The sequence below is a fragment of the Cupressus sempervirens genome, chromosome 8, assembly GCF_028749045.1.
Source record: "Cupressus sempervirens isolate cs-2001-9-10 chromosome 8, ASM2874904v1, whole genome shotgun sequence".
In the NCBI taxonomy this organism is placed as follows: Eukaryota; Viridiplantae; Streptophyta; class Pinopsida; order Cupressales; family Cupressaceae; genus Cupressus; species Cupressus sempervirens.
Window position 1 is genome coordinate 503,382,392 of NC_143125.1, and position 72,089 is coordinate 503,454,480.

The following is a 72,089-nucleotide window of genomic DNA, read 5'->3' on the forward strand; positions in this document are numbered from 1 at the left end:
ACTGACCTTAAAAAATGACCCAAACACCTGATCGGGCCCTGAGATTGAACACATTGATTCTTTGCTCTGCACTCTTTCACCCTGTCAAATCTTGTCTCATGAAAAATTCAAGTTCATAAGATATTCGCTATCAAAGTTGACCTTTCAGAACTTCCTGCAAGAAAACATGTTAGAAAGCAATAAACTAGGTTCATAATCAACTTCAAACACTGGGCAAATGGACACTTGGAAGAATGAAACTTGGGGCATTGGTTCTCTGTCATCAGTCAAAGTGGGCTACTCAAATTTTGTAAACTGGAAACACTGACAAAATATTTTTTGCAAATGGAATGGACCTGGGAAAGTGTGCAAATGGATTCGTCAAGACTTGAGAACTACACACTCAAAATATTTTTGGAGGACAACATAGTGGTACAATCCATTCGATCTTACCAATCACAGATCTCAAGTTATGACATCCCGAACATGGGTACCAAACAATTTGCAAATACTGACACAGTAAAACTTTAGAATTTACGTTTGGAATCATATTTGAAAACTAATCAAACGAATTTGTCATAATCTAAAACTTGAAACATAACAAGTCTCTGACGTCTATAATGCAACACAAAAGGAATTTCAACATTTTGGTCAACTAGGTCAAAATCATAGCATGTCAAACAGGGCTTCCTAGAATTATGAATTAATTGAAAAAGTATGGAAATAGTGAACTACCAACTTTTAGGGATTCAAAACCTAGTCAAACTGATTCAAAACAACTCGAAATCTGAAACATAGGTTCTCAGGTATGGACACTAGATACTCCTAAAGTGGTAGGTCATGACACTTTTTTGGGTGCGAGATATTCACTGGCAAACATGGCCTTCTGTCATTTTTTCATACTTCGGGTTAAAAGCAAATTTAACAAATGCTCAAAACAAGACTTCACCAAATGACTCAGAATCTCAATTTAACTACATGGAATGCTTAGATAGGCTGAATTGAAGGTGTTAGAAGCATTGAACACCTCAGGGGCTCAAAGGTACAACTAGGTACAAATGCATTTATGGGGCTTCATTTGACTCAAAATAGAAATAGATGCTCAAAATGAGAATGCAATTTTGAGTGGCTCTGTCTAGGGATGCATGCCACTTGCGGGCATGGAAAGATTTCAAATCTCTGGGAGAAGTAGACCACACACCTAAACTACAAAAACTCCCTCGAACAACTTTATTGAAAGCAATAAATCTACTCCTACTATGTACAAACGATGGCCCCGGGCCACCACAAAGTTTTTAAAACTCCTTACCTCTGTCACATACTTGATTCTCATTGAAATTCTCTTGAGGTAAACTGAAATTATCATTCTCATTTGTATCACCCGACATAGTAGTACTTTCAATCATTTTGTTAGGCAAAACAAAACTATTATCATCACTTCCATAGTGCATATAAAAATCAAACATACTATCTTCATCTTGTTCACTATGAAAATATGAATCAATGTGACCATAACAATTGACATCACATTGAAACTAATCACCACTAACTGAATCATGGATTCCTTCCATTATAAACACAAAAGCTTGATATTCTACTCCATTCAACAAGTTACATGAGTCAAATTGTAACTCAGCTTGTGCCTCCAGGTGTGAAGAGTATGCAAAACTTGATTTCTCCTCATTTGCAACATTAGTAGTCGATAAATTAGACTGAACATTTTCTGCAACCTCTTCACACTCAAACAACTGATTAGATACTAAAATACAAGAATCATCATGAAATTGCATGTTCATAATATGTTGATCTGTATCAATGTTTCCCTCAAATAACTCACTAGGATAAACCACTTCATTAGTATTACTTTCCTCAGCATATGAGCAATCTGAATGTATCTTGGCCTCATGAAAATAAGAAGACAATGAACCAGCAATAGACTTTATCTCTACATTTTCATTTTCATTCTCAATATAGAAGTCATCATGTGCATTGATATATGGATTACCATTAGATATACCTTCCAAACTTGGCAGACCATATTCTGAAACTATATCTTCTTCAACATCAAATTTAGGAGAATTAACTTCACTATATGAAATTTCAAAATGTGGCAAAGCACAAGCATCCTTGGATAGGTTAGCATACATTTCAAAATCATGAGCCAACAAATCAAAAATCTCATCAACGCTTAACAAGACTTCATTACTAGTTTCTTTTCCTTGGCTTTGACTATTATCCGGATAGCTTGACACATTTACAACAACAGACTCATTAGTAATATATTGTGAAAAATTAAAATTTTGGTCATCCCATAGATCTTCTTCTTTAGACAATACCTCAACAACTAGTGTTGTAACACATTCACATTCATTACTGGAAGAAAGACTATTAGTGTTGTTACATTTTTCTTTCTCTTTATAGTCATCATCACAAAAAGATGAATCCACATTATGCCTATCATCAAATTGTTGATTACTATCCTCTTATTCATAAAAATGATACTCTTCATATTCAGTATCACCTTCAATGGATTCATTCCCTTCATTAACATTAGACTCATTAGCCTTCAAAGCAGTTTCAACCTCCATGATAAAATCTCGGAATTCAATAATCTTTTCTAATCTTGACCTGGCTGGCCAATCAACTGAATGTGGCATAAAAACTTCTAAGAGCACCATTGGCCATGAAGCCTCCTCAGGTCTGAAAAACTCATCAAGATTCATAACTACTGATTTGAACTTCATATAAGTTTGAAATCCATTAAGACCCATGATATCACCAATTGTATTTCTTATGTCAATAACTGTCTTATCATGAATCTTTCTTTTTAACTTGGCAATATTTGCACGAACACTTTCAAGAGTTGGCACATCATTTTCAAACCTATACTTAGAATCCATCTCTTGAAATTTAAAAAAAAACTCCCACCTCTATTTTCTTAGTGTTGAAACACTAGATGGAGGCAACCATTTCTACCATTCAACTTTCATGAACGAAAAAATATGAAAACTGAAAAATACCTTTATGTGTTGCTATTTGAAACCTTAGATATGCTGATTGGAACAAGTGCAAATATGAAATCCTTCACACCGTAGATGAATTCCTTTGTAGAGTCGCCACCTCCTTGAAGAGGAAAATGAAATCACTGCTGTGATTTTACCTTATACACTTCAATTTCTTATAACAACAAATTGTACAACACTTCAAAACTTATCAAGAATTCAGACTTCCTTTCAAGAGACTATCAAAAACTTCATATCTACCCATACAATTGAAAATCCTTCAAATTATGCAATGCAATCAACTAGGAACAAACTAGTATAGAGATTTGAGAGTCGCCACTCACACTTTGTGAGAAATAAAATGTAATTTATCACTTGAAAAATCTGAACCAGATCTTCTAATGTAGGGGAAATTTGCAAATCATTAACACTTTGAAAAGAAAATACATTTCATAAATCCATTCTTGACTCTAAATTTTCTCCACAGCACTTGCAAAAATTGAATTGATTGAAGATAGACCTATAATAGTCATAGACACAATTTACATCATATTCTCACAACATACTATTGTCCATGAATAAAGCTTAACTAAGGATCCTAAAACATCAGCAAAGAAATGGTAAACACCTCACACAACCCTGCTGCAGTAGCAAATCCTTCCTATTGTATTGAATCTTCTTCAAATTCTCAAGGTTTGTTTAGAATAAAGATTCAATACAGTCCCCAACGGAGTCACCATTTCATTGGCTCCTAATTTAACAGTTTTGCAAATAACCAAGAAACCAAATAAATGCATCTAAGGCTAGCAACTTCCTATGATAGATACACTAGACTGCAATCTTGGGCCAACTATAAGGCATAACTCCTTCTTCACTTCAGGCTCTGCTAGACCTAGGTGGGTTAACCTTCAAGTTCTGAGATATGGTACCAGTACATTTAAAACATAAATCTGAACCTAATTACTGCAGATGTAAACCCCTTATATCTCCTAATAACTCATGCAATATCAAAGATATATAGTAGCTAAATGAAAATCTATGAATCTCATAAGTTGAGTGAAGGTTAATTCTTTTCAGCCCACTAAAAAACATGAAATAATAAATTTATTTTGAATAAAAAATTTCATGCAAATAAAATTCATATCAGCTTGCATCTGATTTAGTGACCAGTGCCTTATCCATTGAAACATAGAGTCATTACTAGCAGGATGACCTAACTTGTTTGCATTACAATCAAGTTTATCAACTGAAATCCCCAAATCCCATTCTTATGCAATATCCCCTTCATACACCCAGAAACCCTATCAGAACACTAAAGCATTTACTTAACTCCTTGAGTCAAAAGCAACAATAGATCTGACATACAACTCATCCAAGTTGCCTTAAATCAAATGAACCTTATCCATTTAATCTCAAAGTTAATAGCACATGAAGAATTAAGAGATAGAATTAGAGAACTCAAATAATTCATGTAAATCCCCTTTTGTATTTATCCTTGGAAAGACCAAATACACAAACTGGCAATACAAAATGAAGCTCAAGATATGTCACATAATCTGGCATCCATTATCATATCTTAGAAACAATGCATGAAAATGAAATGCAAATCTGCATAGGTGCGGGTGTGTGGTCTTTGCTACTAGAGCTCAGCTCAATAAACAAGAAGCAAAACCAATCACATCCATGGTTTCACAATATAACACTGGAATCCTACTGGTATTACCTAGAGAAAAATGCCAACCCTTACAATGAAAGAAAAATAGAAAGATATAGAAGAAGATGAATTCCTAGATCTGATCTTTACTTGACATGCGTCCACTTGGAATTCAATCTTCTACAATTGAATAACCTCTTTCTTCCTTCTACCATTTTGATCTGATTTTCTTTCATCATTACATTGTAATTGATTTGAAAATATCCTCAGTTTAATGATGAAATCCTTTGTTTGCCAAAATATCTTACCTGCCTCATGAAATGCTGGTGAAATTGAGTTTTTACTGAGTGAATTTGATCAAAATTTGACCTTAACTGCATCTTCACTTTCTTTTACTGATATTCAGGTCATTTCTGTGTTATGAAATAGTTCTAAACTTCATTACCTAAATACAGTTGCACAATAGGAATCCTAATAGAAAGCCTCTTATAGCTCAAACAGACTGCTTCCTATGTAGAAACTAACTACATAATCAAAAAAATTAGATTCTCCTAATTTTGGCAATATATAACATCGCATATTTAGCCTACCAAAAATGCCCAAGAAGTCAGTTTGAAAATGTCCCCCTCTGCTAGAAATGTTTGATCTGAAACTCATTATTTTTTTAAATTTTTGAAAAATTTAAATCAATCTAAAGTAAGAACTTTAGATTAAATTCCATTTTGATTTTAAATACCTTACATGTATAGACCTTTTTTGAAAAATGTTTTAAGAAAACAATTTAAAATATTTTATTTTCGTCTAGCCTTCAATTTTGGGGTCAACCTCTGTTGACCAAGCGCCACATGGCACTTTGTGATTTTCTCGTCTATTGCCATTGGACTACCTTCTCATTATCTGAGATGTAGTGCCACATCATCATCTCAGTGGGGCCTACTGCCACTTGTCACAATCCTGCAATCTCACATTTTTATCCACCTTGCAACTCTGAGAAGCGGGCATGCACGAGCCATCTGATCTTGACACATGGCATGATCTAGAGGCTCCATCTTGAGTTGTTGTTAATTTGTTCTGCTTGTGCCACATCATCATGCACTGGGACCCTCTTGCCACATGGCACTTGCCCACATGCCTACAATATTTAACTACCTCACAACTTCCTTTTGCAGGGAAGTGCCAGCCACTAGATCTTCCACACGGCATCATCTTATGACTCCACATCTGAATCCACCATGTCATCATATTCATCGATTTGTTTAAAATTTTGTTGCAGTGGCCTCCAACTGGCCGACCAAGGGTCAAGTCACACGATTCCAACTTTGGCTTATAAAAGCGGGCATCTTATGGACATCAAGCAATGTGTGCATGGGTATATTTAAACATTTAAAATACTCGCACATAGCGGATGTGAGATTAATTGTTATAACTTTTCTCTGTTTTGTTTTTTCTTTGTGGTTTATGACGCCTCCACATCCCTTGCATAATACAAAGTAGTTGAACTCTACTTCGAAGCTTCTAGGGCTTCACAGATGTTGAAGGAAACCTCCTACCTAAAACCAAAGAGATGAATCCATTTCTAATGTGATTTTTTGGTGCCCTTTAAATCTCTTGATTTTGAGTCTTGCAGGCACCCTTTAAATCTCTATGTTTCAAGGAGAGAGTAAACTATTATTACTAAAACTTTGTGGAATGTTGAGGAAACAACAAGAGCCCTAAAGCTTCAAGAAAATATTAAAGTGGCAGGTAGGAAGGTCTTTTACGTGTGCAATTGTCTATGCTAAAACGTGTGCAAATGGAATCCATCAACTACTATATAGAGCCATATGGTTTAATCTTCCAGTGTTCTCTCCTGCCCCAACCAGAAACAAAGATAATATTCTTCTTTCCAATTCCCAGAATGGTAAGTATATAAAATGATATAACAATCTCCACCATAAAATTTACAGATCTCTTCTTTACAAACAAAAGTTTAAGAATTATTATTATTTTGCCAAATTGGTTTCATCAACACCCTCTAACCTCTCAGAATCAACAGTTGGATTCGTAGGAACAAGGTCTAGTGAATAATCTGCAAAATTGCAAGCTAAGAGCTACTCTAGTATTTCATTCCAATTTTCATTTCCATGTATACTAACAACCTTTTCAACCATGATAGAAGAATATCCCATGTATTTTCAATGCAACAGTTTTGTTTTTCTCCAAACATATTCAGCACTTCGCAATACAGTATGTCTAAAATCCTCTCTGACCTATAAGGGACTGAAACCTCCTTGTTCAGAAAGTAGGCATATTGCCTGGGTCTTAGATAATGTGGCATCAATGGTGCCTTCCTATTTTGGGAAAATCCACAACTTCAGCTGCCAAGCTTATAGTTAATCTGATGTGGATTAGTCGGGCCCCAAGCTGGGTCTGGCTAAAAGAAAATTCATTTCTAGACAACTAATCCTTCAAATTAATCCATTTAGCATCTCAAAATGATTGAAAAAAAAATCCATCACTGAAACATCATTAAAACTCATTTTACCACTTATTTGCAAACTGTGACTTTGGTGCCAGGAGGTCCATTGACTGACCTTAAAAAATGAACCAAACACCTGATTAGGCCCTAAGATTGAACACACTGATTCTTTGCTCTGCACTCTTTTACCCTGTCGAATCTCGTCTCATGAAAAATTCAAGATCATAAGATATTCGTTGTCAAAGTTGACCTTTCAAAACATCTTGCAAGAAAACATGTTAGAAAACAATAAACTGGGTACAAAATTGGCTTCAAATGCTGGACAAATGGACACTTGGAAGAACAAAACTCGGGGCATTGGTTCTCTATCATGAGGACATTATGAATCTAAGATTTGGGCCAATGATGAATCACAGGGAACAAATGGCGATTAGTCAAACTGGGCTACTCAAATTTTGCAAACTAGAAACATTGACAAAAAACATTTTTTTTCAAATGGAATGGACCTGGGAAAGTGTGCAAATGGATTCGTCAAGACTTGAAAACTGACACACTCGAAGTATTTTTGGAGGAAAACATAGTAGTACAATCCATTCAATCTTACTGATCATGGATCTCAAGTTATAACGTCTCGAACAAGGGTACCAAACAATCTGCAAATACTGACACCAGTAAAACTTCAAAAATTACGTTTGGAATCGCATTTGAAAACTAATCAAACAGATTCATCATAAGCTGAAACTTGAAACATAACAAGTCTTTGACATCTACAATGCAACACAAAAGGACTTTCAATATTTTGGTTAACTAGGTCAAAATCATAGCACATCAAACAGGGCTTCCTAGAATTATGAATTAATTGCAAAAGTATGGAAACAGTAAACTACCAACTTTGAGGGATTCAAAATCTAGTCAAATCGATTTGAAATGACACAAACTATGAAACATAGGTTCTCAGGTATGGACACTAGATACTCCCAAAGTGGTAGGTCTTGACACATTTCTGGGTGCGAGATATTCACTAGCAAACATGGCCTTTTGTCGCTTTTTGATACTTCGGGTAAAAAGCAGATTTAACAAATGCTCAAAACAAGACTTCACCAAATGACTTAGAATCTCAATTTAACTTCATGGAATGCTTAGATAGGCTAAATGGAAGGTGTTACAAGCATTGAACACCTTAGGGGCTCAAAGGTACAGCTAGGTACAAATGCATTTATGGGGCTTGATTTGATTCAAAATTGAAATAGATGCTCAAAATGAGAACACAATTTTGAGTGCCAATAGGGGTATTGAGCTATAAGGGATTACAAATTGTAATCAAGTTGTAAGCACTAGATCATGATAATATCAGACTTTCTATTTAGTGGGCGTAGCCCAGGGATTGGGTGAACCACGTTAAATCTTGGTGTCTTGTGTTCCTTTCTGTGTGATCTATTATTTTATATTATTGGTTATATTTTCATGTAATTTTTATTTCCATCTATGGTTTAATCCTAACAAGTGGTATCAGAGTGAGGTTTTTTTTCAATTTTCCTCTGCAGGAAAGTCTCATGGTTGAGAGGGAGTGATGGCAGACAAGGGTAAGTTGGGAGTTGATAGGTTTAATGGGCAGAACTTTTAGTTATGAAAGATGCAAATGGAAGACTATCTTTATCAAAAGGATTTATGGAAGCCGTTGGAAGGAAAAACCAAGAATCAGGGATCTATGTCAAATGATGGCTGGGATCTTTTGTACAGAAAGACACTTGGAAGCATTCAATTATGCTTGGCACCATCAGTGGCATTTAATATTACAAAAGCAAATATGACAAAAGAGTTGATGCAAACCCTGGAAAAACTGTATGAAATGCCCTCCACTTCAAACAAGGTATTTCTCATGAAGCATTTATTTAATATGAAAATGGCAGAAGGTGGATCTATTGTGGATCATTTAAATGATTTTAATACTATTACTAGTCAGTTATCTTTTGTGGGTATCAATTTTGATGAAGAAATTAGGGCTCTCCTAATTTTATGTTCTTTGCTTAAAAGTTGGAATGACTTGGTAATGGCTGTGAGTAATTTTGTTCTTAGACCTAGTACCCTAAAATATGATGATGTGATTAGTGTTATTTTGAGTGAGGAAACTCGTAGAAAATCCTCAAGTGGATCTACATTAGGAAGTGCTTTGAATGCACAAAGTCGAGGCAGAATGACTAAGAGAGGAAGTAATTCAAAAAAAATTGGGAAATCAAGACGAATCAAGAGGAAAGTTAAAGGAGACGAGGTCTTAATTGAGAGGACCGAATGACTACTGGTACTATGGGAAACTAGGGCATAAAAAAAAAGACTGTTGGAATTGAAAGAAAAATGAAGGAGATAAACCAGATTGAGACAAGGAGGCAAATGTGGTAAGTAACAAATCTGAAGAGGATGCTTTGCTTCTGTATTTAGAAAGTGTTGATGATTCATGGGTTTTAGATTTGGTGCTTCATTTCATGCTACACCTCATAGAGGTTATATCATTGATTATGTCCAAGGGGATTTTGGACTTGTTTATTTGGGGGATAATGAACCCTATCAGATTGTTGGAAAGGGAAAAGTTAAGATTAAGTTGCAAAATGGGAATCATTGGCTACTACATGAGGTAAGACATATTCCAAGGCTGAGTAGAAATTTAATTTTAGTACGGCAACTAAGTGATGAGGGTTGTGTAGTTACTTTTAATGATACAAAGTAGAAGGTTTCAAAAGATTCCATTGTAGTAGCAAAAGGTGTGAAAGTAGGAACCTTATGTATTTTTATAGGTCACATTGTTCCTTCTATTTTAATTGTTTTAGAGAAAAATGAATGTTCAAGAATAGTTGTTGTAGTTGAGCAGGGAGAACCAATAGCTACTGTAAATTTTGATACAAAATTGTGGCACAACAGACTTGGGCACATGAGTGAGAAAGGTATGAAAGTACTTCATTCAAAGAATGTTTTACCAGGTCTAAAATGTGTTAATATGGATTTCTGTGAAAGTTGTGTGTATGGAAAATAAAAGAGAGTGAGTTTTGTGAAGATAAGGAAGGAAAACAAAAAGGAGAAATTAGAGCTTGTACATACTGATGTATGGGGATCAGCTCAGGTATCATCCCTTGGTGGCTCTCATTATTATGTTACATTCATTGATGATGCAACTAGAAGAGTATGGGTTTATTTCCTTAGATAGAGATATGATGTATTTCAAACTTTTAAGAAATGGAAATGCTTGGTTGAAAATTAGACTGGTAAGAAATTAAAATGTCTTAGATATGAAAATGGTGTTGAGTATTGCAGTCATGAATTTGAAGATTATTGCTCCACTAATGGTATTCATAGATAGAAAACTATTCCAAGGACTCCACAAGAAAATGGAGTGGTTGAACGCATGAACAAGACTATAATGGAGTGTGTAAGGAGCATGAGGTTGCATGTTAGGTTTCCCTTACACATGTGGGTAGAGGCTATCAATACTAATATATATTTGATTAATAGAGGTCCCTCTACTTATTTGGGTTGTGGTATACCAGAGGAAGCATGGACTGGTAAGAAGGTGAGTTATTCTTTTCTGAAAACCTTTGGTTGTGAAGCATTTGCTCACATAGATTCTAAACATAGAACCAAGTTGGAAGCTAAATCAAATAAATGTGTATTTTTTGGATATGGCATTAATGAATTTGGTTATAGGCTTTGAGATTTTGAATATATAAAAATGTAAGAAGTAGGGATGTCATATTCAATGAAAAAGTGTTGTATAAAGATCTATTGCAGTAACATGAGAAGAAAGAAGATGATTATGCAGTGCTGGATGATACTCCAAAAGATGATGTTCTAGCCATTCCTCATGATATGCAATAATCACAACAACAAATATTACACACATCAGTGAATGTTAGACAGTCAACAAGGAAAACTAGACCTCCACAAAGATTTCCTCCCTCTTTGTATTCTATTTTACTTACTTATGCTCATGAACTTGGATGTTATGAGGAAGCTATGTAGGTGGATGCTAAAATTTAGTGGGAGTCTGCAATGCAAGATGAAATGAAATCTTTGTTGAAAAATAAGACTTAAGATTTATGCAAGTTGCCTGCAGGTAAAAGAGCTTTATAGAATAAGTGGTTTTATAGGTTAAAAGAAGAGGATGTCGCTAAGAAAAGATTTAAAGCTAGTTTAGTAGTCAAAGGATTTGCATAGAAAAAGTGCATTGATTTTGTTGAGATATTTTCTCCTATTGTTAAGATGACTTCTATTCACACTGTTTTAAGTATTGTGGCTACTAAAGATTTGCATTTAGAGAAACTTGATGTTAAAACAACCTTCCTTCATGGTGATTTGGATGAAGAGATATATATGGCTCAACCATGGGGGTTTGAGGTCAAAGGTAAGGAGAACTTAATGTGCAGATTGAAGAAAAGTTTGTATGGCTTAAAGCAAGAACCTTAGCAATGGTATCTAAAATTTGATAGTTTTATGCATGAGCATGGATACAATAGGTGTCATTCATATCATTGTATTTATTTTAAGATGTTGGATGATGACAACTACATTATTTTATGTCTATATGTTGATGATATGCTTGTAGTTGGGTCTAACATGGATCATATTAAGGTGCTGAAACACTAGTTAGCACATGCATTTGCTATGAAGGATTTAAGGGTAGCAAAAAAAAAAATCTTGGTAAGAAAATTTGCAGAGATAGGAAGAACAAAAAATTGACACTATCTCGGGCTGATTATGTTGAGAAGGTGTTGCAATGTTTCTCTGTGGAGAATGCTAAAGCTGTTAGCACACCTTCACCTGGTCATTTGAAGTTGACTAAGGAGATGTGTCCTAAGACACAAGAATAGGAGGATAAGATGTCCAAGGTACCCTATGCTTCAGCTATAGGAAGCTTGATGCATGATATGGTATGTACAAGGCCAGATATTGCACATATAGTGGGAGTTGCTAGTAGGGATGAGTCATCCAGGAATTGAGCATTGGAATGTAGTCAAATGGACTCTTAGATATTTGAGAGGAACATCCAATAAGTGTATACACTTTGGGGTCTCTAATACCGATTTATAGGGCTATGTTGACTCAAATTTGGCAAGGGATATTGATACTAGGTAGAGTACTATGGGTTATGTCTTTACTATTGGTCGGACAGTCGTGAGTTGGGTTTTTAGGTTACAGAAGGTTAATGCTTTACCCATTACAAAGGCATAGTATGTTGCTACTATAGAGGTAGCCAAGAAGATGATATGGCTTTAGTTCTTCTTGGAAGAATTGGGACACCTTTAGAAGGATAATTATTTGTTTATAGATAGTCAGAGTGCCATTCATCTTGCAAATAATTCAGTTCTACATTGAAAGACCAAACACATACAATTGTAGTACCATTTCATTTGGTCAATTTTGGAGGATGGATAGTTAAAGATGGACAAGATACATATAGATGAAAATCCAATAGATATGTTTACAAAGGTAGTAACAAGGGAGAAGCTAAACTCCTCTTCATTTTTGGTTGGTCTTCTAGACTAAACATGAATAAAAGAACAAAAGAGTCCAGGGTAGTTTGATCCAGTGGGAGTCTAATGGAGTAGTAACATAGCTACAGGATCAATCTCCAAGTGGGAGATTTTTGTTTAGTATTGAGCCTGATCAGTCCCCAAGTGGGAGATTGTTAGATTGTGGTAACTGATCAGGAAAGTACTGTACATACTTCATAAATTCTTTGGGGCTCGGGGCATCGGCCAGAATTATTTTTTTGGGCCCTATTTTATTAGGATTTTGGGCCAACGTGTAATTATTAATTATAACCCTAAACCAGTAAAAATACTTGTATAAAAGGGCTTAGGGTTAGGGATTGTTTTATAGTGGTGATGCAAAAATTGGTTCTTGCGGCGGTATTGAGTTGTAAGGGATTACATATTGTAATCAAGTTGTAATCACTAGATTGTAATAATATTAGACTTTTTGTTTGGTGGATGTAGCCAAAGGATTGGGTGAACCATGTTAAATCTAGGTGCCTTGTATTCTTTTCTATATGATCTATTATTTTTTGTTATTGGTTATATTTGCATGTAATTGTTTATTTTTGTTTGTGGTTTAATCCTAACAAGAATCTGAGATATCCCTGTTGGAGGTAATTTGGATCCCTGCAAATAAAAAAATAGAAAAAATACAACACAAGATACACAATATGATACCAAATACAACTCTTTAATGATAATTTTTTTTTTTACATTCAATGTGTCCAACTATAAGGCCTTCTAGGTTTTGTCCAAATATAATAGCAATTACAAAAATTGATCTACAAGATCCTTCAAGATCTAATCCCAACACTAGCTAATGCAGATCCACACTCTAGTAGAAACCTCCAAGGAATATCTAAACTTGTGCTTGCAAGCCCACCAAGAAATCTCCTTGTTTCCCAAGCCTTAGCTACTAGTCCCTCTCAAAATTCTCTCTTCAGCCCCATCCTCTTCTCCAAGCTAGATGAATCTCACTTAAGAATGTACAAGGTACACCTACTTATACCCAACTAAGCTATAGGTTAGCCTAGCCCATTACAAATAAAAATAACCCTTACATTAAATAAATGCATAAGCAACAAATTGGTTGCAACACTCATTAAATACCTATAACCTAAATTAAATGCCAAAAGTTCAAGTCACGGACAACTCAAGCAACACAAAAAACCAAGACATGACCGAGTGTCAAAAACTACCACCGAACATTAGCAAATCCTCAAGCACAACCAAGCACCATCATTGACCAAGCCACTTGGTCAACACATCAACCAAACCAACCAATCTCCCTAGTGTATGTTGAGTTCCTCCTTTGGTGACCAAGTCCCTTCAATGACTAAGCTACTTAGTCAACACTACAACCAAGCTTCACTGATCTCCTAATGCATGCCAAGTGCCTTTGATGAACAAGAATATCCTCCTTTGACCAAGTACAAGTACAAGAACCCTCCAAAGAAACTACTGAGCCTCCTCCCATGAACTCCAAAGTAGCCATCGAGAAAAGCCAAGATGCTCCTACATCACACTCCCCCAGTAAATAGAAAAGTGTGTCCCATACTTTAATTTCAAAAGAAATATCTGTAACCATCTTCATTTTCACCAAAGGCTTCTACTCCAATAGGAAAAAGAAAATAAACATGCAAATCATCCACATCTGCATCCATCTGTCAAACACTAGAATCTCAACCATCTAATCAACATGATCATTCCTAGGAACAAACTAAATAGAATGTGTCATTAGAAAATCATCATCCACATCAGCAACTAGTAAATCCACACTAGCAGCAAAAAACTCCACATCAAAAACATTATGTAGATCTTCATCAACACATGCCAAAATCACAACACTAGTGGTCAAAATTTCCATGTCAAACACAATTGACTAATCACAAAATCTAATCTCAACCTCAGCATCAACAAGATTATGAATATATCCAACAAGCTTAGATATTTTAGAAACAACCATCAATTTCTCTATAGGTTTCACACCAAACTCCACAAACTAATCAAAACCAACCTTGCATATCTATGTTACCTCCTCTATAGCTTGGATTTGTCATCTTCTCTCACAAACAAGTATTCTAACTGGTCAAACAACTTTCTTCCAAATTGGTAGACTCAAACCTCATAAACATCTACGTAAAACAACCATCCCTTCCTTAACTCAATTAACCAAACTAGCTTCCAACCAAACAAACATCTCAAAAAGCCTCTTCTCGGAGACATCTTCCAAGATCTTCAGAGACTCTCTACAAAAAATCCTTCCCATGCTCCTTGTGATAAACCTTAGATCACTACTTGCCATAGTAAACCAAGAACAAATCATAAGTCTAGGAATACAGATCTAGAATACACATTCCACAAATCCTCTGTGATCATGCCCCAACAAGGTCAACCTTCCATCTTTGCATCCATCGATCCATCTGCAAGTGTTCTGCAATTGTAAGTTAGACCCATGATCTCCCACCTCACAACCTAGGACTCTAGAAAGAACAATCTACCACCATATCAAGATCTTCTTAGAAAAACTCCTCTTAACCCAAGGTCATAGTGTAAACTACCTCAACTTTGGTGATTTGTCTACATGCTCAAGAAAAAATGTGCTTTGATACCATCTAACATAGTGAGCATCCAAGATACCCCTACTAGAGGTAATCTAGATCCCTTAAAATAACCACACAACAGAAACACAACAAAAGATACACAATTTGATATCAAATGCGACTCTTTAATGATAAAAATAATTGTTTATATGTAATGTACCTAATTATAAGGCCTTTTGGGTTTTAGCCAAATACAACAACAATTACAAAAATAGTTCTACAAGAATCCCTCAAGATCTAATCCCAACACTAGCTAGTCCAAATCCACACTCTAGTAGAAACCTCCAAGGAAGATCTAAACTTGTGCTCGCAAGCCCACAAAGCAATCTCCTTATTTCCAAAGCCTTAACTGCTAACCCCTCTCAAAATTTTCTCTTCAACCTCATCCTCTTCCTTGAGCTAGATGAATCTCACTTAAGACTCCACAAGGAATAACTATTTATACCCAACTAAGCCACACGTTCGCCTCGCCCAAATTAAAATAACCCTTACATTAAATATATGCATAAGCCACAAGTCAGCTGCAACACTCATTAAATAACTACAACCCAAATTAAAATTCCAAAAGGTCAACTCACAAATAACTCAATTGATATAGAAAACCAAGACATGACCTCATGTCAAAAACCACCACCGAGCATTAGCAAATCCTCAAACATAACTAAGCCTCGCCATTGACCAAGCCACTCGATCAACACAATAATAGATCCATCCAAGCTCCCTAGTATATTTTGAGTTCCTTCTTTGGTGATTGAGTCCCTTCAATGACTAAGCTACTCAATCAACACTACAACCAAGCATCACAAAACTCCTAGTGCATGTCGAGTGCCTTTGATGACCAAGAACATCCTCCTTCTTTGACTGAGTACTAGTCCAAGCACCCTCCAAAGAAACTATCGAGATGCCTCCCATGAAATATAAAGTAGCCATTGATTAAACCCAAGATGCTCTTGCTAAAACTGTAGTGCAAAGTGTCTTACAATTGATGATTTTTCCACACACTTAACCTAAACCACAGTCCTAGTGTGAACTACTTCCTAGTCAACAATCTTTTTATGCACTCAGGAACTCCCACTCTAATACCACTTGGTGAAGTGTGCTCCCCTTGATACTACAATGCACAAAAGAAACAAAGAAACAACACAAATTGAGAGAACATAATATGGGCTTCTTATTATCCTTGCAAATGTAAAATTATAGAATTAAAATATGCAAACCCACATGAGTGCCATCCTTACAATAATCTACAAGACAAAGTTGCAACTATCACCCATGACTTCCCTAGACAACCTATGGGACTTCCTTATATAGACATTCTCTACCACCTGATAAGGTTATAGACACTAAGCCCCAAGCCTTGAAGCTAACCAAACTTATATTATTTTATTTTATTACAACAATTTATTACATAGGATCGACTCAAGACAACTTACAAATTATATTTTGGATGAGTCCACCTCTAGAGACCATAACTAGTAAATTGTTGATCCGATGGTATATTATAACCCCACTTCAAAATCCTCGGCTAGCAATCTACTATAGGTGATCATATAGTCCATGAATTGAGATTTTGCCTCATTTCATAGTCATAGCCATTTTGGTCTTCATTGTTGAACCTAAAGTTTGGATAGCCAAAATTCACACAAAAAATTTGTAATAATTACACTAATACATATGATATAACAATGAAAATCATCTAGTAGGCTGATATGTGTAAGATGAACCTCCATAAATGAGATTAGAATAATTTAAGCACATAAAATAAACTTACTAAAATTAGTAAGATCCCTCAAATAACAACTCTATACAAGAATAACCCTTTTTGAAAATACAAAAATTGAAAAACCTGAAATAGAGATATTTTGTGCAAGATTGCCTTTACACCCAAGGTTCTCTTGCATTGCCTTAGTTGTTCTCTTTCTTTCTCTAAAGCTTCTATTCTTGCAAGTAATTGAACTCTCTCTCTCTCTCTCTCTCTCTCTCTCTCTCTCTCTCTCTCTCTCTCTCTCTCTCTCTCTCTCTCTCTCTCTCTCTCTCTCTCTCTCTCTCTCTCTCTCTCTCCAATTCTATCTTCTTTGTCCTTGGTTGATTCTAATTCTCTCTTCTCCCTCTTCTCTGTCTTCTCTCTTTTCAATGTTTTGCTTAATTTCCTCAATTTCTCGAGCTAGTTGGTTTTTAGATGCCATCCTCTTCAAAATTATAATTTCCTTCCTAAAAGGTTCTACTCTCAAGATATCATACCACTAAAGTGAGGAAAAATTAGGAATTTAAGGCTTCTAGGACAAGTATTTATCTAAATGCTTCAAGGATTGTACTATCTCACAATATTTTATTAGGCACTTAATGGCTCAAATGACCAAAAATATGGATTAAACTTTCCCTATGACTCAAAAATATTCTAATGGTGTTTCCTTACCCAATCCAATCAGAATAACAAAATTTTAAAGTTTCATGTACTCATCTTATAGGAAAACTCAATTTGTTGTTCTGCTAGGCCTAATTCCCTATTTGGTTCCTAGAGATTGTTTGAAATATTTTTCTCCAAAACTTTCCAAAAGACCTTAAAATAAAATCATGGATTTTAATACCCATTTGAGAGTACTTTAACATATTTGAATGTCTATTTATTGTTTGGGACCAATTTATCATTTTTTCCAATTGTCACTATCTTAAGGCCTAAATTATCCTAAATATTCAAGGCAAATATATAATACTCAACTCTTGATCTTGACTCTCCCAAAAACATTATACTTTGTCTATAATCAAAGGATTTTGTAGTCAATTTGGTCATATGGATCTCCTAATATGAAAGCCCCACATTTCTCTTTGAAAGCCTTATCAAACTAGATCTTGGTTAATTTCTAACTTCCAACCATGATTTTAATCAAAAAAAAGTTGATTCACCATTAACATGACATAGTATAACTGATTCTTGAATCATAAAAATATCATTCTTCAAGTTAAACCCCCACTGTAATACATTTGCATTTGAATTCCAAAAGTTTTAGTGTTGCTTCCAAGGTGATCACCCTCAAATTATCATTCCTTCTCCATGTTAAAATTTAGTCTCATATGTACATGTTAGATCTAGATCATTCCATGATAATTAGGCAAAGAAAATTCATGAAATGATTAGATTCCACACAAGTTGCCAAACTATAAGTGAGAAATGCAAAATCCTTGAAACTAGTTAACAACAAAAAAAGGAAATATGCAATCAAAGGTGTCTTAATGTGCATTGGGTGTATTTATGTATTAGTTCCTTCCTATATTCATTTGATCAATCAACCAAACTAGAATGATTATTCAACAACACAAATGCACAAAGTAAATTGTAGAAGCAATAAATTTTATTGAAAATTTATTCATAGTTTGTACAAAATTATTCTTTCAACTCTCCTTCATCAACCCTAGGCCTTTGTCAGGCCTCAATGGATGCATTTCAACTATTCCAACTGACTCCAATCAGCTTCAAATAGTTACAAACTCATTTATATTTCTAAACATGTTTTCCCAGCTATATGGCACCAACTATTCCTATTTAAAATTTTGAATTTAAAACTCTCTTTTATTTGATATTTTATTTAATCTAACACATGAAACTTAGGGATTGGGTCATTCTAAGATTTATTTATTATGTCAAAGAATGTACTAACCTGATTTTGACCTTTTAACCCCTATTAACTCCTATTACATCTATTTTGATCCTACGCTTGCTATTAGGACCCTTAGGACATCTGACCCTTGCATCTTTTACATCTTTACAATATCCAATGATTGGGTTCAAAATGTTCCAATTGACTCCTTGGAATGCCTTGCTATCTTCTTTGATGCCTTGATTCTTTAAGTGCTCATTCTTCTACTTAGGTGCTCCTGCACCACCTTCACATAAAGTACAAAACCTTTGAAAACAACATCAATACCATGTTCATCAACTTAGTGGATGATTGTTGGAAATGATTGAAAAGATCTTTGAATGAAGAATGATGGAATTGGTAAAGAACGCTTTCAATCATTGTTTTTTCATTGATGTCAAACTTGCTAACTACAAGAATGACAATTTCTTAAGTGATCCAAATACTATCACTTAGTTGATTGACAAGGAGGAGTTAATCAACAAGATGTAACTAGAACACCTAGAGAAAGTTTGAAGTTATGATGTTTTAATGAAGTATAAGGATCAGCTAAGACAATGATGAAATCATGTATTAATGAAATACTTTAAAACATAGGGAATGGACACTACAAAATGCAAGGATTGACTAAACCATTTTCAAAGACTGACTAAGTTCATATGTGAGTGCTGAGCAATCCTTCAAGTGTCGAGCATCGGAAAAAGGTAGTGGATGCCGAGAAAATCAAGAATCATTCAAGTACCAAGTGATCCAAAAAAATTGTATATGCTGAGTAACAGATATGTTCATATGCCAAGCTATACAAAATTCAACATGTGCCGAGTAACTCAGGATCCAACAAGAGCTGAGTACTATGAAATAAATAGAAGCCGAGTGATTCAAGAAAATAGTAGAAGTTGAGAAATATAGGAAAGCTTCAGGTGCTGAGTAAAGCATAACCTATAGAGGATGCCAAGAAATCCAAACCCAGTTAATGTCGAGCATCAGTAAACCAATGATGCTGAGTTGTTGCATTATTTGTTAAGTTAAAGGAATTTCCAGATTAGTAACGATAAGTTTGTTACATTGAATTTTGTAAATCATTTGGATGATAACAATGATGAGTAGATGTCACAGAATTTTATGTAAACCATGCAAACCAATTCAAGGTGAATATTGATGGATTTTCTAGAAGAAACGGTTTGGAGGGAAAACAATTTCAAAAATCAATTCAAATTGATAAGCGGGAAGACTTGAGTGGAAAATAAAGAATAGAATGTCTTTATAAGGAGTTATAGGTCAGAGATCCACAGAGAGAGAGAGAGTGAGTTGGTCATAAGTGTGGTCGTGTGAAGAAGCCAAGAGAAGGTTAGTGTGAAGTGTCAAGAAGAGGACACAGTGAGGAGTAAGCATAGAGCATCAAGACTCTGAGTTGATCAAGTGACCATAGAGTGCATTGGCATAACGAGTGGAAGAACTCAAGGAGATAGATCTTGAAGGGTGGACAAGCTGTCAGCACTGCAAGGAAGAAAAGCCAAGCAAAGAAAAGAACTGAAGAGTGACCTAAAATCTGCAAGGTTAGAGTTGCAATCTTTATCAGGTCAAAACCTTTCTAATACTTTCTTACCATTGTATTAGACATTGAAATCCTACATTGCTAGGTTAGCTTAACAGCTAGGTGGATAAGCCTCAAAAAAAGGATAGAAGATCCCCATGAGAAGGATAAGAGATCCTCAGGAGAAGGATATGAGATCCTTAGAGAGGGATAAAAGATTCTTCAGAGAAGGTGACTGTAAATCCCATGGACTTGGGTGGGCCTAAAATTTCTATATAAATCCTTTAATAGGGTGGCATTCTAAGTTGAATGTTCTTAAGTCCTCTAACAGAGCACACTCCTAACAGGGTGTAGAAATCCTTTAACAGGGTCACATCTGACAGTGTGTAAAGCCTTTAGTAGGGAAAACCATCAGAAGTGGTTGAAATCAATTGCGCAGTAATTTTGTGGGTGTCATCCCCACCCCAATTTTACCTTCTTATTCCTGGAGGGTTTTTGGGTCACCAAAATCCTTTTTGTTATGAGGTGATGCATGTTTACTTTTCATGATTGTTTAACGTTTAATTGCATGCATGATAATTTCAATTATATGCCATTAACTATTTGACAAGAAAGTAAAAAGGCTAGTAATTCTAATTCACCCCCGCTTTATTAAAAAAAATTGTATTGGACATTATTGGACCTTGAATAACTGATTTACCCCCCCTCTTAGTTATTCTAAAAGAATTCTAACAATTGGTATTAGAGCCCACTGCTGATTTGTTTCAAGGTGCTAGCAGTAGGAAGATCAAGATGTCCAAGAGAGAAGTTCCCAAGCTAAACAAAGACAACTTTGTTGCATGGAAAAGTTTGATGAAGTTACACCTTGGATCAATAGGTGACTATGCACATACCTCAATCACAGCTGATCATGTAGACCCTGTAGGAGCCCTCACTGCAAAATACATGAACAAGAAGAAGGAGCACAATCAAGCGATGTTAGGGATTGCTTCAGCACTAAGCTATGCCGAGTATGATGACACCAAAGAATGTGGTACTGCACATCAGATGTGGAAAAAATTATGAAACATCTATGGAGGAGATGATAATGTTAAGAGAGCCAAAAGAGAGAGCCTAAGAGGAAATTTTGATGACATGAAAATGAAAGAAGGAGAGAATGTTGCCCAATACGGTGCAAGAATAAAAGAAGTGATAAGTGCCATAAGAAGCCTAGGAGGATAGTTATCAAAAGAAACAGTATGTAGCAAATACTTGAGAACTTTTCTTCCTATCTATGCTATAAGAGTATCAGCCATCCAAGAGCTAAGGTGTGTACTAGGCAACACATTTTCATTTGAAGGAATAATTGGAAGACTCACTACCTTTGAGCTATCCAACTTTGACAACTACAAGCCAGAAAACTTTGAATCTGCATTCAAAGCCAAGACGACAATAAAAGACAATGAGGAGGTGCAAACAAAGAAAAAAAGTGGAAAAGGAAAGTATGTACCTAGTGATAGCAGCACTGATGAAGATGATGTAGACCAATTGGAGGCATTACTAGCTAGAAGATTTCACAGAGGAAGAGGCAAATTCAAAGGTAAGCTACCAATCATTTGTTTCAATTGTAATGGATTTGGTCACATTGTAGCTAGATGCACACAAAAGAAAAATTACAAGGATGGAGGCAACCTCAAGAACAAGAAAGAGGACAACAAGGACTACAGAGGTAAAGGCAAAAGATGCTACATTTTTGAAGAAGACTCTGACGAGAATGATGATGAAGTAGTCTACGTGACTATGAAAGATGAATCAAATGAAGATGAAGCAACTACCCTGGTAACCTGCATGAACAAGAATAACAAATGGATCATAAACAGCGGATGCTCTCATCACATGACTGGAGATAAAATTAAGTTCATTACCTTTATTCAATATGAAGGAAATAGTGTTAGATTTGGTAACAATGCACCATGTCAGATCAAAGGGAAAGGTAGTATCAAGCTTACTAAAAAGATATCATGTGATAATACATACTATGTTGAAGGCCTAAATTATAACTTGTTAAGTGTCTCACAGTTAGGCAACATAAGATGCAAGGTTGAATTTGAAAATGGAGTTGCCAAGATCTATGATTCTCAAGGAAGTCTAATAGGAAAAGGTGACTAGACTAGGAGTAATTTGTTCTACCTAGACATGGAAGATGCTTCTTGTCTCATTGTTCAAACTGATGATGTATGGTTATGGCACAAGATGCTATGTCATCTAAATTTTGACAATATGATAAGCATCAGCAAAATGAAGAAAGCCAGAGATCTACCAAAGTTGAAGAAGCCTGATAACACCATGTGAAAACAATGCCAACTAGGGAAGATGACCAAGTCAACTTTCAAAAGAAAGGCTTATAATTGTAATGAAGTATTAGAGCTAGTTCATACTGACTTGTGTGGTCCTATTGAAGTGCAAAGCTACAAAGGTGACAAATACATAATGTTATTTGTGGATGACTATTCAAGGATGATGACAGTCATGTTCCTAAAACAAAAATAAGATGCATTCCAAATGTTCAAATGGTACTTGACCAGAGTTGAGAAAGAGACTGGGAAGAGCCTAAAATGTCTCAGATTTTATAGAGGAGGTGAATTCACATCAAGAGAATTTGAAGAATTCTATAATGAAAGAGGAATCAAAAGGTAGACATCAACACGTAGGACTCCACCTTAGAATGATATAGTAGAAAGAAGGAATAGATCAGATATTGACTGCGCTAGAACCTTAATGATGGAGAAAAATGTTGCACTCAAGTATTGTAGAGAAGTTGTAAGTACTACAATCTACACACTCAACAGAGTTCAAGTCAAGAAAGGTACAAATGCAACACCTTTTGAATTATGGTATGGGCATTCTCCTAATGTAAAACATTTCAAAATATTTGGATGCAAATGCTATATATATAGTCTAGAAATGGAAAGTTTGATGCAAAGAGTGAGGAAGGCACATTTCTTGGTTATTCTACTACAAGAACCTTTGTATACTTTTATGAAGGTATACCTAATAATGGTGAAGTTGCAACTCAGAATGACAATCAGCAACAAAATCCAGTATCTGTCAAGTTACAGACAATGAATGCTGAGTAGTAGACACATTCAGAAGCCAAGCTGCAGAATAAAGAGAATGTTCATTCAGATTATGAGAATTCTCAACATGAAGGAAATGAAGAAATATCTGATGAAAATACACATGAAGATTCAAATTCTGAAAGAGACAACATGCAAACAAGAAAAGCACTAGTATTGGAAAAGTACGTAAGAAGACATCATCCTACAGATCAAATTATTGGAAACAAAGAGGCAGGAACAATGACAAGGAATAGACTTGGAAGTGAGACATGTTTGCTCAGCAAAACAGAACCAAAAATAGTAAGTGAAGCCATAAAAGATGATGACTGGTACAATGCTATGAAAGAAGAAATAGAACAAATTGAAAAGAACAAGACATTGACCTTAGTCTCAAGACTAGCTGACAAGAATGTAATTGGAACCAAGTGGGTGTTTAGAAACAAGTTAGATGAGAATGGTGAAATCACAAGGAATAAGGAAAGACTAATCTGTAAAGGGTATGCACAAGAAGAAGGACTAGACTATGGAGAAACTTTTCCTCCAGTTGCCAAAATGGAAGGAGTAAGGACCTTACTGGCATATGTAGCCTTCAAAGGATTTCAAGTCTATCAAATGGATGTTAAGTCCACATTTCTGAATGGTATACTTGAAGAGGAAGTCTACATAGAGCAACCAGAAGGATTTGTTGATGAAAATAACAAAAACAAGGTATGCAAATTGCATAAGGCTCTATATGGATTAAAGCAAGCCCCTAGAGCTTGGTATGAGAGACTTCACAAGTATCTAGTGCAAATAGGATTTGAAAGAATTGATGATAACAGCAACATGTACATCAAATCAGAAGAAGGTAAGGATATCCTTGTATCTAAAATCATTGTGGATGACATAATTTTTGGAGGAAAGGAAGTGCTTTGCAAAAGTTTTGCTGACAAAATGAAACATGAATTTGAGATGTCTATGTTTGTAGAAATCAAGTTCTTTGTTGGATTTCAAGTACATTAACTAAAACATGGTATATCTGTGACACAATCAAAGTAAATCAAAGAGATACTCAAGACATTTTGATTGGAAGACTCCAAACCTATCAGCACACCAATGGCAACAGGACATAAGCTATCCAAAAATGATGAATCAACTGAAGTCAATCAAACAATGTACAGATCCATGATTGAAAAATTACAATATGTTGTACATAGTAGACCAGACATAGTATTAGTAGTTGGAATAGTGGCTAGATTCTCTGCTAATCCTAGAGAAAATCATCTCATGGTAGTAAAAAGGATAATGAGGTATCTCAAAGGAAATGATGATTTTGGCCTATACTACAAAAAGAATGAGAAGTTTGAGCTCAATGCATACATAGATGTAGATTGGGGAGGCAACATTGATGACGGGAAAAGCACAAGTGGAGGAGCATTATTCTTAGGTAAAAGGCTAGTTACTTGGACTAGCAAAAAAAAAACATGCACATCTCAGTCCACTGTAGAAGCAGAATATGTGGCAGCAGCAATCTATTGCACAAACATTGTGTGGCTCAAACATCTATTGAAAGGAATGAAAGAAGAGGTAACCAAACCTGTGATATTGTATTGTGATAATACAAGTGCTATAAACATATCAAAGAATCCAGTAATGTATGCAAAAACCAAGCATATTGCAATCAAGTATCACTATGTCAGAGAATTGGTGGAAGACAAACAAGTGAAGATGGAGTACACTCACACAAAGGAACAAATTGCAAATATCTTCACCAAACCCTTGCCCAAGGATACTTATGAATATCTTAGAGGCAAGTTGGGGGTAAAGCCCCTAACTCAAGTAGTCTAAAGAAACAAAGAAGTTGCCCTGCATCAATAGGAGTAGATCATTGAAATATCAAAAGAATGATGCAGAGGATGACAATAGGAATAGAAATTCCAGATCAGTCACAAGCATGGTGACAAAGGAAAAAGACATAAGATGCAAAGCTTACGACAAGCATGTTGAAGATGCTACACCTTTGGCATTTATGTCAAAGAGGGAGATTTATGAGAAACTAATCAATAAAAGATAAGAGGGAGATGTATGAGAATGTATGAGATCAGTAGTAGGCCAAAAAAAAGAGAGATGAAAGAGGGAGATTCAGAAGAGATAAGAAACTGATTAGCAAGTAGCTATGAAGGATTAGGAATATAGAGTAAGGATGCAACAATCAAGAGGGAGAAGCAGAATAAAGGATTTGGTTTGTATCAGCAAAAGAGGGAGACATGATACAAAAAGGAAGATATGTAATGAAAACAAGTTTTTTGTTTGGTATATAATTTTGGTGGTAACTAAGTTAATCAATTGATTAGTTTTTTTTGCCATCAATGCCAAAGAGGGAGATTGTTGGAAATGATTGAAAAGATCTTTGAATGAAGAATGATGAAATTGGTAAAGAATGCTTTCAATCATTATTTTTTCATTGATGTCAAACTTTCTAACTACATGAATGACAATTTCTTAAGTGATCCAAATACTATCACTTAGTTGATTGACAAGGAGGAGTTAATCAACAAGATGTAATTAGAACACATAGAGAAAGGTTGAAGTTATGATGTTGTAATGAAGTATAAGGATTAGCTAAGATAATGATGAAATCATGTATTAATGACATACTTTAAGACATAAGGAATGGGCACTACAAAATGCAAGGAGTGACTAAACCATTTGCAAAGACTAACTAAGTTCATCTATGAGTGCCGAGCAATCCTTTAGGTGCCGAGCATCAGAAAAAAGTAGTGGATGTTGAGCAAATCAAGAATTATTTAGGTACTGAGTGATCCAAAAAAATTGTATATGCCGAGTAATAGAGATGTTCATATGCCGAGCTATATAGAATTCAACATGTGCCGAGAAACTCAAGATCCAACAAAAGCGAAGCACTATGAAGTAAATAGAAGCCGAGTGATTCAAGAAAATAGTAGAAGCAGAGAAATATAGGAAAGCTTCAGGTGCCGATTAAAGTAGAAACTACAAAGGATTATGAACAATCCAGACCCAGTTAATGTTGAGCATCAGTAAACCAATGATGTTGAGTTGATGCATTATTTTTTAAGTCAAAAGAAGTGCCAGATTAGTAACAATAAGTTTGTTACATTGAATTTTGTGAAGCAGTTGGATGATAAGGATGATGAGTAGATGTCAAAAAAATTTATGTAAACCATGCAAACCAATTCAAGGTGAATATTGATGGATTTTCTAGAAGAAACAGTTTGGAGGAAAATAATTTCAAAAATCAATTCAAATTGATAAGTGGGAAGACTTGAGCAGAAAATGAAGAACATAACATCTTTATAAGGAGTTACAGGTCAAAGATCAAGAGAGAGAGAGAGTGAGTTGGTCATAAGTGTGGTCATGTGAAGAAGCCAAGAGAAGGCTAGTGTGAAGTGTCAAGAAGAAGACATAGTGAGGAGTAAGCATAGAGCATCAAGACTCTGAGTTGATCAAGTGACCATAGAGTACATTGTCATAACGTGTGGAAGAACTCAAGGAGACAGATATTGAAGGGTGGACAAGATGTCAGCACTACAAGGAAGAAAAGCCAAGAAAATAAAAGAACTGAAGAGTGATATGAAATTTGCAAGGTTAGAGTTGCAATCTTTATCAGGTCAAAACCTTTCTAATACTTTCTTACCATTGTATTAGACATTGAAATCTTACATTGCTAGGTTATCTTAATAGCTAGGTGGATAAACCTCAAGAAAAGGATAGAAGATCCCCAAGAGAAGGATAAGAGATCCTCAAGAGAAGGATAAGAGATCCTTAGAGAGGGATAAAATATTCTTTTGAGAAGGTGACTGTAGATCCCATGGACTTGGGTGGGCCTAACATTTCTATGTAAATCCTTTAACAGGGTGGCATTCTAAGTTGAATGTTCTTAAGTCTTCTAATAGGGTGTAGAAATCCTTTAATAAGGTCACATCTGACAGTGTGTAAAGTCTTTAAGAGGGCAGGCCTTTAACAAGGCACACCATTAGAAGTGGTTGAAATCAATTGCGCAATAATCTTGAGGGTGTCATCCCCACCCCAGTTTTACCTTCTTATTCCTAGAGGGTTTTTGGGTCACCAAAATCCTTTGTGTTATGAGGTGATGCATGTTTACTTTTGATGATTTTTTAATATTTAATTGCATGCATGATAATTTCAATTATATGCCATTAAGGATTTGATAAGAAAGTAAAAATGCTAGTAATTCTGATTTATTAAAAAAAATTGTATTGGACATTATTGGACCTTGAATAACTAATTCACCCCCCGCCCTCTCAGTTATTCTAAAAGAATTCTAACAATGATAACTTAGAGGTCTTTGATCTTTATTATGTAGGCTCTAGTTCCTAATTGACCCATCATAAAACATAATTCTCATAATTGGGCGCAACCCTCATCTCATGTAGATTCCTAAATGAGTGGCATGAAATATGGTAGGAGTACTTTGCAACTAACTTACCAAATTAAACCTTTAAGCCATCGATATGAATATTATGTATGTAAAAGAAGAATCACCAAATTCACATGAATATCATAACACTAAGTTTTTTTCATGTGGAGAACCTATTAGGAAAAAAACCATTACGGGAATGAAAACCACAAGATGATGTATTTTGTAAGAAGTGTAATATCATCTTAAATGTAATACAAGGGGAATGCACATGCATTCAAACATACTTATTAGGGATCAGTGCTCAATTACAACAAGGTACAAATTACCACCTTATGTATTTACAGGAATGAGAATCCAATGTGGACAACAATCCTAAAATCATGAATTGTATGATATCATCATCAACATTACCTAGTTAATTCCCATGAAATGCATCAAATATTTTCCTCAATAAAAAATTCTACTCATACATCTTCATATACTCATCAATACACCTCCCTCTTTCACATTCACACCTTCGTGATTACAAATGACTACATTATTTTATACATTCTCAAGGTCAGGCAAATCTTAACACCTAATTACAAAATATTTATTCATTAAAACACAATATACAATGCAATTCATTAAATATTGGTTATGTACAAAAATTGACCCATACCATCATCCTCGAACATGCAAAAACTCTATAAATTGTGCCATAATATAGCGCAATACGTTATACCACCATGTTGACTAAGAAAATTAAGAACACCAATAAGTAGATTTTGTCTAGCTAGTGATCCTCAAAAAAATAAACCAATTATGTAAAGGTCATAATTCAAAGTCCTAAATGTGTCATAACCTTCACATCTAGAAATGTTTCCACATTGATGCACATTGATCCAAACATTGTAACTCTGTCTCTTCTTGAACTCTTCTTGAACGTCAAAATACCAATATTTAATAAATCGTTCATAATTTACTCAAACCTTATTAAGTAGCCATGTAACTTGACATAAGTTGAATACAAACATCCCTCAAAACTTTTGTTCCTTCACAACATTTGATCTTCAATACAATAGCCGTACTATAATGTCCCTTGATGAAGTAACTTGGAATATCAAGGAATAATTATGCTTTCTCACATTAGCTATATTTATATCTTGCACTTGAATGAAATATGGGACATTAGACTTGATACAAATTACTAATAAAATTCATTCCTCTAAATCTATGCAATATGGTATGGTTGAAGAATTAATATTCTGATATAGAATGTACCATTCCTTTCTGAGATTACCTTATGGTGGGAGTTTCTTGCTTCAATTTATTACCTATAGACTATTGAAGTTGATGAAAGGTCAACCCCACAACTCCCAAGAATCACTTACATACAAACACCTATCACAGAAAGAGAGGATCAAAAAGCTATGGAGGCTAGAATTGCTAGATCCGAAGATGAGACATTCTTGATGAGAAAAAAGAGAAATTGCTATTATCAAAAGTGAATTAATGAATTACAAAGATATCAATCCTTATAAAAGGAGATCAAAAGCCTAAAAGGTAACTAACCTAGGTTGAATTATAATAATTAATAAAAGAATTAATTATTATATGCCCAATGTTTAGCTTAAGTAAACTAGAGAAAATAAGTGACTTGAAGGCCTAATAAGGTACTTAAGCACAAGCAAATCTTTGAAAAGAGAAGAAATTGAGAAAACCACATTGGAAAAACCCTACTCCAAAAATAGATGGAAATAATGTTCTAGAAGATAGTAACAACATGATGATTTGTAATGCCATGTGACCCAGAAGAAGTTAACCTAAAGTTTTACTAAGTTTGTCAAACTTTAAAAAAAAAAAGAAAGAAAGATAATAACTTAATAAAAATAGTTATAACATACTAGAAGAAATTAACATTCACATAAACACATACCATAAAATAGATTACAATTCTTAAGGGTCTCATGACATTGAATCACATTTAAGTTCAGTTAATAATAAATCTAATATATAATAAAACCACATCAAATAATAATATACCAATATGAAACCATTTAAATAATATACAATTATATATGATGCCACTTGGTAATAAACAGAATGCACAAGCATAAATTGTAGAGGTCACAGGGTATAAAAGGCTTAAATAATATACATCATCTTGTAAGATCTATGAAATCAAATACACTACACTAAGTATAACCATCCATCAAAAAAAAACAAGAACAGATAGAAAGGAACATTTGCACAAACACATCCAACAGCGGCATTTGATAGTCGGATCTCAATGGTATAAGAAAAAGAACTACTTCCCGACCTCATGGAACCTAGGTGGCCCACTCCCACTGCACTGAGGAGATAGTCTCAAGTCCCAAATAGGATAACAAACTCAAAAGTCAAAAACCAACATCTAGGTTCAAAAAATCACCTAAAAGAAAAATATCTCAAAGGGTACCAAGACACAAGTATCAACTAATCCTAGAGGCAACACAGACACATAGGAAATCTAATATGCAAGTGGGTAAGTGTCATTGCACAAACCAACTCTAGGGTTACTCGGCTAGTGTTCTAATCCTCCAACCCCCTAGTAACTCTATGTGGCACTAGTATCCTTTCATACTGACAAGGCATACTAACGAGTCAGCTCTAAGGTTACCCAGCTAGTCTTTTAATCCTCTAACACCTTAGTGACTTTTTGCAGTACCAATATCTTGTTAATTCATTTTAAACCCATTTAATGAAATGCTATCACTTATTAAACAACCTACAATAGGTTATCCTAGCAGCCACTTTGGGCCTCGACCTCCATTGCAAGCCACTTCCCAACATGACATATAGATAACCTACCCTAAGCTCAGTAAAATCAAAAGATGAAAAAAGATCACATACCATACATTAGTTCTTAAACAAGCAACTGACAAGTATTGAAAAACATTGATCATACTCACAAATTCCACCAATACGATCATCCTAATAAGATTGATCCCAAAATCAAGTATACATAAACCAACCCATGTCATAACATGACATCACCAAGAACAAATCATACAAACCCCTCAGTCCTATAAAAGTGTCTGGAAAGTAGTCCACATACAATTGATCGAAGACTCAAAGGTTATATCAGATAGGTCACACCATTCACCTCAATTTCACACAAGAACACTGGAAAGCAATAACAATTAATAGATCAAAACACCTCATTGAGCATACAAGACACATTACCATGGTTGACTATAAAAGATTGTATACAAACAACATCATGACATCACAAAAAAAAACCCCAAGCCTCTAGTAAACATCCTGACTAGCCAAAGCTAAGACAAACCCAAAAACTCCAACACCAGTAAATCACACGTCACATAAAGTACATACAAAAGTGAATTTCATAATTCATTAGGTTTTGAAAAGCCCTAAAGTTCAATATTTACTAAAGGTTTTTAGATTAAATCATAGACAATTCTATAATGGAAAACAATTTTCTCAAACAAGATTTTCAACTTAGAGAACTTCTAAAAATAGAAACACAACATACACAAAAAAGACAAAAATTCTAAGAATGAGCAACTACTGCACAAACCCACAAGATCCTACCTAGATATGATGCTAAAACAATGAATGCACAAACACGCAAGAATCTTCATTTTCTTTCTAAAACCCTCTTTTTGGAAATTGGCTCCTCCAAACCTGTCTATCTAGAAATGAGCTCTAATTTCTTTAATAAAGAGTTTTCCCCCCCAAATCAAGGCTTTGATCATGCAATTATGCAAAAACACTTAGTCTTTACTTACTATATTTTAATTTTCATGCACACACTTTATGCAATTTAATTAAAATAAACTTTATTAAATTAAAACTTTATCTCCCTTATTAAATCATGTGATGTTTTTAATATAATATTTATTAATTTAATTAATAAAATTATTTAGAGTTTATTAAAAATAAAACTCCTAAATAAATTATTTTTATTAAATTAAATAAATATAAATACAACTAAATAATAACTTTAATCAAATCTTTTAAATTAAATTCTTTCATGCACATTTAAAGAACTTTTTAATTAAAGTATTCGTTTATATTTTCTTTTTCTCCACTTTATTAATTAGTGTAAGCACTAGTTAAAGTATAGTTTATTTATTAAATTAATAAGAATAACCAAAGCTCATTATTTAAATGCAACTCTAATTTAATAATTAATAATTAATAATTAAATAATCATAATAAAACAATATTAAATCTTTAATATTTTAATTCTATTTTTATTCAACTTCTTAAATTAGACTTTTAAAATAAATATTTTAAACTAAGGTACATATTTAATTAATTTATAATTAATTAAATAACATCATATTCTAATCTCTCTTTAACCTATTTTCTAAATTTAGACCTTTTTATTTAAACCATAAATTGAATTAGTTTTTAATTAATCGAATAATCACATATTTTAATATTTTCTTTTTTCTCAAATAAAATCTATTACTCAACTAATAATATTATTTAAAGTTTACTATTAAAATAAAAATCTTAAATAATAATTATTAAATTAAATAAATACAAATATGTTAAAATTAGAAATTTAATTTAATCTTTTAAATTTAATTTGTTTATTTAATTAATTAAATATTGAATTTTCTATATACAATTTTCATGCAACAACTTTATGTAATTTAAATTAAAATATATTTATTAAATTAATTTTCTTTCTCACTTTAATTAATCATGAGATGTTTTTAATATCATACTTATTAATTTAACTAATAATATTATTTAGAGTTTATTAATAAAACTCCTAAATAAATTGTTATTAAATTAAATAATTATAAATATGTTATATTGTTATAAATAATGATCTTGTTGCTCAGGATCGAGCTCCTTGTTGAGCTCTCCTTGTTGTATTCCTTTCTGTCTTAATAAATTTTTACCCCTCTTTTTGCAAAATTAGAACTATAACTTTATCTTTAATTTTTAATTATTTTATTTGATTAATTCATGAGACATTTTTGATAATATATTTATAAACTTAGTTAATAACATTATTTAGAGGTTAAAAAGTAAGTGCATGATGTGAATGGCGCACGTGGTTGTTGGCTCAGGTGTAGGTGTAGGTGCAGATGCAAGTGTAGGTGTAGGGATAGGTGAAAGAATCTTAGGCACAAGTGGAGTCTGTATGGACAAAACTTCAGGGATACTGACAAGCCCAGGTTCCCAACCATGTTCTAAAGGTCAAAACCAACCTAGGGTTTCGTATCAGGATGCCCTTTCCAACATTTTTTCTTCAAATCCTATTGTACAACAAGCAACAAAGGAGCATGATTCTCTTTCATTCTAGCATTGCCATTTTTAGGAAACCCATCTATTCTCAGGTGACAAATCAATATTCTGAGGGAGAGTGGTGGTTCAATGAGCTAAACCATTTTTTATGAACCCTTGAATTCATGATGCTCGTTAGCTAGATTCTAGGGATAAATCGTGCTTTGGCCATGGATCAAGCTTTGAAAAGGGAGAAAGCTCAATGTAGGCCTCAAAATGGCTACAAAAATAATCGGTGCTAGATGGTTCCAAGAACAAGCAAGTTTCAAAATCGACATCAAACAGATCCAAGAATAAGCCCCCCAAGCAGGCACAAACTTAGTTCCAGTTGTCACGAAATGAGAACATGATCAAAAAGTGTTCAAAGCAAAACCATAAGATTGGATCTCATCATAAATAGTGGATCTTTGATATTTGTCAAGGGTTTCCTCCAGAACCAAATCTTCTCTCATGACCTAATTTAGCTTAGGATATGGACTTGGCCCAGGAACCTCGTGTTGATCAACCTTATACTGAGAGGCAGGATCCCCCAAAGCCCCCTTTATACCAGCCAAGAAACAAAAAATATGGAGAAAGAAGCAAGTGGTTGCCAAATCCAACTCAAAAGACACACAGGCAGGCATTAGGTCGATGATCACACTTCCTAGTCATATGCTAGAAAACTCCATTGGGCTATTTTGGCAAACTACATTAATTGGTAAATTTTCATCCAATTCTCTCTCATTTTTTACTATTAAAGATTGGGGTCTTACGTCTTGACCAAAATTAAGGGATATCTTCTATATTGATTCTAAATCAAAATGTTTTATAGCCATCTTCGAATCAAAAGCTACTAGAGATTTGATACATAAATAGAAAGGTTGGTTTTGTTGTGGTTTTGGTTTATACACTTTGATTTGGATTCCAAATTTCAAACCACAATCTCTTCAGATCCCTTTTCCACCACATTGGATATCCTTTCCCTCTTTACCTCTGGAGTATAAGGACCCTCAGACCATTGAAATCCTTGCAAACAAATTGGGTATTTTTCTTTCACATGATCTTATTCCATATGATCGACCACATTTGGATCCCAGAGTTTGCTTGCTACTAGATATGAGGCAACCTCTTCCATCTCAATTGGTCATTAATTCTCAATGGGGTTCATGGGACAAGTAAATCATAATTTAGAATGAGCAAACAGTGCAAAAGTTTCAAGATAAACTAGGTCACTTTAATACTCAATGTCAAGATTCACCTAATGAGGTTCAGGACATATGTCTAGATTATAGCACTAATCCTAACTTATGTGCCCACAATGCCCATTCAGATCCAAATCATGATATGGCCCCTATGGCCTATGCTCAATGTGGCTACATTTCACTAGGTAATCAGTGCTTGGATCTCTCTGTCACTTCCAAATTATTGTCAATCTTATAGTTGATCTTACCATACATTCAAGTTTTTCTTGTTGAATTGAAAAACTCCCATGATAGCCACCCATCTATAGATATGCCATTAGTCTACTTCAAAGATAAGGATCTTGTCAAAAACCATTATGCTGATTGGAAAACTCTTCAAATTATGGATCAAATTACTTCTACAATTGCTAATAATATAGTATTTAGTATTGCACAAGAAGAAGGATTTAATGTTGCTAATCATGAAAATAGTGATCTTGATGCATTACTCAAAGAATTTCAATATTGGAATAGTCAGATAAATAAATAAAAAAGTGTTTGTTTGCATGGCCATTGATGACTTTGAAACTCCAAAACAAGCGACTAAATTGGATTCGATGTTGGAGGCATGCTTTGATTTGGACCCACTTGGTCTTGAGAAAAGTATTTTTTAACATGTGGAAGATAACTCAAATTTACATTATGATGTGATAAATTCAAAGGAACCTAAGATTGATAAGGACCAAATTGAGCTTAACTCTCAAAACATCTCAAGCATTATGGTGGACTCCAACTTTCCACAAGTGGTTGATCAACTAGAGGTTCGACCTCAAGAGGACAATTTGAAAGAGTCTGAGGTCTCTAAAGTACAACCTAAATCTAGATTTCAAGCCAACTTGTTAGATTTTGATACTCAACACACTTTCTCCATTGTTCAGTATCCATCTCTCCACCCTCAGACCTCTAAGACACCCAAATCTAGAGGACGTCCAAAGGGCTCTAGAACTAGGACTGAGATTGCTTCAAGTATCCAGACCACACTAGATGACAATTTCTTTTTAATAAGAGAATGATGAGGAGAATAGCCTATTCTCCTTATCAGCAATGAGAATTGTATCATGGAATTTTAGAGGCATAAATGCTTCTGACAAGAGAGGCAGGATTCAAATTTTTTTAGAATCCTCAAAAGCTGATATTGTGTTGCTACAAGAGACAAAGTTATCACAAGAAAGATTCTAAAAGTCCATGACCAAATGGTCAAGGTGGTCCTTAGTGCACTCCCCCATATGGGGGCTTCTGGGGGTCTTGTCATTCTTTAGAACCCATTAACAATTCAGGGTCATCTTATTCAACAACAAACTAATTGGCAAATGTTGCAGGTGCTAGATTTTGATGTCTCTTTTACTCTATTCAATGTGTATGGACCTACCTCCACTTAGGAAAAGTTAAAAACATGGGATCAAATAGAAATTTTGATTCAATCTCAAAACCCCCATCAAGTCATCCTTGGGGGTAATTTTAATGTGATCTTGAATCAAAATGAGAAAGTTGGTGGTATTTGCCCACCCATTAAAACTATTCAGGACTTCGCTCAATTTGTCGAGAATATTGATTTGATGGATATTCAACCATCTAATGGAAAGTTTACATGGAAAAATAGGAGATTTGGCTTTGCTCAAATTGTAGTTAGATTGGATAGATTTTTGTTATCTCATGACTGGAAATTAGGTAATTTTTGCTTCCAGTCAGAGATTTTGTCTGCTCCAAATTTTGATCACTTTCCAATCTCCATAGACATTGATCAAGTTGCACCTATTGACCAAAACCAACATAAGTCATCATTTAAATTTGAAAGTATGTGGTTGTGTCACCCACATTTTCTCTCACTTTTAAAACAATGGTGGATCAGTGCTCCCTTTGCTCCAGGATCTAGAATGCACCAATTTTCCAGTAAATTGAAATACATCAAGGAGAAAATCAAAATCTGGAACATGCAAGTTTTTAAAAATGTCTTCAAATAGAAAGAGATTGTTAAGTTGCAATTGGAGGATATTCACTGCTCCATTATCAAGTTTGGGATGGATAGTGGCACATATGCTAAGCAAAAAGAGTTATAGAGTGAATGGGAGGAATTGTATAACAAGGAGGAATATTACTGGAGACAAAAGTCTAGAGAAGTTTGGCTACAACAAGGAGATAGAAACACACAATTTTTTCACACTTTTTCCCAACAAAAAAGGGTAGCTAAATCAATTTTTCAAATCTCAAATGCTGAAACAGGAAATATTCTAACCAACCCCCTCCAGATCAGAGATGAAGGTGTCAAGTTCTTTAAGAATCTTCTTGCACTGACAAAACTTCCCTTACCTTCACCTTCACAAGTAGAGGATTTCATCCAACACATACCTACAATGATCTACCCTACAGAGAACTCCAAGCTCTTGGCCCCTTTTACCATTCAATAAATTTGAGAGGTGGTTTTCTCCTTCCCTCCTAACAAAGCCCCAAGTCTAGATGGCTTCATGACACTTTTCTTTTAGAGCTATTGGGATTTTATTGGATGGGATCTTCTAGCAGTTATGGAGGAATGTAGAAAGTTCAAATCTATGTCAAAATATTTCAATTCTACAAATATAGCAATTATTCCAAAAACCACAGAGCCCACAACTTTTGCAAACTTTCACCCAATTTCACTCTATAACTTGACTTATGAAATTATTACTAAAGCCATCTATCAATGACTTCAAAAACTTCTTCCATCCATAATCTCTCCTGAGCAAGGTGGCTTTATTCTTGGTAGAGAAACAATGGAAGGTGCAATGGTAGCTCATGAAGTTCTCCACTCCATCAAGAATAGTCAATCCTCTAATTTTGTTATCAAGCTAAACATGCAAATGGGCTAAGAAAGAGTTTGTTGGAACTTCCTTTTTCAAGTCCTTCAAAAAATGGGCATTGAGAAGAAATGGTGTAAGTGGATTAAAGTCTGCATTTTGGGGGCTTGGTTCTCAGTCATTATCAATGGATCAGCATCTAGTTTCTTTTCCTCCACACAAGGTCTCCGACAGGGTGACCCTCTTTCACCAGCTTTATTCATCATCATGGTGGAAGCCCTTAGTAGGAATATCAAGCATCATCATCTATATGATAAATGAAAAGGAGCAAAAATTGAAGGTACAACAATCTCAGTCACACACTCTTTATTTGTTGATGACACATTATTGTTTGGTGCCTCATCAGTCTCTAAGGTTAAACAAATTAAGAGAATTCTCTTGCTATATTCAGAAGTCTCAGGGCAGAAAATTAATCCTCAAAAGTCAAAGATCTTCTTATTTTTTACAAACATAATTATCTCAGATAAGATTGTGCATATTAAGGGGTTTACTGAAGATTTTCTACCCTCAACTTATCTTTGGATTCCTTTCTTTATGGGTTCAAACAAGAAAGTCTTTTGGGAGGGGGTATATCAAAGAATTAAGAGAAAAATTGCTTCTTGGAAAGTTAGATGGTTGTCATTATCTGGCAGAATATTGCTTATTAAGTCAATCCTTTCTGCAATACCTAATTACTACATGGCTTTCATGCAAGCACTGTCTTCGATTGTCTCACAAATTCAAAAAATTATTAAGGGCTTTCTATGGTTGAGAAATTTGACTAATTAAAAGAAAATTCCACTTATCTCTCTCCAAAATATGGCATTTCATCGAACTCTAGGTGGAGCAGGAATCCACGATTTGACAACTAGGAACAAAGCATTTGGTGGTAAGTTGGTTTGGCAGATGTATACTAAATCACAATCAGTTTGGTGTCAAATCATGCAACAAAAATATCTAGATAACAACAAGCCACATAGAATATTTTCTATGCTAGATCCACCTAGGGGATCAGTCATTTGGGACTTCATGATTGCATCCAGAGATATTGTGCTTAACTACATTTCGTGGGAATTAAACTGTGGGGACAAGATTAACTTCTAGGGTGATTCGTGGAATGGCCATCTTTCATTAAATACAATGTCAAACATACAAAATATTGTCTCAGTTACAGAAGCAGAATGGGGAAACCTTGTTGTTCATTATATGGATGCAATTTGCATCTTCTCAAGGAAAGTAATATGGAAAGATCTAGACCAAATCCCTTTAGATCCTCAACAAAAAAAACAACTTAAATCTATCTTTTCAAAAAGATAGGCTTTTGTATCAAAAGCTGAGGATCGGCTAATGTGGATCCTAGCCAAAAATGGTAACTACTCAATCAAGGAAGGTTACAAACTTCTACAACAACTTGAGTTGGTAAAACCATCATCTCGAGCATTCATGTTTTGCTAGAATAAAATAGTACTTCCCAAGGATGGGTGCTTTGCGAGGCTAGCAATCAAGCATAGAATTCTTACAAGTGATAGATTGGCTAGGATGAATATTGTCTCTCCTTTCAAGTGTGTTTTATGTGGTAAGGAAGATGAATCAATCGACCATCTATTTGCAAGATGTCAATTTGCATACCAATGCTAGATATTTGTGTTAAACAAATTAAATTACTACTCCCCACCACAAAATAATATCTGGGACATTTTTTTGGCTTGGCCAATTCTTTACCCCAATGCCCTTTTTGTAGGAATCTGGAAATGTACACCTGCTCTAGTCATTTGGGCTATCTAGTGGGAAAGAAACAAGAGAATTTGTAGAAAAGAAGTATCATCTTTAGAGAAAGTGCTCCAAATCATTGAAAAATTGATCTCAGAAGTTACTAATGCAAGTGTCAGTAGATGCAGATTTAATTCAACTATAACTTCCTAGGATGGAAGTATCATTCAAGAATGGAAATCAATTTTTGTTCCATTTGGCACTAGTACTTCTTCAAAATTACAAACTCATAGAGATAGGTCTATAGTTAAATGGAAACCCCCTTCACTTGGCTTTGTCAAACTTAACTTTGATGGAGCATCCAGAGGTAATCCAGGACAATCAAGATTGGGAGCATGCTTTAGAGATTGTACTAGTAAAATTCTAGCAATCACAATGGCTCCCCTTCCTATAGGAACTAACAATATGGTCGAGGCTCAGTCATCGTTGTCAGAGCTAATTCTTGCTAAGAAAGGGAACTTCCAACAATTGTAAATTGAAGGTGATTCTCAAGTTATAATCTCTGCTTATATCAAGAGACAATCATCTTCTTGGAAACTCAAATATGTGCTCCAACAAATTTGGAATATTATTGATCAATTTTAGGAGTTCAAATTTTCACACACATATAGAGAGGGCAACAAAATGGTGGATTATCTTTCCAATTTAGGATGCAATGGGATTACAACTTTTACACTAAACCCTTCTACACTCATGGAGCATTATAAAGATTTGCAAAAATTAATGGCAGCTAAAATTTAGAAGAGAAGTTTATTGTTTGTGCCAAACTATTTTTCATTTTGGTGCTAAGAGACTCTAGGAGCTGAGCATGCTTCATGTACTAAGCATTTATTATGTGTTGAATCATAGCTAATGCTAGGCAAGGTAGGGACATAAAGGGTGGAGCAGACTCTATGTGCCGAGTAATTCTTAGATGAGCCGAGTTGCCTCAAGTGTTAAGTGTGTTTCATGTGCAGAGTGATCAATATGCATTGAGTCATACTTGATGTCAGGCAAGGCAGGGATTTCAGGGGTGGAGAGGACTCTATGTGTTGAGTAATTCTTATATGTGTTGAGTTGCCTTAGGTGTTGAGCGTGTTTCATGTACCGAGTGATCAATATGTGCCGAGTTATAGTTGATGTCAAGCAAGGAAGGGACCTCAAAGTGAGCAATCTATATGTGTGCTGAGAAATTCTTATGTGTGTCGAGTTGCTTCAGGTGATGAGCATGCTTCATGTGCTGAGGGATATCAGCATGCATTGAGTCATAGTTGACACCTATAAAGCCAATGACCTTAGGTGTTGATCACCATATGACATGTGTCGAGTATGCTAACACACTTCATGTGTCATGCATAATGTAGGTGCTGAGCTAGCATCAATATAGGTGTCGAGTTACTTTTGATGCCGAGCTAGAATTCTCATTGGTGCCGAGCTGCTTTAGGTGTCGAGCGTGATTCATGTGCAGAGTGATCAATATGTGTCGAGGCACAGTTGATGTCGTCCAAGCCAATGACCTTAGGTGCCCAATGCCATATGTGTTGAGTGTGTTAGTATGTTTCATGTGTCATGCAAACTTGTATGCTATATGTGTCGAGTAAACCAAAATAGTACGAGTTATCCTCTAGCTACTGAGATGAGCCAAAATTCTTATAGCTGTCAAGTTACCTTTGGTGTCAAGTCAGAAGCCAAGATGCTTCAAGTGATGCAATGAGTGTACTTTATGTGCTGAGTGATCAATATGTACCGAGTCATAGTTGATGTTGTACAAGCTAGTGACTTCAAATGCTAAACAAGTTACATGTTTTGTGTGATCTACATGTGCCGAATTGTAGATGATGTCGAGCAAACTAGAATGTCATATGTGCTGAGTATGTTATAGTGGACATTCTAATGTCACTCGATGGTTACTAAGGATTATCTAAATTGGGCATTGAACATTTATTTAAGCTTTCATAAATTTGGCTCCCATGTGCGAGATTAAGGCAAAATTGTGATAAATCTTGAAGAATTTCATTGGCTGACGTCAATTGAGTACAATTTTGTTCTATTTTGGTCATGTGGCACTTTTTACTCGACAAAATATAATTCAACTTATACAACGGCAAATTAAATTGCTCATTCTTCAATTTTGGGTGCATCAGATTTGTACTTTGCCCTTCTCAATTTGCAACTAATTTTTTATTTAATGATACCCTCTTTATTACACAAGAAGTGCAAGTACTCGACTTCCTATGTACGTATGCCAAGGGATTTAGTTTAAGATGCAAAATGGATTTCAATCCAATTTATTTATCCAGCTTTTTGTGTTTACCATTCAAACTTCTCTCAACATGTCATCTCCACAAGAAGTATGTGTGAAATGTGATTCTTTCCATCAGTTCCATCGTAGCATATTGCCAAAAAAAATTAGAATCAAGCTTCATCCAGCATTGGATGAAGATGCAATTTCTAAGCCTCTTGAAGATGTGGTTCTAGATAATATATTTATTGTACACACCTATAACACCCGATGTGCGATTCAAACCATAATTGGGGAGGATCTTTTCTCTGCATCTACAAGGAATGTTTTATTCCCTTCAACTTTGTTCTCCATTTTTTTTGTCCAATGCCATGGATCTTCTTCAATCTTCGTCGAGATTGGAAATTATTGCCATCAAGGTAGTTAGGCCAAAATTATGGGATGATAATAAATTGAAATGTGTGATGCAAATCTATGATTTGTGAACTGGTAATGCCCTAGTTGGTGGCATATTTTCAAGAACCATGCTCATGAAGAACTACGAGGCCATGATGACCTTTGAAGCAATGCAAAAAACCTTTGAGAAGCACAACACTCAATTCGTGCTAAAGACCCTGCAATTCATAGCGCGTGCTCTGGGTTTCCAATTGACTAAGGAGGTGAAGAAAGTTACTTTTGCTTTGATTGACATTTTGGGGATTCCAATCTCTGATGTTTAAGCAAAAGTTGCCCAAGTGAAGACATTGGTGGCCACCCCAACTCATTCGTTTAGTGAACCTGGTGCCTGGTCATTCTCAGCCCTCAAAGATCCTAGTCTTAGTCACCATGTCTCAGCAGAAACCACTCAGCCTCTGCATCTAGATGTCACTACACCTAGTGGTTAGCACCTACCTTCATCCACTGGTTTGTCTGCTAGCACTTTAGATGTTGCTATTGCTAGTGGTTGGGGCGTGCCTTTATCCACTAGTTTTTCTAGTAGAACTTTAGATGTTGTTGTTGAGGGCTCGAGTTTGGGTTGGGATGTTGCTCCTGTATTATGTCCAGATTTTGGATGGGGCTTCTCTATAATGGGTGCTTCTAGCAAGGACATGGACGAAAGATAGCACAGTGGTATCTTTCTGTCTTGTTGGGTTTTTTTTCTCCTCACTTCAGGCATGTTTTATAGAATGTTGAAAATCTTGTTAATCTTATTTTGACTAAATTTGAGTCCCCCATGCTTGCTATTTGATGAAATTTTAAAATTCAATAAACTTCAAATTTTGATTGGTTGTTCATCGATATAGTCAGATTGTTAATATGGATGTTAAGTCAATTGTAAATATTGCGATGATGCTGAGTTTTCTTTTTGGTTCTTTTCCAGTTGAGCTCTTGAACCAATTTTTACTTTATATAAATATATATCTAGTGGCTCATCCACTTTTGCCAAAAAATAAATAAATTATTTAGAGTTTATTATTTAAATAGAACTCCTAAATAATTATCATTAAATTAAATAAATATAAATATGTCAAAAATAGGACTTTAATAAAATCTTTAAATTTAATTCTTTTATTTAATTAATTCATGACATATTTTTAATAATATATTTATTAATTCAATTAATAACATTCACTAGTGCATTTGGGTTCATTTTTCAACCTTTATTGGTCGAATTTTTGACCCAATTTTTGACCAAATTTTGACCAACCCGTTGGTTGCTATTTTTTTGGTCAAAATTTTGACCAACTCATTGGTTGGTCAACATTTCAACCAATGTATTGGTTGAAAACCTACCAAAGCCATTGTGTAGGTTCAAATAGGAATTGGTCGAAATTTCAACCAATGAAGATCAAAATTTTGACCAACAAAGGTAGAAAAAAATTTAGGCGTTGGTGGAAATTTCAACCAATGAAGGTGGAAATTTTGACCAACAAAGGTAGAAAAAAATTTAGGCGTTGGTGGAAATTTCCACCAATAAAGGTGGAAAAAAAATTTAGGCGCTGGTGGAAATTTCGACCAATGAAGGTGGAAATTTTAACCAATAAAGGTAGAAAAAAATTTAGACATTGGTGGAAATTTCTACCAACAAAAGTAGAAAAAAATTTAGGCATTGGTGGAAATTTTGACCAACAAAGGTAGAAAAAAATTTAGGCGTTGGTGGAAAATTTCCACCAACAAAGGTAGAAAAAGCCTAGCTGTTGGTGGAAATTTTGACCAATGAAGGTGGAAATTTCCACCAACAGCTAGGTGTAAATTTTTTTCAAACATTCTATAAAATAGTTCACGTCTTGCCTATGATATGACATTTTACATGCATCGTACACTCTCTCATCCAGCTAATGATGGATTACGCAGAGTGATCTGAAACCATGATTCTAAAAAACACACACAATCAAATCCAAAATGAACTTGCACTACAAATGGATTGTGGAAATATGCTATTGTTAATTTTGCATGCATGTCTACCAGGACAAATATATGTTTAAGTTGTGATTGTCCTGGTAGACATGCATGCAATTTTACCAATATTAGATTTCCACAATCCATTTGTAGTGCAAGTTCATTTTGGATTTGATTGTGTGTTTTATAGCATCATGGTTTCAGATCACTCTGTGTAATCCATCATTAGCCGGATGAGAGAGAGTGCAAGATGCATGCAAAATGTCATCATACACAAGGCATGTGAACTATTTTATAGAATGCCTAAAAAACACCGACAGTAACTAATATGAAGAATATATAATTAGTTATATGATTGAGATAAATCATGTACCAGTGAGTTGGTCAAAATTTTGACCAATAGGTTGGTCTAATTTGGTCAAAATTTGGGTTAGAAATTCGACCAATAAAGGTCAAAAAATGAACCCAAATGTACTAGTGCAAGTATGCTCGCGAAGTTGACTCTTTGAGTTTGGTCATCAAGTCACCAAAATAGATATTATGCCAAGTTATTGATAATATATTCTAATGCATACATTCAAATGGAAAATATGAAAATAAACAAGCGGAATAGCCTCAGTTATTTACCTTTGGGAGCACCCAGTTTAGGGAAAACTCTAGTGCATGTTCTTGCTTTATTGCCTACCTTTCTATGCAATAGTGTTCTCTCTCACATGTGGGGGCAAGGGAGACAAGGAGGCTCCTTTTTTGTCTCCTTGGCTATGCAATAGTTATGCAACACCCTGCCCTCCTCTCTCTCTATGCAATAGTTTAGAGGTATAATCCACATTTGAAATGTGGAAAGTTACCAAATTTATTCTAGTTTACTCTCTTTTGTTCTTTTTCATGTAACAGGAGACCCTGTAGTAATGGAGTCATGTTTCCCTAGCACACGATCTAATTCATCATTCAATGCAAGACCCTCACCAAGAAGCTCCTCATCCTTGCATTAAATTTGAAATAAAGGTGAACCAGTGAGATAATGGGCTAATAAAACATGCTTTATTGCTAGTGAGAAGCATTAAAAACTAGTTCACTTTGCATTTGTAACCTTGGGCAGGGTCTTAGAAACATGCTCACATTGAACCTTTGATGTAAAGAAGAAGTACACAAGCTCACAACCCTTAGGAAGGCTTTCTTAGATAAGAAGTTTTTGAGTAGACACAAATCCTCACTAATAATGCTATTGCGATTTTCTTATTTAAATCCAAACAAAGTTGTATTATCTTAGGCAGAGGAGACTACTATTGGTTGTGGTTAAGGATCCTTTAGGTCAATAGAATCACATGCAAACTGGATGTGACATTGTAGTAAGAAAACTGTAATAAGAGCTAGGAGCTTGCCTAGTGATCAGGGCTTGAGATTGGACACTGCATGAAGCATTTGTAGGCATTTGAGTCTCAAGTGTCACCAGCTCAAAATCAAACTGAAAAGGAAACTTGGTGAATAAAACTAAATATAAATAGTCTTCTTGAGTAAACATCAACATTGTATGAACAATACCATTACAATGCACTATACCTCAAACAAATAATTAACTTATAAAGGGGCATATGTGTTTGTTTGGATTAATCATAGAAGATTCCATGCACTTCACAATTTATTGAGTAAAACTTATCTCCAGAAAAGCATTCACAATCATACTAGTAGTAGAATGATCAAACACATAAATTAAGGGTGTCCAAACCATGATTCTAATTCATAAATTGATAGGGGAATGTATTGTGTGTAATCCTGCACTCAAAAAAAAAAGCCTTTAGCCACCTAACAAGATTATAAGAGATACAAAATTATGTTCTACTAAGCACTTAACATTAAATGTAACCTTGTTAAACAGTCATGATACCAACATTCCAAGATGATATGCTCTTAGTATCCCAGCGTTTATTGCAAATTGTAGAGGACTTGAGTAACAATGAATCTCGTATTTAATTTGCATAAGATAGGAAGGACAGGAAAATTTTCAATAGTATTCTTCAAATCTTAAATTACACCAAACAAATTTGCATAAAATGCCAAGCACCCCCACTACTTTAATATCAACATTTTCTTAGCAAAAACCTAGAAAAGCTTACCTCTGCATTCCTTATTCATGATTCTAATGACGCAAAGTAGTCTTGTTGTTGGCAGGTATAAACTAAAGTCTAAAGGATACAATGTTGAAGCAGCTTTAGAAAGATCATCCAAAGGACATGATATGCTCGGGCTAAAGGAGCTTTGAGATTCATTACCATAGTCGAGAATGGGCTCATATTCAATCTTATGAAGATTGAAGATGAGCCCATTCCTGAGTGTAGTAATGAATCTATAACCTTGACACCCATCTCTTTGTAGACTTGCACATAGGCTTTAGAATACTGATGACACAATTCATTTGTCCGTACTATTGGGGAAAAAATACTACTATAGAATCCAAAAAAGTTAGGCAAAATAGGTAGATTATAGAATCATGAAATTGTGAACCATTACACACACACAAGAAGAAAAATACCTTGAAGCACTACTAATCAAATCTTCATTAACAGGTGGGCAACTTTAAAAAATCAAGCATGTTAACTCTGAGAGGTCCTAATTAAAGAGGGCTACTGAACTACATCCTGGGTGAGCCAAAGAAATAAATATATTAGACTGATAATATCCAACATTTGCATATAGAGTAGCTGCAACACCAACTTCCATATTGAACACATGAATAAACTATTAAAATGCTAAAAAGTATATGACCTCATCTCTATGGTAATCATATTATGGTTTTGTTGCTTTGTGAAAAAGCAAGCCATGACATTGAGATATAATTTACAATTATCAGTAGAAACGAAGCAGGATGAACATAAAAGATAGAAAAATATAAACTTTCAAACATAATTTTTCAGCTTAACTATTGCTTCCTGGATCAAAATCATTGGAAACACCACCTATTAGAAGATATATGTCATAAATACATAATGAATGGGATACTAAAAGTAGCATGATGAATGGGATACTAAACCTATTAGTTTTTGCATTAATTTCTTAAGGATTTTAATTCCACGAGGGGGAGACCTATACAACCTAAAGATTTATATTCATTCCATCTAATGTAAACTTGTCAAACATAGCAAAGTCACTACCATTGTTATTATAGCATTTTGGCATTGGCTTATGTAACTGAACTAGTAAAAGTGCTTTCAAGCATGTTTTACCATTTCTTCTACACCTTCTACACCATATATTTTATAGAGCAAGAAGTAAAATAGCAGAACAAATTAAACAATTGCCCACCGCATAATGTCATAGACTACAAAGAGGCCTTAAAACTAGGCAAGACCATTTTATGAAGTGTATTTTAAAAAGGTTAACAAATAGAAGAGTTGCAAGTTATTGAAGTTTGGTCTTCTTTGCTACATGTCAAGGCAATTTGGGACTTCCTTTTGCAAACTTCTAATTGGATATATTAACTGAAACATGTCCCCTAAGTTGTATTTGATCTATTAGCACACCCCAAAACATATACTCAATAGGATTACCACCTAAAATGATCATGTTCCTCGTAATAGTTGCTTGGGCGTGATTTGTTGTTAAAGGAAGTTGTCATTATCTTTGAGATGATGCTACAGTACAATTAAAACTTCCAGGGCTACCATCCTAATCAGGAGTTGAGAAATCAAAGGTTGTTTATTAAAGAGTCATAGCACTTCAATCACAAAGAATAGTGAACTAATAGAGTTGCTCCCAAGCTTTTACTTGTTTTGATACATGGTATGTGGACTTGGTCTTGAGGACCAGCAATGGATTCCACCCCTTCCAATCACCATTTTTAGCTTCTCTTATTTGTCATTGGGAAGTCACCAAATAAAATGAATAATAGTGCTTAACATATGTTTTAACCATCTTGCCTCAGCTTTCAAGATGTAGAACTGTGAAAAGTGTATTAAAACATGAAATTTTAATCACTATGGTACATAATCTGCATCCAAATGTAAATTATGTGTTACTACTAGATTTGGACATCACTAATCTATAAAAGATTATATATTAAATATTTCCTCTAACCTGTTTAGGTAAAGAACTTTTCATATAATTGTACATCTCTTTTCTCAGCCACATTCTCATCAATTTCCTAACTTTTAACAAAACCATATACAAACAATAAGCTATGGAAGACATTATTGTGCCATTTTAATTGTATGGACCTTCAGTGTCCTTGTTTTATTGTTACCTTACCTTGGGCAAGTAACAACAATAATAATTCCTAATTTAATATAAAGAAAGAAACTGTATTAATGTTTATGAATGACCTGACATAAATAGAAGTCTAGTCAAAAGTACAGCCAACAATGACAATAGAAAGATGAGTGCCTAAAGTATCTTCGACTATGTTGGGAACTATAAGAAACAGATATATCAATTTCAAATGCTATCATTATAGAGAACCAATATGGATATGTGTCATCATTAAATCCATACTTTATAGTAGATCTTATTTTCATCAAATAAAATGCAAAAGAACATTTGTCTTTTTAAAACAATTTATTACCAAAGATTACCTATAATCCATTATTCTAACAACTGGAGGGTCTTCGTCACGTGATAAAATCACCTACACAGTATATAGACACTAGGTTATCATACAAGTAAATGTATGAAGTATTATTTACTATACAAAACATTTAACACTGCCACTGTATTGAATTTTGAGATATATAATAGGAAGCCTGTGAAGCAGCTTCATTCACAACATACAGTTGATCTTCCATGGAAAGCAATAACCAGACACTCCAAGTTAAACTTACTATTAAATTATTGAACAAATCTATCTAATCTCTAAATATTGTTTAAAAACTTAAAGCTAAGAAAAAAATTACAATGAGTACGGCTATTGAAAACTTGAACAAGATATAAGTACCAAGTATTTGTTCGGGTCCAAGAGAAACATTCAGCCACTCATTATGCCTTCCTATTAGTTATAATAAATTTCAGAACCCTCAATGAATCCTTGATGTCCTAGATATAAATCATGGATGGTGAATATTTGGGGCTTATTTATTGTAACTTTCAATGTCATGCGTTTACAATTTGTGATAATTAAGTGATAGATCCATTGATAGGGTGAAAAAAAAAACCCACATATCAATAGAGCATTGCAGAAGAACTCCAAGATAATTAGTCCAAGAATAATTAGTAATAGAAATAGATGATTTTATTTACTAATTATAATGAGAAAAATAAAGAGATTAGGGTTAATATGGTCCCTAATGAGTTGAGGAAGGACCGGATTCATCACACCCCAGTGGCTGGCGAAATCCCATCTTTGCTAGTGGCAGTGTTCTTGCATCCTCCATCTCCAACTCTAACCACAATAATTTCAGTCATAAATTCATTCTCCATGAAACTCATAAGCCTCTTGATGAACCTCAAACTCCTTTGGATGATAGATTTCTTGATATCCATAACCTCGTGATTCTATATTGTCAAGATGGGAAATCGATCATAAATGCTCTACACAAAAATCACCACTTTGAAATCTAAAATCCACATATCCATCTACAAGTGTGAGAAAAAGAACTCATTTCCATTCACTATCATTTGAACATTAATGGCCTTCATTCACATGCTAAGAGCCCCAAAATACAGTTGATCACATTCACCAATTCTTGTGCTTGTGCAGCTCCCGCACGCTCCATGTACAATATCCTTGACTGCATCATCTGTTCATCAGTATAGCTAATGACCTAAAGAGGTATATTATTTTACATTTAGAATATGTTCTCAATTTCCACAAACATGATAAATGTCAAAGACAGTACTAGTTAGCATGTTTAACTAGAAATCAAGATACTCCAGAAATAAAGGACATTATACACTATCAATGCAAGATATAAAGGACATCTTTCTAGTTCAAATCATCAAATGGAAAAAAAATGATTAGTTTGTTATAGTAACATGCCTATTAACACTTTAAGCAAGGCATTACAAGTCCACAGGATGTATGAGGCTCTTCTAATTTTTCCCAATAATGTGTTTAGAAAGAATAACTTACTTCCATTGAAATGATGTACCCCAATCTTTGCAAGCATAGCATAGTACTCTATTTTTGATCTATGAAGAGGAAGGCAGTTGTTTGCAATTATAACAAGCTTTCCTGCAAACCAATAAAACATACAGTGGTTAGTAACCTGTCATTTACAAAAGAAGAGTACTTAGAAGCCATACTCATTACATCTGAATATCCCATTCTCTTCAACATCTAGACATGCGCAAACATAAATGTAAATCCCATGAACCATAAGTTCTCAACACTCACTACATAGCTCCTAAGATCTCAAAGTACTTAATGTTTAATTCATCTTTCAAAGTACTTAACACCATAGCTTCGACAGTCACTAGATTACATCTTATAGATGATTAGCATAAAATTCATTTTGAGAAATTCATATCACTAAAAAAAATTTGGGACTAAATAAATTTATATATTTGAACATGATTTCTTTAAAAAAAAAATTGGAACATGAATACAATAAATCCGTATGATAAAAGCTTAGTATAACCCATGTTGAAAATGTTGAAAATTTTGTGTGCTGAAGAATACTTACAACAATGGAACCCTTGAAAAATTTACATGTATTTGATGTCCAAGCTATAAACAAAAAATCTGGAACAATGGATCCATATAAATAATAAAATATGAATGTAGAGATCTTGCCAAGTCATGGACTGGACCAAAATTTTCCCAGCCAAAAGGGATCATCACTTTTCCAATAAAAAATATCCTCATTTCCATCTCCACTTTGATTAAATAAACCTTGCAATGTTGAGCCTATCTGCTCGGCATCAAAGCAATTGATGAAATCAGATGTGGTTTGTGCTTGAACCTCCACTTCTTCACATCTCTCTCCCAATGTAGAAGCTATCAGGAACTGGTGACCCCTCTTTAAGGCATGATGTGATCCTTGTGTGTTATTACTCTATTAGTGAACATGTATTATGGCTGAAACTTAGTGTTTTGTACTTTAAAGAATCTTGAAAAAAAAATAGTCAGTTCTAATCAAAAAGTAACTAAGACATAACAATCAGCAATAGGAACATAAAACCTACAATCTATATTTAGTATCCATTTTCCTTCCAAGATTTCCATAAAAAAATTTAGTGTTCTTCTGCAAGCACCATTTGCATCAGTAGATGCAATTACATGGGTTACGGTTGGACTCCATGCCTTAGAGATAGTCGCACCAACAAAATTTGCAAAATTGTTTAGAGTTTCCTACATTTAAATGAGATTTTTTTATTGAATGAAAATTGCAATAGCATTTAAAAGAAACAACATTACTGTAACAATTTGACACTCATTATATACCTTTTGGGTAGTGTCAAGTGCAGAGCCGCACAAAACCCACTTGCAAGACAGACCTAAAGGCCATGTCCATCTTTGCCTTGGTTCAGAACCTGCAAGTATACTAGAAAAGCTTTGGTTACCTTTGTAAATGTCAAACACATGATGAGACAATATCATCACAATCAAACAGAACATGAGAAATTCAAATAACTCTTTATTGCTACTTCTCAAAGTAAATTCAGCAATGACCTGCAGGGTAATGCCTCTGTAGTAATCTTTTTCCCCCTTGTATGAAGAGTGTTATCTTGCTTCGTGGCTTTAGGCTTTCTCTCCTTTGGAAATTTGTGTGATGCATGAGTAGGGCATAGCATAACATAATCATCCTATAGGCACCAAGACAATCAACCAACAACAATTCAGACCTTAGTTTATCTAGTACAATAATGCAAAAAATACTTGTACAGGGCACGAAATTTCATTTCTCACAATATCCCATCTACACTCTAAGTTAGATAGTTCACAAGGAACATGAAAGCTCTTATGGAACTTTGTAAAATAGCAACCAAGAGCTGCTCCCTTTAGTCCACATATAGTGCACTTGATTTTTGTGCCTCTAGATATTTCCATCTCGAGATTCATTATACAGTCACCTTTGAAGTAGACAACTAGTGCCCTAAAATTGGTGCAAAGAATTCCAATATATTTCAATCAATGTTAAATATGTTTACAGGTGCTAAATTAATGGACCACAATATAGGTCAACCCAAAGGGACACTAAAAGAGAGTATTAGGCTACAAACTTAGTAGTCAATGTCATATCTTCAAAAGAATGAAACTATACTCTTTCAAATCCTCACCATTTAGCACAGAACTTATGCACATGCACAACATTTAATGACATCTCTTTTGCTTTAGTTATTGCCCTTCCATTGTTTTAATGCATCATCTAACCTCCAGCCTGAAAGATTGCAACATTAATATGCAGGTTGGTACTACCATGAACTGAAATACGTGGATGCTGGAAGAAAATAACCTAAATGTTCTCACCTCTAAATTGCCAGATGTTTGACAAAAAGCACAAACAACTTGATTCTTCAATGTGCTAGAATCACTTCCTAAACTATTTCCAAGGGCTTCTGGCTGCCACTCAGTTGTGTCAGCTAGTATAGTTGTCTCTAGATTGCCACCACTGATAATTTTTCCAACACCATTTATACTCACTTGTGCTAAATTTATAGTTATATGTTCATGTACTTCATTCTGGGTAGTGCTGAGAATATACAATGGATGGTGGCCTTCCCAATCCTTAACTTCTATGTCACTATTTTTTTTGATACACAATCATTAGTTGCAGGCTTACTTGTGGACAAGCCAAACATAACGTCAAATATGTTAGCTTTTGTAAAAGCCAACTCCATATCTGGATCTGGCCGAGACTCATCAACACCTATGCTGACAGAAGAATCTCTCACATGAGAGAATCCTTCATCATTAAGATTCCTGCCACTGCTCCTTTTAGGCTTCCTCCCTCTCTTCTTCTTGCCAACTACATTTTCACCAACTATTTCTGCCTCGAGCTTAACATTTCCATTTTTCTTCATTTTATGGAAAATTTGTTCATCACTATTCAAAAACTTAACCTTTTCTTTCCTGGATGGTTTCTTTGGCACAACTGCAGGTCTGACATTAGCATTTTAATTACTATTTTCCTTTTCCTGTTCCCTTTCTATATCAGATCCATTTGCACTTTCAACTGTAATAACTGGAATAATTTCATTGTGGCTCTTGTTTACACCATTGACAATTAATGCATCATCTCCTTCCAATAACTTGGATTCCATCTAAAAAATCTCTGATTCTCTAGGAAACTGCATTGAAGATGAGTTTTGATGAATCAGACACTGATAAAAAATTAAAATATGATCAGTTCTAACATAAAGAGCCTAAGCTAAAAAAAATAAACAGAGGTACCTATTGTTTTCTTGGGCTAAAGTTGAGCTCGGGTGAGCAAGGTCTCTGAGTCCATTCAAACATCTCACTATCAAAGGTGTCAGGAACTGTGATCCCAATCTCACATCCATCCTATATGAGAAGTGAAACAAAGCCACAATATGGGTAAGGCACAAATGGGTTTTTGCATTTATCAGTACCTAATAAAATACACACTACCAAAGTAACTACATTCATGAGAAAATACAATACCCATTGTGTTTCTAAAGCACATTGATATCCTCCTCGACAAAATTAAAAACATTACAAAGGCCAATGTTTTAGATAAACTTGGCTAAGTCCATACTCATTTCCATCGATTAGAAAAACAAAGATAGAACCATGAGACATAGCATGCATGCATTTAATAGAACAGTGGAAGTAGGGAAGAGTCTACTCACATTTTGAACCTCTTGATGGTAACCTTCATTGTCATAATCCTTGAGATCGCTAAAAGATGGACACACAGAGGGTGATGCATGTGTAGTTTGAGTGAACTAAGTGGGTTGAGAATTAGGCATCTAAGTGCCATCAACTTCTTCAATCTCATAGTCTCTAAGCTAAAAAAAAGGTGATAGTAAAGGATTTCCATGTTCATCAAATAGGACCTTGTCATTCACAGGATTACCTTTGATGGAATTTTGAGCAATCACACATGTTTCGAGTTCTGATTGAAGACATGTCTAACCTTCAGAATCAAAAAGTATAGTATCCAAATTTTTCAAAAGCAAATTTCCTTTAATACCACCTCCCTCACTTTGGAATACGTTGTCTTTAGAGTTGGAAGGCTTGTTCACATTCTAAGAGGTGTTTTTTCAACACTACCACGTGGATATAAAGAAACTTGAACCCTCTTCTTGGTTGGGAATGAATTCTTCACAGGCTGATGAGGACTAAAAATAGCTAGAGCAGGAAACTCTTGTTCAATAGTTTCTATTTTTGTTTTTTCTATTGCTTGATGAGATGAAACCACTGACAATCGAGAAGGCTTCAAACCACATCCTTTAGCCCTCTTCATCTTTCCCCCAGATTTCATAGATGGCTTTTTCTTGAGGCCATTTGGGGAAGGAATTATATTCTCCTTGTCTGGGTCATCTGGTATTGTGTATCATACAATGGTAAATTTAAATGAAAAGAGAAAAAGCATTGCATAATCAAGGAGGGATGTAGGGGAATCAAATTTACCTCTAGAGTCTTTTGACATGCAAGGCTGCAAACCATAAAGTTCAACACCAACAGCAATTTTCATGTTCCTATATATGATAACTAAGCTATCCATGTGAGGTGCAAGATGAACCTCTGCAATCACAAAGGTGTACATAATTAAATTTTGATAAGGAAAGAATCAGAGCTTTGCATCATACCATCGCCCTTGGCATCTATAATTAAAAAGGTCATAACCCTAGCAAGTCGCCAACGGTAAATAGATTTTCATGGAAGAGACCAACCATTTTGGAGATCATTATATACTGGTGAAAAGCTCTCAATAATTATAATAAATTGAAAAGAATGAAATTTTATACAAAAGAAGACGAAATTTCAATCTAGGACCCTACCCATGAATAACTAGAAATCAAAGCCTGATTTGATGGAATTTTATGGGATCAAGCCTATTTCAGGTTCTGATTGAGAAGTGTGATTTGGTAGGGTTGTGCTCAAGGACCTTCTAAATACTATTCCAAAAACATTGTACACAAAATAAGAGATTTCAAATTACCTCTACGTGAACATGGCACTTTGCAGACTAGGCATACAAATGCAAATTTTATAGACCTCAAAATACAAGCACTGCAAACCAAAAAGACATGTAAGCTAATTTAGTGCAAGTAAAGATTAATAAATATATATAAGCTTATTCCTTTTTTTCTATTTTTTTTTGTTTAAGCTTTAATATTCTTTATTTTTCAATATGTGTACACATATACACATATTTATGTATGTACATATACACATATTTTGTATTATCTTGTCCTCTTTTTCTCTTTGTTCGTTTAAATTTTTTTTTTGTCATATCAATGGACAGTTATCTAACACCTCTTACACTTTCTCTCATCTCAGTTTTTTTTTTTTTTTTAAACCTTTTTAGTTAGTTTACATTCACAACTTCATTCATTTTTCTTCTTATGGACTCTTTCATTCTAATGATGGATCACAGAATGTGATCTAAATCATTGATATAAAAAATAATCATGTAATCCAATTCAATAACATACAGATTATATAAGCTAAACATGTAAATCTCCACCATTAACCCAAAAAAAAAAAATTTGTACTTTTTTATTTATTATGTTTGGAAACCTCTACTTACTTGCAAAACACATGGTTGTAGGTGACTGAAGCCGCTTGATCCAATAAGCTCAAGCTACAGGGGAAAAATAGAAACAAAATTAAATTTTATGCAAGTATAATCAATTTAGAAACCACTCAAACTTTGGGGACTTAAGCATTCATGAGCTAAAGAAAAAATTTCTAGACTAGATGATTTTACAAACCAAATTACTTGAATTTAATTAACATACAAAGAGAACTAGCATTACGATGAAGACCATAAATTTCACACAAACCCAAGTCCAAATTGATCACACTTTCTCAGAAGAAATTCATGCAGCACATAAGTAAACATCTAGCAGCTTGAGCTTCTAGGAAAAATCTAAGACATGCAATGCCCCACCATCCTCACAATACATTTGTAAGAAATTTGGTAAATTAATAGCAAATGAATCCTAGTCCCTTACAGAAGCATCCACAACTTATTAGAACAACATTCACATGCTTCCTCGAACAAGCTCATGCAATAAGACAATACAACCTTAGTAGAGTATTCAAAGTTTGAAAAGCATCAAACACTGGCATATTTGATAGGAATCAAATATTATAGCAATTTTACCCCATCAACACCAAAACCTAGAGACAATTGTCACAGATTAAGTTCAAATCATGCTTGTTTCAAAGGATTGGAGACTTTTACCTTAGACAAGATATCAAGTTTTGGAAAACAACTTCATCACAAGGGATGGTTAATCCCATCTGGTGATGAAATCCATACTCTTCCTCTACTTTCTCCAGCAATGCCCTGAATACAGAATGATTCAAGTAATTTATGGGGATGATAAATTGACTTCTTTCATTACCCACATACACTGCACAATGCCCTTTTGGGACATCCAGTGGAAGAGCAGTGCATGGTCTCCCCATCATCTCATCCTCAAATACAAAATATCTTCTTTGCTTTTGACAAAGATCATACCCAACTAGTTTATGGGCTTTGAAAAACTTACAAAGTGCCCTGACAATGTGCTTAAGAAGCAAAAATTGGTGATTTCCCTTGCTTCTTGCCACTTCAGACTTCAAAACCAATTGATACTTTTGGTATAGGACCAATATCCTAGGAAAGAAAATAGATGAAGATAGGAATGTAGAATGCTTTGGTGGGGACAGGAAGGACATGTTATCTATGTATATATAATAATTCCTAATCAGTATTGCAATTCACAGCAAGCTGACAAAGTGTTCCCTGATATAGTGAGTGAGAATGTATGAATGCCTGAATGATGTGATTTTAGTCTTCTCAGCACTTAGTATGCAAGCCAAAACCATGTGTGGCCTCTCTAAATGTATCAAAACTTGGGGACAAGTTATAAATTTTGTCTAATAAATTAAGCTTGGTTATTTATATTTTGTCTTCATTGTATTGAGAGCACCATCTGAGAGGGTTCAATTTGGTTTCCACACTGGAGCTCTTCATTCCCTTGGCATTTTGAGGCTCTTTGAAAAGATCAAAGCTCACACCCTTCATCCTCAGCTCTTGAATACACTTTCTCACACTTCTCAAAACAGCCTTATCTTTCAGCAACCCCATATGAACTCTCCCCCTTATGAAAATCTTGTACAAGAAAGCACATATGAGAATCATAGAGGTTATCAAAGAAGTGCTACAAGGAATCCACCATCTGCTACAAGTGTGAGCACTACTACCAGTGGTCAAGAGCAGAGTGAGAACAATCCAGTTGAAAGAAAAGTAGCAACAAACAAGTTGGAAGATCTCCTTGTTCATGCTATCAATTCTTGACTCCTTCACTTCCATGTAATGAGCTATGAGCTCCTCATCCCTCTACCATAGTTTCAACAGCAACAGATGGCCCTTGCTATCTCCTATTTCTTCCAAATTTTGTCAATTACCGAAGGTAGGGGCCCAACTAACTGATCCATATCCATTCTGTCAAAGGGAAATATAATAAGATGCTGGCTACGATTGGGAATTATACATTAAGATAGGCTAAATAGAAAATATCAATGAGTCCAATGGACTTATAATGAGTCTGATCAAAATGAAAATTTTAGATACCCATTAATTTGCAACAATGTGCTCTATGTTAGCTATTATTTTCCTAAAACATGTGTCGATTGGATCTAAAAGATAAATTAGAGTATAGAGACAGAGCATAAAACAAAGTATAATTTTTAGTAGATTATTGCAGCAACAATGATGTTATTAATCATAAAAAATAGATTACAAAAGAAGCTAGAAGCTGATAGAAATAGAGCCCTACAAATATCTCCTATATCTATTACTATATTATATTACATCTATTCAGAAAAGCTACTACAATCCCAGTCAAACATGTCATACAAAATAATTAAACCATGATATAAACACTTAACCTTGTCAAAACTAATCAAAAAATGAACACCTCCTATTTTTTTTCTCCTACACCTTTAACTAGATCCATGTAGGACAGTTATATTCAACTATTATGATCTCTTTTTTGGTTTAAGTTCTCTAGCAACTTCCGAAAAAATGAATTGTTTAGTTGCACCGATTAGGCAATCTGACTTATAGAAATATTACTTTATCGTCGAGACAAAAATACATTGACGATTGTTTTTTTTACTATTGTAAATGGCATTTTACTCAGCTCTGCAAGTACATGATCCTTATAATGATGTTTTACATGATATATGACTCTTCCATTTTCTTTTTTGCTTGCATAAAAATTGATTTGCAAAAATTAATGACAATTTCCACCTATGGTAGAGCTGTATGATCTATTGGAACTCAAGATAGTTATTGTAATGCTAAAAAGGTGGTTTTATATATTTTGTGTTTATCAATGTCATTAGAAAACATTTATTATTTGAGTTTTCTAATAATGAACGACCACTATGATCACTTCATCTGAGCTATCATCAAAATATTCGATCAGAAACATAGATGAGACCTTGGGTAACTTCGATGAAAAGCTTCTTATCTTGAAAGAGTTATAGAATTGCATACCTTGTTAAGAGGGTAAACTTTTCCTCCTTCCTCTGTACCATATTCGTCTGTCTTATAAGTCTATTGAAACCAACATAGCTATAGTGAGGATTCCAATAATGATTAAATATACCATTCTCATGAAATAGAAAATAGGTTTTCAAATGAGTAGAGTGGGTTTGGTCAGGTCATACACTGCTCCCATACTGGGGTTTTAAATTGCAGTGCTACTATATTTCCTGCAAACAAACCATCTTAACTATTAATAAAATTCTTCTACCTATCATCAGACCAATCATAATAATAATTTTATTAGTATTTATTGAATTTTAATGACAAGATAATGAAGTCAGCCAAGATTAATATTGAATGGCCTTCAACAGCAACATTTACAAACTATGGAATAGTCTACACCTCTTTATAAATTATTTCACACTTCTTTTCCAATAGGGGGTTATGAAAGACCAGGTATGATTCCTAGGTGATTCTGAGCAAGATATCCTAGACAAGAGTGTAATGTTACCAAGTAGAAATTGCCTTGAATCTTGCCCTTGCCAAGTCTGTTAGATCCCTATTTTTAGTAACTAGATCTACTAAATTAATGGGTGAAGCTGCTAATGCCTCTACCACCTTTGTTCCTAACAAATCTAGGTTTGATACAATAATTACTTGGCTATGCTTGGTCTGTGCTTCTGTTCACAATGCCCTTTCCTTATCTTAATTTGTATTATGTCTTTAACTACTGTAGATGTTCATGTTGAATTTTAAGCACTTCCTGAATCTAGAAAGAGTAAATAGATAAGTTAGGTAACAAATAACACAACCACAACAATCTGATGAAGGAATTATGCTCCATAGACATACATAAATTTATCATAAAATCCAATCACCATAATTCTCAATGTAGTCTTGTTTATGGCTAAACCAGAGATGGTTTCTACATCCAATCAGGCATGTCCATGACATAGCTGGGAAATGTTATCCTTGCTGCAATCAGAGGATCAATGCAATCAAAGAAGCCATAAAGGATGCAGGCTTGGAGGTAAAACTAATCAAGGATGTCAGTGAGGACATCTTAGATAGTTTGTCAATTGAGAATCAGGGGTATGACCTGCACAAGCTATTCAGAGTCCATCTTACACACTCTAAAGAGAATAAGGGGAACAACTTACATAGAATAATTAGACATGATCCATGCATATTTTATCTAGGAGCAGCAAAATAGGGGAACAACTCTTTATTATAGAATGTCCAGCTATTACTGAATTTATTTCAAAAATTGACACAGATTTATCCAAAAGCCTTAACCCAAACAATTTTTTCTCAATTTTCTAAATATCTTAGACTTTACATCAATGAGCTTTCTAAAAATGTCAAAAAAAGAACTCAAGCAAACATTCCATTCAAAGGAAAATCTAACCTTATAAGAAACAATGTCGTAAACCTCATCCACTTTTATCCCCAAGCCGATACACTAACGAGCCTAATTAAGACCATTACAACACTCTATTACAAATTGCACATTGCAATGATCTTGTCTTCACCATTTTTTCGTGGCAAAACAGGAAAGTTTTTCTCACACCTGAATGGGCTTGTATTTGAATTTGGGATCCATACCCGAAGAGGAGGGAAAATTTTGACATCACAAGTTTGTGTTGGTCAAAATTTCAATGGACATGGCATAACAAGCCTGTGTTGGTCAAAATTTTGACCAACACGGGCATGGATTTTTAAAAAAACACATTTTTTTGACCAATTTGACCCCATTTTAATAGATGGTCAAAATTTTTGGTCTAAAAATGGGGTCAAATTTACTAGTGATTATTTAGAGTTTATTATTAAAATAAAACTCCTAAATAATTATCATTAAATTAAATAAATATAAATACGTCAAAATAGAACTTTAATCAAATCTTTAAATTTAATTCTTTTATTTAATTAATTTCTCAATTAATTAAATATAATTAAATATCAAATTTCTTTATAAAATTTTCATTAGATTTAATTATTAAATTATCTTTTAATTTGATTTAATAATAATAGAAAATCACCACATACCCAGAAAACCAAAAATGACAATTCAACTAAAGGAAAAGAACATAATCAAATTCCAAGGTCAAAATCATGAATTCACATCACTTGATGAATTCGGATGGGTAAACTAACTCAAATACTTGTCCTATTTTCTAGGGCAATTGGCTTAGGGTTTAGGATTTGGACTCAAGAGTTATCTCCCCACTTATACCATTGAAATATTGCGATAGGGTATGATCAACTTGGAAATTTAGGGAAGTCAATACCTGGTACCTACAATCTGCATAAAATCCATGCATGTACAAACACAATATTCTAAACTAGACAGACAATGGTAGGAAGTGGTTCACTGTGTAGATCCTAACTAGCAAGTGACTATGACTCCCTTCCTCAACCACATCAAAAATGTCAAACATAAAAAAAACATACACACACACCATACACATGCAAGTATGGGGTAAGTATCCCAAAAAATCACATAAAAATCATTTGTCTAACTAACATCATTCAATAACTAAAATCACTAACTAAACATACCTATATCATTATTAAAAAAGGCAAACATAAACACAATCAGAAAATTAGCCTAAAAGAATATGACAATACCACCAGAAAAGTCAAGTAGGGGTAGGCATTACATCCACTCCTCCTAGACTTTTTCTTACTCCTAGAAGCCTACAAGAGAGATAAAACTAAACTAGGGGTAGGCATCACATGATCATGAAGAACACCACTAAAGCATGAAGCTGCAAGCACTACCAAATTGTTGATTTGAAGAACCTCCATTGTATACAATATGATTGGGTAGAGAAGACTAAGTTTGAAGAGTTAATCAATTGAAAATGAAAGGTATCTTCATGGCCTCCAAAAAAAGGAATAAAAGAATATTTATATGGTAAATGATCTATCTCACCAAAATGCATAGGTATCCAGCCTCTGCAATTGCCTAGTACATAGGATCAAATACTGAATACATAGCTCACTCCATCGAACCAAGAAATAAATAGAACCAACATAACCCCCCTATAATGTTGAGAGGCAAGACATGAACATTGAAATTGAATGTTATATCTCCTGCAGAAAGAACCAAGAACATTGAAAGTGCAATAGAAGAACAAACATCTATAATGACACGTGTCATTAACACATCATGAGGCTAATATCATGAAAGGAACATTCTCTTGATAAAGGAAGATGGTGAATATGGCCAACATGAAACCCCTAAGGTACTTTATAATGCAGTATGAGTACAATAAAACACAAAGATATGAAAGATCTTGACATGCAATAAAGTGACACTTTATCTCAGTGTGTTTGCAAAAATAACCCATGATGAATCATTTGAAGCAATGAAATCAATTGTCAGACCTGAAACAACCAAGATATCTACTAGAATGCAAAAATGCAAAAGATTTAATAGAATGTTCTTGGAGCAGAATTTGAAAAAAATTGGCATAAGTAGAAAGAACTCATAAATACCTTTCCAATAGTATAAAAAATTCCCAAATCAAAGATCAAATGCTCAAGATATGTCTCCCAGAGTGCAAAATAGAACTTCTAGCTTTGACTACATAAACATGAAACCAAATAGCACCAAAAGTACAAATAACCTACATCATCATCATGACAAGCTCAAAAAGACATTTCTGACGATATAAGATTTGTCAAAGAATACTTCTGTATGACCAAGATACAACCAATAAACGAAATATATCTTTTTAGGACAAAGCAAATCATAGAAGAGATAGTCTAAAGGCCATCAAATTTTGGCTCAAAAAAAGATGACATCAACACCTGCGATAGACTTGCAATGTGTCAGTACTTTTCTGACATCTCTGTTGTGTTAGTATTTTGTTGATGCAGGTATCCTTTTTAGGAAGATTTTAAAAGGATAAAAAAGGCAAAACTCTTTGAAGTAAAACCTTTAAAAAAAATAAACATACACTTTTTAAAAAAAAATCATGAGTTTTTTCAATAAAACCCTTTTTTGTGATTTTTTTTTCAATTAAAAAAATTTAAAAATTCACCTTGGGAAACATGTCAAATATGGGAGCAATGTATTTTAGCCTCAAATTCCAACTATATCCAAATTGGAAAAATTTTATATGGAAATAGGAGTTTTTGGGTTCTCTAAGCTTAATGGTGATGTATGTTTGGACTCAAAGTGACCCAAAATCAATGACCCCTATATTCAATAAAAAATAACTCTAAAAAATGAGACCTTTTGAAAGAAAAAGTACAAATCTAAAAGTCAAGTCAAACTACTCATAAATAGAACAGTAACATGAAGATCTGGAGCTCTGATACCATGTTGAAGTTGATGAAAGATGAACCCCACAACTCCCAAGAATCACCTACATGCAAACACCTATCACAAAAAGAGAGGAGAAAAAAACAATAGATGTTGGAATTAACAAGTGGGAAGTGTACTTCTCGGGGGGGGGGGGTGTTGAATAAGAAGTATTAAACTTTGACCAATAAAACTTTTAACCTTAAAAAAAATTGCATGCATGAACATATAAAAGTAACATGTAAAGTAAATGCATCCATAAAAATACTTGACATCGGATATGATTACCCAGAAACCCTCCAATGAGAAGGTAAAAGTGGGTGAGGATGACACCCACAACTCTTCACTACTACAATAATAAAGTTTACCTATTAAGGTTACATATTTTGACCATTCTCATGATTTTCCCTATGAAAGGCTTGCTCTATTAAAAGCTTACAAGGATTTTTAGATCCTACCCTATTAAAGGATTTTAAGACTCTATCAGAAGTGTACCTGGCTAAAGGATTTATAAAACATTCACTTGGAATGTCACCTTGTTAAAGGTTTTATATAATGGCTATTAAACCAACCTATCTCCATAGGATTTCATTCTTCTAATACAATTGTTAGAAAGTATAGTAGAATGTTTGACCTGATTACTTACAATCTGCTAATGCTGATTTTAGATCCTTGTTCTATCCAATCTAATCCTCAATGACCTGGTATGAAACTGTTGTGATCTTGATTCATTGTTCTACTAACTGATACTACAATGTTTTCCTTCTTCTAAGTCAATTCACCCCTTTCACTTCCTTCAAATTTTGCTAGTATTCTCTTCTTGCATGCATTCTCTTCTCACATACTCTCTCATACATTACTGAATTATAGGGTTTTGACCTCCTTAAAAAGGTTTTGTGACTTAGGGTTAGGTATGAATCTATGATTGAGACTCATCCATCTTTCCCGCTCTAATATTTCCATTTTTCTGATTGGTTGCATGTCGATTGCATAGGGAATCAAATAGATTCAATCTTATCTTTTAATCCTTCGAGATTTATCCATATGTTAGCTCAAAAATAGTTTACATCTTAGCTTGTGAGGGCACAAACTCTTATGTTGATTCTGTGTTACTTGACACTTACTGGTTACTGATGCCTAGCACATATTGAATTTTGTCTTTCTTGACACTTGAACTTTGCTCAGCATCTATTAGTCACTCGGTATCTAGAACTTGCTTGACACTGTTTGTTTGCTTAGCATCTGAATGACTCGGCACTTGATGAATTTTTAACTCATCACATATTGTGACTCAGCATCTTTATTATACTCAGCATCAACTTAGAAAATTTCTTAAGTGTGTTGACACTCAATTGTCGAAACCAATCTGAGATCAATAATCTCCCCCTTTGACTTGAGTGTCAAAAACACTTAACTATACATAATGAAACTAATCTCCTTGACTATAATATACATTTTGTTCAACATATATACAAAACTTCAAATTTGTTCAAAAATTTGTGAAAGACTATATACCTCAAAATTTTGTATCTCTCTTGAGTTGATGTGCCATATCCTTGTAACCAAAATATCTCTGATTGATGTGCCTCAGCCGATAATCCTTGTCTTCAATGCTGATACTCTTTATCTAATGTGTCCTTGTTATGCTTTGTTTTGCTCTATTTTGCTCCTTCTCTATTTATTTTATTACTCCCCCTTTTTATTTAAGCTCTTAGCTCCCCCTTTTACATGCTTCCCTTGCAATTTTAAGTGTCCTTCTACCTTTTCAATTTCTCCTAACATGCCTTTAATTTTTCCTTTTGTTTAATTTCTTCTCCCCTTATCAACAATATCTCCCCCTTTTTTGACACTTATGTCAAAGGGTCTTAGACACTGACCAAATACGTAGCCAAGAAGTTCTTATTTACTTCCATTACAATTCTCAGAGCAGCATCCCAGTTTTGTATTGCAACTTCTAGGGATTTATTTTGAATGGTTGCCTTTGCTACAAGGTGAACTAAGCCATCTAATGTAGAAAGATTGGGATCTTTCTTTATTAAATTCTCTACATAGGCTAGTTCCTTCTGCAAAATTTCCATGTGAGGGGTGAGGGAGGTTTGTATCTATACCAATTTGGCTCTTGTGCTAGCCACTTCTGCTATTAATAAGATTAATTCCTTTTGAGTGTGAAGCGTTGTGTTAAAGTACTTCTCACTTTGAGATGGATCTTTGGGTAGTTGCATACTTAATATCTTCAAGTTCCTCTCCAAGCTCATAATTCTTTGGCTAGTCTCATGTGTGAAGATGGAAGGATCACACAATTTTGAGTGCAATGAGAATATGTTCTTAAGTACTTTCTTCACCTTTTCAATTTTCTTTGCCAGTTCTACTTGATATAGTGCTATCTCACTGGATATTCTTTCATTTACCTTTATTTGAAACTACTTTCCTAACCATTCCATCAACTTGGCATTTGTATCATTGTCTTCACTTTACACTTGGTCCACTATGTTTGAAAGTTGCTCCATTATGGGCTTTGTTTCATCAAGTGTCTGCAAGCTAAACACATCTAAATATATGTCATTTATTTCAATCGATGCTTGCCTCTGCTTATACTCGCTCCTGAGTATCTCCTGCTTCTTTTTCCTCTCTAGTGCCTCTTGCACTTCATTGATTTGATCAATGTTCATAGTTTCATAGTCATACTTAGGAATGACTATTTCTTCATCTAGTGTAGGGTCTCCATAGTGAAGTACCCTTGTAAACTTTGTAGAGCTTGAGCCTGGTGTTGATATTTGAAGTGGTACTGCTTTAGTGCTTAGCTTTTGTTGCATTTTTGTTGGAGTTCCATAGACTGGCAGATTAACCAAAGTTTGAATTGTTGCTTGCTCCTTTTCCTTTAAGGTCTCCTTCTCCTCCTTTGATTTTCCTTGATCAATGGTTATTATCTAAGGTGGTGCACCTTGTGCTTGTGTAGTAGGAACAGAGGTATCCATCTATCCTATTTTATCATTTGATGGCTCCTCAATAGTTGTAGTGACTGTGGTTGTGACTGTGGAGTCAACCTTGGCTGATGTATCTTGTACAACTTTCTCTTTAGGTTGTCCACTTATATCTATAGGGATGACTAAAGATGTTTCTTGTGTTCCCATATTATCCCTAGTTAAGTCTGTGACTTCTTTTTGCAATTCATCTACACTAACCAACACTGGATTGCTACATAATTTGGCTTGTAGTGTTGTTTGGTCAAGGATCTTTTTGAGATCCTCTTCAGTCAATGGATTTATGTTCTAACCTAAATTTTTAGGAACATCCTTTACTTTTATGGTTACTTGGAGGTGGCAGTTGTGTGTCTTGCACACTCTATTCTATTTTCTACTCTTTAGTAGTTGCCATATCATCCTTTTGTGTTTTCTTCTCCACTATATGTGCCTTTTCTTTTTCTCCTTCACCTTCCTTTTCATTTTCATCCTCCTCTCCATTATTTCTCCCTTCAAAGGGATCTTCTTCTCCTTCTTTTACAATTGTGGGGCCATAGACTAATTTCCACATTTGTGTGGAATTTTTCACAACATCCTCAACCATATGTAGAGGATACTGAATTTTGTATATCTGGGTGCAAATTTTCTCCCATACTTCTTATTTGCCTTGCTTATTTTCCCTTTAGTGAGCTCAGGAAATACTCAAGCCAATGTTGACTCTCTTATTTCTTTCTCCATATTAAGGTAGCAATGCCATTTATTTTCAACAATAGAATAAAACTCCTTAGGCATTGAATTGTTAAGCTCAAGTGGAGTGTTCTTGAACTTGGCCATCATAGTGTAGATAGATTCTTCAGCTATGTTATGTTCTTCTCTACACAATTTATTAAAATCCATGCCTTTAAGCCATATAAGTTTGCATTATTTCTAATGTTATCACATACATTTTCTAAATCAGACTTGATGGTGTGACTTACCTCTCTAAATTGGCCATTGTCATCAAATTCAGTCCTTTCCTCATCTGATTCAGGAGGTGCAACATACTTTCTTCTCAGCTTCTTCTTAGCTAGACCTTCCTACTTTGTATCCTTCTTCTTTTCTTGCTCCTTAGCCTTCTTTATTGTAGCTCTTGTACTTGTCCTTGTAGTAGGTTTTTCTAGGCTTGGCTTGGCTATCTTCTTGCCTTTGGGTTGAGCTACAGGTTATTTTTGAGCTTTCCTTTTCTTTGGTTCTAGCTTGATAGGTGTCTCCTCAACTTGTTCTTTTTCCTCAGCACCTTATTCTTCTTCAGCATCTTCACCCATGCCTTGTGTTAAGGCAAGTTTCCCTTGGCCCTATTCTTCTTCATCATTATCATCTTCTTCTTCTGCTGCTTTAGCAGTCCCTTCACGAGATTTGGCCTTTAGTTTCTTGACCAATTTATCCTTCTTCTTTAGGGTTGAAATAGTCTTCAACTCCATCTCTACCTTGGATTTCACAACATCAAAAGTGCTAAAGGCTTTTCACTTTTATCAATGTCTTCTACTAGCAATGTTGTGATTGTTGTCGATGCCTCATCAATGTTAATTTCATAACCAAGTGGCCTTAGCCATCTTACCCTTGGTACTACTACTTGGATGTATGTATAATCAATGTCAACCAAGAAATAAATATCATTTATATGTTAATCTACTAGAGATACTGGTATTTTGAGCCTTTGCTTCATAGACTTCTTAAAGTCTACAAAATAGCTTGTCATTAAGGTTTCAAAATTGGCTCCCATCTGCTCTATATACTCATTAACTTGTACTACTATAGACCTATTTTTTTTTTAACTTATTTTACCAAAAGAGGGCAATTCATTCTGAACATAGAAAAATATACATATCAAAATTAATCCAAACTTACACTGAACACTCTTGGATCTCCTTATTGATCCTAAATTTTACATAATCTGTTGCAGTTGCAGCTCTACTTGATCACATGTATGATCCTTCTTGACAAGTTTGTATCCTACATCAACTGTGATGCATGGGATATTTTTTAGTCGGCTTGACTAGTAGAATTGATGGGATATTATTCTAACAGAAAATTCTACAAGTGGTTCTCTGATTGTGTCTATTGTCATGTCTCTTTTGTTCCACTTAGCCCTAGTGTTCTTCTTTATATCTTCCTTTGAATCACTCCTCAAGGTCTTTGGCCATTCTAGGGTGGGTACCTTGTTACTCTATGTATGATTCTCTTTGACAACCTTATAGGTCCACCCTCCAACCATAAGCATCCATCATGAATTCTACTCAACACTATCCTTATCCATTTAATTTTGAAAACTGCAAGGAAATCTAGGGCATGGGTTAAGCCCTTTCTCTCAACAATCTGAAATTCCTCCTTTAATACCCTATTTTCAAAAAAAAAATTCATAAGCTTGCCTAATCTCCATGTCACCTATTGCTCCAACTTTTCAATTGTAACATTTTCTAACATCTTGCACCATAACAACCTTTGGTGGGATAATTGATAAAGCACTGATAGGGTCATTTTTATAAGTGGCTTCAAGAATTGGTATGAAATCTAATTGTTTTACTTCATTTCTAACCAATTAAACCTCAAACAATTCCTTATCCTTGGGATTTCTAGAGTTGGATACCATTTTTGAAAACTAGGGTTTCAAAATATAGAAATTTTGTAACTGCATAGCTCGACACTTAAGTAAATACCTTAGATCGTTGAAACAATGTTGAATCTTTGTTGGAATCTTTGCAAAAGTGTCAATCTTTTCTTTAAAATCATTTCTATGCTCTTCTTGCTCTCGCTCTATGTTCACAATGACAAGAAATGATAAAAAAACTTGACCTTATACCCTCTATTTCATAGCATTTAATGCTTAGTGCATGTACAACTGTCCACTCAACTTCTAATGCAATTCTACTTTACTTGACCTCCATTAATTTTCCAACACTTGACATCCACTAGAGTTTCCCTTACTCAACTTCAATAAGAATTTTCCTTTTACTTGGCAACCACTACACACTCAACTCATATTGACTTTAGCAAACAACTTGGCATACACTGGGATTTTACTCAGCATCTGAGGGAAACTTTCCTTACTCGACAGCATTGTGAAAACTTTTGAAGTCTTAACCTTGCATCTCTATTCATGCTAATCTAATCTTTTTAGAGCTAACTCATTCTAGGAACTAATGTATGATAAAGCATTTAAATATCAGTCCCACATACCTTCTTGCTTAGTTTGATGAAATAATGACCACTTAACCCTTTAGGTGAAGTGATCCCTTCATTTGATGTGTTGCATCCATCTTTCTTCTTCCATGTTTTATTCATCTCTCCTCTAATATGCTCAATATCTACCTTACCTTTTCCTTTGTTTGAGTCAAAGTTAGGTGCCTTTGTCCTTGTTGGGCAATTCTTGCTAATGTGACTAGTCTTCAAACAACTAAAGTATGTAGTTTGGCTCAACCATCTATTGTAGCTTCCACTAAAATGTGTTCTTATACAATTTATAGGGATGTGTCCATACTCTTGATAGTAGTGATAGTTATGTCTTGTGTTGTAATCCCAATTATAGGAACTTTCATGGCTTCTTCCCTTGTTTGATGACCATGTGGGCTTGGATCTACATTCAAAAGCTTTATGTCTATACTTATGACAATTGTAGCTGCGTCCTTCAAATCTTGGTGCATGCACTATCCTTGTTCTGCATTCATGTGTTGCACTTGTAACAATGTATCATATTCTTTGGCTTAGCATTCTAACTGCCATTCATGTTCCTGCAAACATTAGTTGTATGTACTTTATTACCACAAAAATGACAAGTAGGTTTGGAGTTCTTACCTTTGTCATTCATTTATTCAGTAGTTTTGGATGACTCACCTTCCTCAGTACTTGTATAGCCCAAACCTGATGTGTCTTTACTAGATCTAGGGGATTCCACTGGTTGAGCAAAGTACTTGATGGCTTCATTTGGCTTGTTGAAGTTGTCAACAAATTTCTTCTCTCTTTTTAGGTCATTTTGTAGTTGCTCATTTTGTAACTTCAATGTGGTTATTTTAATGTCCTTGACATTCAATTCATGATAGGAATTCATCATTTGGCTCAAGGTATCCAACTGCATGTTTGAGATCCTAGACAACTCTATTGACTTTTCTTCCAATCTGTTTGAAAAAATTCTTTTTCCTTCTTCAATCATGCCCTTATCCTTAATGGCTTTCTTCTTTTGTTCAGTTACTTCACATGGCAGTATTGCTTGTGATTCTTGCTCCAACTTGAGATTTCTAATCTCTTTAGCTTGTGCTCTATTCTTATCCATGAGATCTGCAATTGCTACATCAAAATCACATGAGTTACCATCTGCAAATAACTTTTTGGTGTTAATCTCCTTGTATTGAGTGTCATTCTTAGCTATGGCAATCTCTTTCCTTCTCTTTAGCAAACTCCTCAAGGCATTTATGGCTTCATCCAATCGTTGCAATAGGAGGTATATCTTAATCTCTTGATTCTCAATGGTTATTCCCAACTTGTAGACTTCCATCTCAAGATCTTTTCTCCAAGCTGTAAGGCTTCTCCCAATGAGAACTAGGCTCTGATACCAATTTTTGGAATTAACAGGTGGGAAGTGTACTTCTGAGAGGGGGGATGAATCAAAAGTATTAAACTTTGACCAATAAAACTTTTAACCTTTAAAAAAAAAAAATCATTCATGAACATATAAAAGTAACATGTAAAGTAAATCCATCCATATAAATACTTGACACTGGATATGATTACCCAAAAACCCTCTAATGAGAAGGTAAAAATAGGGTGGGGATGACACCCACAACTCTTCACTACTACAGTAATAAAGTTCACCTACTAAAGTTACATATTTTGACCATTCTCATGATCTCCCCTATGAAAGGCTTGCTTTGTTAAAAGCTTACAAAGATTGTTAGATCCTACCATATTAAAGGATTTTAACACTCTTTTAGAAGTGTACCTCGATAAAGGATTTACAAAATATTCACTTGGAATGTCACCCTGTTAAAGGCTTTATATAATGGCTACTAAACCAACCTATCTCTATAGGATTTCATTCTTCTAATACAATTGTTAGAAATTATAGTAGAATTTTTGACCTGATTACTTGCAATCTACAAATGCTGATTTTAGATCCTTGTTTTGTCCAATCTGATCCTCACTGATTTGGTATGAAATTGTTGTGATCTTGATTCACTGTTCTACTAATTGATACTACAATTTTGTACTTCTTCTAAGTCAATTCACCCTTTCTCTTCCTTTAAACTTCTCTAGTATTCTCTCCTTGAATGCATTCTCTTCTCGTATACTCTCTCATACATTACTAAATTATGGGGTTTTGACCTCCTTAAAAAAGTTTTTGTGACTTAGGGTTAGGTATGAATCTACGATTGAGATTCATCCTTATTTCCCTCTCAAATATTTTCATTTTTCTAATTAGTTGCATGTTGATTGCATGGAGAATCAAATAGATTCAATCTTATCTTCTAATCCTTCGAGATTTATCCATATGTCGGCTCAAAAATGGTTTACATCTTAGCTTGTGCGGGTACAAACTCTTATGTTGATTTTGTGTTACTTGGCACTTACTAGTTACTGATGCTCAGTACATATTGAATTCTTTCTTGCTCAGCACTTAAACTTTGCTCGGCATCTATTAGTCACTTGGCATCTAAAACTTGCTCGACACTATCTGTTTGCTTGGCATCTAAATGACTCAGCACTTGATGAATCTCTAGCTCATCACATATCGTGACTCGACATCTATACTATACTCGACATCAACTTAGAGAATTTATTAAGTGTGTTGACTATCAATTGTCAAAACTAATTTGAGATCAACAATAGAGGCTGGAATTGCTAGATCCACAGATGAGACATTCTTGATAAGCAAAAAAAGAAATTTCTATTATCAAAAGTGAATTAATGAATTATAAAGAGATCAATCCTTATAAAAGTAGATCAAAATCCTAACAAGTAACTAACCTAGATTGCATTATAATAAGTAATAAAATAATTAATTATTATATGTCCAAAGTTTAGTTTAAGTAAACTAGAGATAATAAGTGACTTGATAATTAAATCAATATGATTTAATTAGTAAGAAAATACTTTATTACTCTAACACAGACCATCAAATATTCTTTTTGATATTGTCTTGTTATTTCTAATTCAATCAATATACAAGTGATAGGCTTTTGATGTTTGTAAATAAATTTTATTATTGTAATAATAGAACCTACATTAACATTATATATATCCCCCTGCTTTCTATTTCACTACGATAAAGAATCCCAAAGTACCCTATATTCTTAATGAATATTTTCTACCATAAATATTTCCTAGTGATTTCATGAACATATAAATTCCTTCCTTAATGTCCTATACTCTTTATTGTTTAATCAAACTTATCCCTTAATTAATTATGTATTGATTGTTGCCTTTGTATTATTAATTCACTTATATCATATACCACATATAATAATGGTATGAATACTATTTTATCCCCTATTCACACAGGCATTTAATTTTATCTCATTTATCCCCTTCGCATGGTATGAATAATATTTTTATCCCCTATTCATAAGCATTTACTTTTATCTCATTTACCCCCTTCACAT

At 34.4% G+C, this 72,089-nt stretch overlaps 1 pseudogene; it reads right to left on the reverse strand.

The window, feature by feature from the left end:
* Positions 1–50,479: 50,479 nt before the first annotated feature.
* Positions 50,480–56,778, reverse strand: LOC149543400 (protein BREAST CANCER SUSCEPTIBILITY 1 homolog; annotated as a pseudogene).
* Positions 56,779–72,089: the final 15,311 nt, after the last annotated feature.